Genomic DNA, 57,635 nt, shown 5'->3' on the forward strand with positions numbered 1-57,635 from the left:
CGCTCTCGGGGCCACTGTCCCCGAGCCTTTTCGCCCCTCGTCGGGTCGCTTTGGCCTTCCGTTGAGGGCCAAAGGGCCCTGACTTAGTTCGGTCAGCGAGGGCAGATCACTCGAGTGATTTGCAGGGACTCCGGACTTGCTCTACGACGTAGCGTGCACGGGAATGTTTGGTGGGTAACACGACATACATGATACACCTAGTGGGACACGCGTATAGCGGAGGAAGACGAAGCATTGTGATCCGCGCACTTGTAAGCGACATGTGACATTGGGAGTAGTATAAAAGGCGAGGTGTTTCGTTTTAATCGATCATCATCAACACTCTTCTTTTCTCTTGACTTCTCCCTAAGTCAACGACTCAGTACATTAATTATTTTCTACGGTCTGCTAGTTGGGCTTGGTAGTTGGGCCACTTGGACTAAATTTATCTCCTTTGTTTATTCAGTATACTTGTAGCCCATTTAAATTATTTTAAAGGTATTGAGTTGTATCAATCCAACTTACTTTTCGTACCCATTACTAAATAATAAATATAACCCGATTTTACAGGTGTCTCAGTTCATCATTAAAAACCATCAACCATCTACAATTAAATTTTAAGTTTCAAAAAATAAAAAGAAAGAAAAAGAAAATACAAGATATAAACCAGCAACCTTAAAATTTTGTTTAAAACAATTTTATCCCCAAAAATATAGGATGAATGATGTGAAAAGCCTTAATACCAAATAGTAGTAATTCATAAGCCAAAATATAGGCCTAATATAGTCAAAATCCTTTGTATTGCAACTCCCTTCGTTGTAATTGGTTCCTACCAACTTATTTCATCACTTTGATTAAACATGCATTAATCACAAGGCTAACAAATCTAATACTTTTTTATTTTTTTTGGGTGACAAGGGAAATGGGGAACCCATAGTTAGTATCTGATCTGAAAGTGTGTATTAGTTAAACTTCACTTCTGTGTAATAGTTCGTAAACCACACATGAGACAAATCGTACTAGGAAGACTCTTTGCGGACTTGATAGAGAGTGTTGACAAGAATTGAATTGCGTACAAGGAGCCCCTCATTTTAAGACTCGATCATTAATCTCTTATGATAAATTTGACATTTACGACCAGTTGAGCTGCGAGGACAACCTTAACTTTTACTGAAATCAATATTGAGCTACACATACTATACACGGAATATAATTGAAGACAACAGTTGTGGATAAATATGATACTCACTTTGCTACCCATTTATTACCTATGGAGCAAAAACGTGATGATGGCCGGCTGCGTGACTTTGCTGATCTTTCTTATCGACTATACATTTTTATGGTGTTAATTCCCTCAATGCACTTTCTATGTATAAAACATGTACATAACGTATAGAGAATCGAAAGTAGATAGGAAAATTTAGGGAGTGTTATGGTGCACACGGTTGCAAAACGACATCGTTTTGACGTCCGACTTAAAAAAAAAAATCAAAATTACATAACTACGCATCCATAACTTTATAACTATACATCCAAAATTGCATAACTACACATCCATAATTTCATAACGATAAATCCAAAATTGCATAACTAGACATCCATAACTTCATAACTATACATCCAGAATTGCATAACTACACATCCATAACTTCATAACTATAAATCCAGAATTGCATAACTACACATCCATAACTTCATAACTTTACATTCAGAATTGCATAACTACACATTCATAACTTCATAACTATAAATCCAGAATTGCATAACTGCACATCCATAACTTTATAACTATACATTCAGAATTGCATGCATAACTACACATCCATAACTTCATAACTATACATTCAGAATTGCATAACTACACATCCATAACTTCATAACTATACATTCAGAATTGCAAGCATAATTACACATCCATAACATCATAACTATAAATCCAGAATTGCATAACTACACATCCATAATTTCATAACTATAAATTCAGAATGTGAAATTATAAAATTATGAACATATGTTTACGTAACTAACAACAATGAAAAATAATTTTTTTTATTTATGTAAAATGACGTCGTTTTTGCATCCTGTGCACCATGCATGGTGCACACGGATACACAGCATAATTTGCCAGAATTTAGCTCAAAAGGCTTTGTTATTCATTGTTGTTATTATATGTTGTAGAGGGAAAGTATACAGGGAAATCTCTCAAGTGTTATAGAGAGAGAGTCCAAAAGAAAAAGTCCCCTGCAATAAAGGGTTAATGCCCTATATATAGGCCCAAGAGCTGACTCAATGACTTTGACCGTGACTCGAACCGTTTGACACTAACCTGACTACAAAACTAGAGCACGTACGGATGTATATAGAGTCAAAATCGGGATATATTCCCTATCACATTTCTTAGTGGATGGCCTGGTAGTTAATTCTTATGTATCACAGTAAATTTTGTAATATCAACCAATTTGTATTTTGAATAAAAAGATTTTAATTTTTTGAAAAAAGATCATTCTTGTTGGGTAATGGAAAACTCACAATCACTATCTGATAGTGTATATATGTTGAGTAAATTTTAATTATGTGTAATAATTACAGCAAATCACACAGGAGAAGTAAACTACTGCACTAGAAATACCTTGTGCAACAAGTTTAAGTGGGGTTGACAAGAATCAAACTCGTGACATTCTGATATGAGAATCATCTTAGCTTCGATCTATTCACTCAGCAACTCATCTTTTATTCATCCATAACATTCTGGTATGAGAGAAAGTTTTTATAATGATTGATAGATGGTGTAATCCCCTTAATCCACTATTCCCCATAACATCACAAATGAAATATTTCACTATGTATTTAATGCACAAATATAAGTAACACACCAATGGGACTGCTTTGGGAAAAGAATTGTGTTACTTATAAGGACTGCTTTGGGAAAAGAATTGTGTTACTTATATTTGTGCATTAAATACATAGTGATTGATTGATCCAGGGGGAGTAACGCACCAATGGGTCCAATAAGATTCATATATATAGTTTGCTTAGCATTACCACCCTACCAAAATCTATTAAACATAATTTCTAGCACAACTCATTTATTATCGTTATTGGATAGAAACTCAATCTTAGCCCCTTTAACAACTACTTTAAGCCAATAATCTGATATTATGATAGAATGTTAACTCTAGTGACAATTTTAAAAAGTGTACTATATCTTTTTTCTACACTTATCTGGGAATAATGTTTTTATTATATTAGAACGTATATGCATTGAAGATTGTTATCTTCACGGGAGTGACATTGTATTATCAATCAGATTTAATTTACATGAATTAATTTCGAAGATTGGACCCTAAAGACCAACAGATGTACTCTTTTTCTTTTGATTGAGTTTTGATGTTATTTTTTTAATTAAAAATTTTGTAACGAGACAACTAGTACAACACATAAATACACATATATTATGTACTATTTTCCTCAAATACGTTTTTCCCACTGAATTTTTATAGTCCAGATTGTTGTAAATATAATGCTTTGTGGCTATTATCCTGATTTCCCGCTTCCATGATTTCTACCGTTTTCCCATAATATACATGTATGTGTGTGTGTATGTGTAGATTAACGATTACATAATGAGAATACGGTTCTGAGTTTCTGTGTTCAACTTCTTCTTCTCTCCCTGATCTCTCTGTTTTCACATTATATTCTCTATGATTTTACAAAAAATTTCACTTAAAACTCTCTAAGGATTTGACAGTTGCATTTGAATCCTCAAAATTTTCAATTAATTACACCTTCGATGAAGTTTGATTGATCTAAATGCTCTTCTATTTCTTTCAATTTTTTTTTTTTTTTTAAATGCCCCTAAATCTTAATATTCAAAAGCAGTCTCAAGACTTTCTTGACTACCAAGCATGCACAGTACATAGTATTTGTTAGGTCATAGAGAGAATTTTAATAATTCAAAATAATATTATCAAATTCCAGCAATGGTAATAACACGAAAAATTTAAAGCGTGTATAACACATAATTTTCTTAAAATTGATTAACATCTTTTCGAGAGTGTTAGGAGCGTTGAAACATCCATTTTTTATGATACAATATAATGAATTGCTAATGAAAATATTTGAGCATTCAAATATAATTGTTCTGTCGAACTTGAACAAAAAGCGAATACTTTGAAATTTAGAGGAAGTATTGGAAGAATTTTTGAGAGAGTATGTAGGGAAGAAAAATCATAGTTTTTGGTGTACGTGCATAATATTCTACTCAACACAAAGTACATATTTATGGAATTAGGAATTCATTATAATTATGACATTAAAACATTTGAAATAAAATTTGAATTTAAAATTCAAAGTATAACTCTCACGGGCAATTAATTTGATTAAATATGATTTTCAATACGTCACAACATCTAGAGGTTAAAGTACCTATGAGGTTCCTGTACTATAGCGTTTTGTTCAATTTAGTCCTTATATTTTTATTTTGTTCAATTAATCTCTGTACTTTCAAAAGTGGTGCAATTAAGGACAATAGTTAACAATGTTAATATTATCTTTAATATAGGTTACGTGCCGCTGATGATATTTATATTCATACTCATATATTACTTTATAAATATTTAAAAAAAATTATTTCTACCACCAATATATTAAATTAGTATGTCCAAAATAAATAATTACGACCATGTTCGTAATGAGATTTGGACAATTGTCCTTAGTTTTATCACTTTTTAAAGTAGAGGGATTAAATTGAACAGAATAAAGATACAAGTACTAAATTGAACAAAACACCGTACTATAGTACAGAGACTTCATAGGTACTTTGACCACATCTAGATGTAATAAGGAGATCCAACAATGTGAGAACAACATCTAGATGCAATAAGGAGGTACAATACAACCTACACCTAGATGCAATGGTAGGATAACAAAAGTAGGCAAACAAATAAAACATGTAGATATGATGGGTATCGAATGTCATAGTCGAGTACAAATTAAAAATCTCCAACCAAAAATTGTTAACGAGGTTGAATCCACGGGGCACAAGCCCAAATCAAAATCAATTTACTTAGCAAAAGTAAGAACAATGACACAAAAACTTATACAACTAGTGTAACACCCCCGATCCTAAACACAACTTAAAGCATTAACTGGGCAAAGATAGGTAAACAAAGTCTAACTGCTATAAATAAAGTGCGGAAGCTAAATCAATTCAACGGGAATGCTATGCCACATCTAGGCTATCACAACCTAAATGCACATGCTAGTCAAATCCTCAACAAACAAAAGTCATACTAAATAGGAAACTAGTCTTAAACTGTTTACGCATCATAAACTATCATAGGACTCATAGGCCAAACAACAAACTAACTAAAGGAACTAGCTAAAGGTGGAGAGTAGACTCCAACTATCGCGCTCTCATAAGTTGACTACTCCATACCTGAAAACAGTTTAAAACCATTAGCGATTATGCTAAGTAACCCCACTCCAATGTGTAAAGATACGTAGATATACATTTAATACTTTGAAATAGTTTTGAGACTTGGGAATACATATATATTTCGCTAATCAACTCTAATTTAGTAAATCATAAGGAATGGAATCAAGACCAGACCAATACAAGAGATATACTCAACACACGACATTATACCACAAGGATATCAATAAAGAGACCGATTCAACGAGATAACGATAACGGATCATGAACGATAAGAGGGATAGAACAATCACAGTAATCAGGCATGGATCAATTCTCAATATAATCACACAATCAACAGTAGTATAAGGTTCCAAGTCCACCAAGGACACCATCATCAAACAAATACCGCGGAGTCAACCTCAGTGACTCGAATACCTGTGGATCAGTGTGGAGGGCTCCCAGACACCAATCAATGTCACCAAGTGACCAATCAATCAAAGTCCAGTGGAAACAGATCTAGCAACTTTAAGTGTATACGCCCCCTATTGGGATTCCAAGCCCAACGGGTTAGCTACTATCTCTGACTACCGGGATACGTTTCTACCAGGTTGCCCGCAAATCAATAATCTAAACAACAACCCAGAGCTTTCCACACTACTGGATCAGTTCGCAATGGTTGATCGGGGCTTTCCACACCACTGACCTGTCAAGGGATTCCCACACCAACATGACCTATTGCAAACAGAGCCAGAGGCTCGCCAATCACATAACAAATAAGTCCCCACACTGTCCACTGTGCTAGCATAACAATCTCAACAAAGGTTCAATTCAACGAAGGAATCTCAAGAGACAAAGCAAAGGAATAGATTCCACAAGAAATGAATTCAACAACGAATAAGCTCAATCAATAGCTCAAATCAAGGGATTCTCACGGACAAGATACAACAAAGTTACAAGCTCACAATGATAGTTCAATATCAACGGGCCGGGTTTCAAGAAAGAGATACAAGGAAGATATTCCAAAGGCAATAGTTCGATATCAAAGAATTTCGATGAAGTGTCATAACGAATAGATTGGCTCAAGTTATCAACCCAATCAAGAATCAAGCATAGGCTATCACAAGAAATCATACTAGCATCAAGGAACAAACGTTACTAGTACACAAGCCAAAGAATATTCGCAAGGGTTCATACGACAACATAGAATTCAACAATAATCCAACGAACATAAAGGTTGGATCTTAACCACGAATCAAAGACTCAAATCCTAATCAATAGGCTCATAATACACCGCTCTAGACCTACGTAACATCAACAAATACTCATGAATACGCGGGAGGCAACAAAAGAATTTAAGAAGCCAAACAACACCGTACCAGAGGGTGGTTTGGGCGGGTACAGAAGAACCTGCCAAACGTCCCCGTGGGTACCAGTGGGTGGTTTCGGCGGGTTCTCTAGTACCCGCCGGAACCCCCTTCTTGGCCTAGCGGGTGGTTTCGGTGGGTGTGCCAGTGCCCGCCTGAAGCCCCCGCTAGGTCAAAACCCGTAGCAAAGCAGTAGCTCGGGAAAAATGTCCAGAATATGAAATCCAACTCCAAACTCAACAAAAACTCAGACTAACAACAAATATGACTTTGGATAGAAGAAATGGCACAACAACACAAGTTTACACCTATCATACAAGCTCTAAAACAAGCATAAACACAAGATTATGCTCACATCCAACACGATTACCAAGAATACACATTATAGAGTTAAAATAGATTTTCATGGACACCGGGTTATCTTTTAGCTAAGCAAAAACCTCAAATCTCCTCCAAGATCACTCTAGCATGCCATCCACAACATGATCTTCATTAAAGACCCCAAACCCAACACAAAAAAAAAAAAAAAAAAAAAAAAAAAAAAAAAAAAAAAAGAGAAGAAGATCCATAAGAGTAAGGAAATAAAGAAGGAAATTGGTGTAGGAGTCAAGATCTTACCATTTCCTAGCTTTGAATGATAAAAAGATGAAGTCTTGGTCTTGGATTCTTGAATAGAAAGATGGAGGATAATGTTGGTGAGAGAGAGAGATAGGGGAAGGTGGCGTGAAGATGAAGAGAGATGTAAGGGAGATTTAGGTTTTCATTCAAGCTAGGAAGTGTAGATATATACTAGTTTATATACATTATGTTATAGGATGAATAGTTGGGCCATAGGTGTAGATGGGCTAGCTTTATAAGAATAAGGGAATTAAAACGGACTTTTGGAAATGTAAGGGAAATGTATCATATACTATATATTATAGAACTAGGCCCACTTTATTAAGACTTAGAAAGATTCATATAGATATATATATTTATAAGATAAGACTAGGAAATTGGGCTTAGAGTAATTTTATTCTAAGAATATTTAAGCAAAAAATTGGGCTTTAATGAAAGAATAATTTGCTCCTTAAAAAAAAATCATAGGAATTAATTCCGAAATTGAGATAATTTTTGAAATGTTACAACTAGATCATCAGTCTCTGGTATCCATTAAAACTGTTCAGAAGTACCGCTAAAAACTAATGAACAGGACTCCCTTGTGCCACATGACCACTCTTATCTTGATCACAGAGCAACATAACTCTCATTGCTTTAAACTCATGCCTGAACTGTTAGAACATACCTCTTCTTCAAGGTTAGACTGAGACCCTTGAGTACCCTTTTTGCACTAGGTTTCATGAGATATACGACTTTCTTTCTGCAATCCTCTAAACATTTTATAATGCACCTTATATAGTTCTAAAACCTTAATACGTAATATATGGTAACTTCTTTTCGTATACAAAATGAGGGTACCAACATTAGAAAGGAAAGAACTACACAAGAAAATAAGGAGATATATATAAAAATTATAATCTAAATATTTTGATAATAATTCAGCCAATAATAAACTAACATGTCCTAGGCTCTCAAAGTTTTTACCCAATAAAGATAGCAAATTATGATTTTATACAAATTTATGCCTAGCAATACTCAACATGCATGTCATAAAAGAGTCAGATTAAAGCCCCTTCAAGGGTGTCATAAATGAAAAAAACCAACTTGAATGAAAATGGTCATGCAATCAATTTAGCTATAGTCCTTTCTTGTGAAAAAATGTGGAATTGTCCATTCAGATACCTAAGCTATCTTTAATTTTCTACGACAAATTTCACCTTTGTTACTTGAACTATTTTTTATTTTTTTTTTGAAAGTGTCATCACTTGAACTACTTTATTAAACAAATTGAAAAGATAAAAATAGAAGCTATCTTTAATTTTCTACGACAAATTTCACCTTTGTTACTTGAACTATTTTTTATTTTTTTTTGAAAGTGTCATCACTTGAACTACTTTATTAAACAAATTGAAAAGATAAAAATAGAAGCATTTGTTGCAGGATAATTTCACTAAAACCATTGAAGGATTTGGCAATTGCATTTAATCCTCAAATTTTTCAATTAATTATATATACCTGGATTATATTATATTACTCTTGATGAAGTTTGATTATTCTAAATGTCCCTCTTCTATCTTAGATATTCAAAACCAGTCTCAAGAATTTCTTGACCCTTCTTTCTTGACCAGAACACCACCCCCACCCCGCTTTTCCGTGGACAAATTAACAAAAACATGCATCATACGCATTCACGAAAGTACAAATTAAAGTCAAGAAGGTTTTAGTTATCGTGAATTCGTGATAGGATTGCCAACTCCTTCAACAAAATTCATCCTTGTCACCGTCCATTCATTCCCTCCAACTTTTATGACGTTACGTTTATTATTAGCACGTTTTTAAGATAATTACATAAACTATATTACTGGTCATATAAGCAAAACCCCAGGTCTCATTATGATAGGACTTCCAACTCGATCGTATACACTTTCTGCATTGAATTCTACATATTGCGTTTGCAAATATTAAATAATTTATTTTTTTTTTATAAAAAAATACTACAAGTTTATCCATTATTGCATTTTTCGCCAACATTTATTTTTAATACTCCCTCTATCCTATTTTGTTTGTCTGGTTTGGTTAACGAGACTTGACTGAAGTTATTTTTAATTTTATTTTTCATAATATTAAGTTTAGTATTAGTATATAAAATTTACATATATTTAGAAACTATATTAAATGTACTATTAAAGATTTTTAAAAAAATTAAATTTAAAAATTATTAAAGAAAATAAAAAATAAGAAAGAATTGGTTTGACCAATGAATAATAAATGGGACATATGGAGTATTACGTTACTTGTGATGTACTCTCGTATATGTGTCATATATTAATCACAAAAACTTATGTGGGCTGGATCTCAAATATGTAATATTTTGTAAAGAAAATTTAGTACTTTCTCTTTGAGTTAACAAGGATTACATTTTCACTTAAATGAATAACTTGTACATTGATAAGAACTAGTAAAAATATAATACTTTTTAATAAAAATATAATATTTGTTGGCATATAAAAAAAAGTATTACATATTTAAAATTCATGCTATGTGGAACAATGTCACAGCATATACGAATAGTAAAATAGTATAGTTTAGTACATACAAATAAATATCTATTTTAATATAGAACATATACTACCTTATAATAGAGTTAATAGTACTCAAAAAAAATATGTACTTTAATAATTTCAACGGAACTTTAGTGAGATAAAAAAAAAAAAAAAAATTGGTTTACCAACCAAGCAAACAAAACTCAATATATAACCTCAGCTTGGTTATGATATACCAACCCAACAAAATTTTCATTCATTATAAGTTTATCTATTATACAAATTAAAATGGTTTTTACAATTTTAGTGAATAAAATGATTATAATATACATTAGAAAAAGATGATAATATTTTAAGATGATAGGATTGGCAACCCAAAACTTTGATCGGATAAAACATGCATACTTTTATCAGGTCAAGGATCGGAACAACGTTGTAGAAATCGAATTTTCTTCTTATAAGAATCCAACCGCACATAGAGTTTCGCTTACGGAACTGACGGCGGAGATCAACAATTATATTAAAATGAAAAAAAAAAAAAAACAACTCTAAACTTTTCAAAATAAAATCTTGAAATTGAAAAATAATAACGGTGCTCCTTTTCTTGTTGTGGTTTGTTTGCGTGTTCTTCTGTCTTTCTAGAAACCCCAAATAATATTATTATAACTATATGTTGAAACCTAATGTGATAACTACATACATTATTACCAGGACTATGTGGTCCAATGGTACCCGGGTTGAACTTCCATTTGAAAGGTTGTGAGTTCGAGCCTCAGTAGAGGTATTATTAGCTCTTTGTGTTTTAGTAAGGTTGAGAAAGTATATGAACAGATACTACAATATAATAGAGCTAGTAGCATTCAAAAAAAAAAAAAAAACTACATACATTATTAGAGAAAAATAAATCATAAAATTATTTTCTTAATGATACAACTTAATTTATTTTAATTAATCTAAATCTCAGTTTGTGTATTTTTTTTTTAACATGCATTAACATTTTTTTTGACAAGAATATATTGTATTTTTTTAATTTTTTTTTTTTACTTTGAGAATTTTACTTTAAGCATAATGCATAACCTATTAACGCGCATTTTAATGCTTTGCCTAGGCAAATTATATCGTGCACCATGACGTACAATGTGCCCTGGTCCAAAACGATGTCGTTTTGTATTTTTTTTTTTTTGGAAATTTTGTTTTCCGTGTCTGCTGTTAACTTCTTTAAAAAAAAAATCTCATGTTTCGAATGTACATAATTGTATAACAGGATACACAGTCTTTTTTGAAAGGATAATACACATAATATAACATAATACATAATACACATAAACTCTTAACATAATACACATAAACTCTTAACTCTACATAATTGTATAATAGAATGTACATAATTGTATAACAGAATACACATAAACTCCATCGCGTCAACTCCCCACACAACTTAACAAAAGAACGTTGTTTTGGATAGGGCGGGACGCACAATGTATTATGCACCTGGTGCACGATATAACGATTGCTTTGCCCAGTATTTTAGGATCTCACCAATTTCAAATTAAATACTTTATTATCTCATTTTACTTGCCATTTTTTTTTTTTTCGTTTGAAATACTCGTGATTCTTTACAAGGTATTATATGTTCTATATTTTTTCAATCTTTTTCAACGGAAAGAATCAATGCTTTCACCCCGGGTTCGATCTTGTGACCACCTATTTGAAATCGTAATAGAAGTGTCATCACACTATATAATAGTTGGTTATTTGTCGCTGATGGATATATTATGCTCGGAGCGAACCGACTCGGAGAGGTAGAGCAAGACCTAGAGAGGTGGAGCAAACTGACCTGTAGAGGTGGAGCAAGACCCGGGGCCCCGACCCATAGGGCCTCGGCCCTATGGGCCTCAACCCACGGGGCCTCGGCCTGGGAGACCACGGCTTGGAGGGCCTCGGCCCGCAAATTATGCTGTGCAACCGAATGCACCATGCGCATGGTGCATTCGATGCAAAACGACGTCGTTTTGGTTAAAAAATGCGCGTCCCACTTAAAAAAGAAATCAGGTTCGATTCCCGGCAATAGCATTTTTATATATCCATAAATTCATAACTATATATCCATAAATTCATAACTATATATCCACAAATTCATAACTATATATCCACAATGAATGAATGAAGTAAAAATCCACAATGAATGAACTAAATATCCACAGTGAATGAACTAAATATCCAGAAATTCATAACTATATATCCAGAAATTCATAACTACATATCCACAGTGAATGAATGAAGTAAATATCTACAATGAATGGACTAAATATCCACAATGAATGAACTAAATATCCATAAATTTATAACTATATATCCAGAAATTCATAACTATATATCCACAATAATGCTATTGCCGAGAATCGAACCTGAATTTTTTTTTTTTAAGTGGGACGCGCGTTTTTAGTCAAAACGACGTCGTTTTGCATCGTATGCACCATACGCATGGTGCATTCGGTTGCACAGCATAACTATTGACCTCGGCAGAGCAGCTGCCGACCTCAACCTGGAGAGGTCGGCCATAAAAAGGGCCGACCTGGAACCGGTCAAACGGACGCGGTCAACGCGGATCCAACCACCCCCCGACTTAGGGGGTAGCGGTTAGGGGTAGGGGTTGTATAAAAACCCCCCACCTTGTCTCTTTAGGACATCTAATCATTATCCTACACATTTTGTACTAAACGAATCATTGTAATAGTCTATTTACGGCACTTAATACAACATATGGTCCCTGCGACCTTTACGACACCGTTTCGTGTTATCTATTTATTTATTATTCATATTCTTATCCGAATTTAGTAATTCGGGTCCACCCCGGATAATTAAATCCATCTTTCACATTTAATTAAACCAACTTCTTGTTTCATATTTTCTTTGAAATTTTCATGTACTTTTCAAATTACTTTTGTATTTTAATATAATATCCATATATAAATTTTAAACACTACAAATTAGATTAATGAACTCTTTTTTTTTTCTTTTTCTTTTTTTGAAACAACATTAATGAACTCTAATTAACCAAACTGAACAACACACCAAAACTTTGGTATTTGGTTGTGAAGTAGTACTAACCAGCCACTGATGCCATTGTTCATTACTTTATTATTATTTTTTAATTGTTTGTTGCTGCTCCTTCCAACTATCTAGTTCCTACTCCAAATTTTTTATGCAATACACACCCTCCCTCCATATTATTACTATTACTATTACTATTACTATTACTATTAGTGACCTTTATTTGAAAGCAATTCTTTAACAGTTGTTTCATTAACTAGTTTTATACGCGCATTACATGACTGATTTAATGCTCAATGTTTGTATTTAAATAAGTAATTCAAAGTAAATTAATGTAAGATTATATATATAGGAGAAGTTTGATTTTTGTTGGCATTAAAGTTAATATTTAATTTACACCTTTCTAAAAACAATTATCTAAATCTGTAATTGGTATGATATTAGATAGTAGACACTACTTTTTATTGGAATTATTCTAAGTTTTGTTAATTCGCTTTTAGATAGGTTTGTTATTGCCTTCGTCTTCATTATATTGCTTGACCTTTTTTTTTTGTTTGTTTTTTTTTGGTAGTATCTCAAGTTCAATTGGATTACTGGTGCTAGTTTGCAAAAATGATAGATTTGGTTTGATCTAATTAGTTTTGTTACATTAAAAAAATAGATGCATAGAATCCCTAAGTTGATTCCCTTACACTAATATATATATATATATATATATATATATATATATATATATATATATATATATTACAAAAATCAGATCAACTTTCATTATCAGAAACCAACAGACTTACAATGAAAACAGGAGGAATGTAAAACCAAGAAACACGATCAGTCATAGAGCCAGAGTCTCCACTAATATTTATATTTATGCGTTGATTAATATATTTATATATTTATCTGTTGATTAATTACTAATTTCACCCATTATTTTTCTCCTTTTCTCTTTAACTTATACACAACTAGTTAATGTGAATCACAACATCACGTGATGAATATGATACTGTCTGAGACTACATGCATATGATGCATTTACCACTTTCCGATTTCTTATGCTGATAATTTTTTATTTTTTTTAAATAATGCTAATAATTTAATTTGCGTGTAGATAAGAGTAAGAGATTCCCTATCAAATCAAAATCTTATATTTGATATTTGGTGAGACATTGGAGTCAAAAGCAAGCAAAATAAGTTGCTAATTAATTGCCTATATCTGCAAGTTTTGCTTTCATAAAATAAATCATTAAAACACTTCACCTTTCCTTTTAAAAAAAGTTTTGTTTACATATGATGTTATATTGAATCTGACTGTGCAAACAAGGTAGTCACTAACACAATTTTTTTTTTTTATATGTGCTTTATATTTTAAGGGTTTTTTTTTTTTTTTTTTTTTTTTTTTTTTTTTTTTTTTTTGTGACGAGTTGATCTGAGGAAAATTTGCGGTCACTACCTGAGGGGTGTACACTGAGTAAACATCGCTTTATGACCTTTATCCGAGAGGTTGTCCTAGTTGATCGGCTCATACTAAGAAGATCAATAATTGCTCACAGTAGGAGTTGAAATTGTAACCAAAGTATTTAAAGTTTTTGAGAAAGTATTGGATGGCTTGAGTGTGCAATTTTTTGCCATATGAGAAAATCTTAATTGTTTTGATTTTTTTTTAAAAACGGTTTAATATTGAGTTTGTTATAAAATAATATATTAATAGACATTATTATTGTATTTATGTGAACATTATTATTATTACTAGTTTTTTACGCGCATTGCGCGATTGAGATAATGCCCAATTTTTTTTTAAATAAGTACTATAAAGTATATCAAGGTAACTACTTTAGGTCATTTTACATGTTAATCTAAACAGTTAATTTTTTGAAATATCTTTTTACCAACCGTTGATATAATTCGCTGGTCAAATTCGCTGATATAATCTGTTAACGCTAACCGCTAACTATTAATTGTCAAACAAGGACATTGCGAGGTAGTTCTCACTTCAATTTGTTGTGTGATTTTAATACTCTCTTTGTCAACAAATCCCTCAAGTAGTTAATATGATTGGCTTTATTAATTATTATTTTTTTATTTTTTTATATATTTAAGTGCTATAAAATATATCAATGCAAGATTATATTAGAATTGTTCATGCATAGATAATTAAATGTTGAATTTGCGTATTTAAATAGGTAATTCTAAGTTTACAAATGCAAGATAATATAGTCAAGATTAATTATAATTGGGAGAAGATTAATTATAATTGTCAATAAATAGTTGTATGCGTATAGTTGAAACCAAATACGGGAAATAAGGGAGAGCAAATAAAAATTAGGGCATAAAATATTAAATATATACTAATATTGAAGGGCTAACTGCTGATTGCTAAACAAGGACATTGCGAGATAGTTTCCCACCTCAATTTGTTGTGTGATTTGAATACTCTTTTTGTCAATAGGTCCCCCAAGTAGTTAATATGATTGGCTTAATTATACTTTTTTTTTAAAAATTTTGTTATAACAATTATTATTATTACTATTATTATTATTATTATTATTATTATTATTATTATTATTATTATTATTATTATTATGAAATATATGTATACCCTTAGGTCATTTTACATGTTAATATAAACGATTAATTTTTTCAAATATCTTTTTACCAACCGTTAATATAATTCGCTGGTCAAATCCGCTAACATTAACCGCTAACTGCTGATTATCAAACAAGGACATTGCGATGTAGTTCTCACTTCAATTTGTTGTGTGATTTGAATACTCTCTTTGTCAACAAATCTCTCAATTAGTTAATATGACTGACTTTATTAATTATGTTTTTTTTTTAATTTTTAATTTTTTCATGGTATTAATAAAATACTTGGTAAATAAATATATAACATTATTTGGTATTATAACTTTGATATTTAATTAAAAAATAGTGCACAAAAAAGATAATAGACAATGTAGTGAATATAATTAATTGATTAATTTGAATGTAAAGAATTTTTACATTGGAAAAAATAAAGACAATATAACTAATGAAATTATTTCTCTTATTTAATTTTTTTTGAATGCATTCTCTTATTTAATTTATTGATAATGAATAATTATTTTTTTGAATAAAGACATAGTACACACATAATTCTAAATTAAAGAAATGCATATGTATTATTTTTTGTTGTAGCTACTAAATTATTAATTATATAATAATTTAATAAGAGTAAAATAGAGTACTAATTATGCCAACTTTAATTTGATTGGGATGAGGTTCGAACCTGAGACCTTTCTTATTAAAATCAATGAGTAAGTTAACGGTGAACTAACGGAAACTAACAGAAAAGATAATATTTAACGGATATGATTATTCATTAAGGATAAATTAGGAAATCTCAAGGAAAAATTAAAATCTGATCAATCTGAACCATTCATTTGATTAAAAAACTTGACCGTCATTTTTTCTACCCATTATAGGTCTAACTCTCTTGGGCTCTTATTAGTATAGTAGATATTTATAAGAACTTATGGAGATGTTTAGTGTAGGAACCGTTGGTAGGAAAACAAATAATAATCAAAAATAAGATTATTATTTTCTGGAAAGAAGAGAAGAAAAGATGAAGAAATTTGGCTAGTGTTTGGTGTTGGGTTTTTGTAAGAGTCAAGTGTGCACTCTTTGCTTAAAACCTTATTTGCCACCTCCCAAAGATGCTAGGAGCGTTGTGGCCTAGGCTTCCCAGGATAAAATTTGCTATGATTCAGTGTTTGAGCATTCAAACAAAGAATCCGGCGAGCAAGACGTGGTTATGAACACAACAGGCAAAGAAAGTGAGTAGCAGCAGAATTTTGAGGCTGGAAAACAATGTTTCGTGTACAGTGGTAGTGCTTGTAGTGTCTAAAAATTTGCTTCTCACTACCTCTCTTATATAGGGGTGAAGGAGCCAAAAGCTTTTAATGAGGCACTTTAAGGCACCCCCCACTACACCTTGTAACAGCAACATTTACCATGGGTTTCAATTCAAAAATAAAGATTGGAATTAATTCCGTAACAGTAAGAATTGAACCCAACAGTCACAGAAAGCAGTACAGGTTCGTGTAGGCCGAAACTTCCAGTTTCGACCATCAGTCACCATGGCCGAATGTAAATTTTTCCGGAGTTTGGCATAACTTTGCCCGCAAGGCCAGCGGCGCACACGAGCTCAGGCTTGTATCAAGCCTTTTTCAATCTCTGCTAGTTGGAATTTGATTTGCCACTGATAATTGTACCACAAAATAGCCACTTAACATGCCTTTTTATGCCACTTTTAAGCTATTTTTTCCAACATTTAGTAACCACTATTCTATGTAATATATATATATATATATATATATATATATATATATATATATATATATAGACAATGGTAATGAAAAGATTACTCTATCTCTCCTTTTTGTCATTCTTGCATATTATTCTCTGCAATTCATTTTCCTTGTTAACTATATTTTGATACTATCAATTTTCAAAAAAAAAAAATATTTTGATACTATCCATCCTGCAAACTTATCGGTTAGGAGCTAACAAGCCAACGGACACAACATTACAACAGGGTTATAATATTTCATTTGCTAATGCTATTTGACATTAAATTGATTAATTGAACTCCAAAAAAAAAAAATGAAATCGATTAATTTGCAATTATGATTAATTTTTATTTAATTTGTATAAAAATTTGTGATATTTATAACGTGTGATAAACACAATATGACGCATACGGTTTTCAATGTGGTTAGGTTGTGCAATGCATGTATCACAACTAGTACTATGCGAGTCTTGCAACGCAAGACATTTGTGAATTTTGTTGAGAGTTATTTATTGTCCAAATTGCTACTTCTATAATTTTTATTGTCATTGTTATAATCATTTCGATTTAATTTCATCACTCACTCATACTCATTTGTAGTCATTCATAATGGTCTTTGAATTTGGTTGTGCATTGATTTTAACTAAATAAATTATACTTAATAAATAATTACATGCTTATACGTTTACACTTGCTATTGGGAAAAAAAATAGAGAGAATAATAATAATAATAATAATAATAATAATAATAATAATAATAATAATAATAATAATATTCACTACATTGTCTTTATTAAAAAATAAATTATTCATTATCAATAAATTAATTAAGAAAAATAATTTCATTAGTTATATTGTCTTTATTTTTCTCCAATGTAAAAATTCTTTACATTCAAATTCATCAATTGATTATATTCACTACATTGTCTATTATCTTTTTTGTGCACTATTTTTAATTAAATATCAAAGTTATAAAACAAAATAAAGTTATATATTTATTACCAAGCATTTTATTAATACCATGAAAAAATTTAAAAATTTTAAATTAATAATGTCAATTATATTAACTACTTGAGGGATTTGTTGACAAAGAGAGTATTCAAATCACACAACAAATAGAAGTAAGAAAGTACCTCGCAATGTCATTATTTGACAATCAGTAGTTAGCGGTTAGCGTTAGCGGATTTGACCAGCTAATTATATCAACGGTTGGTAAAAAGATATTTGAAAAAATTAGTTGTTTAAATTAACATTTAAAATGACTTAAGGGTATAATAATAATAATAATAATAATAATAATAATAATAATAATAATAATAATAATAATAATAATAATAATAATAATAATAATAATAATAATAATAATAATAATAATAATAATAATAATAATAATAATAATAATAATAATAATAATCATAATAATAATAATAATAATAATAATAATAATAATAATAATAATAATAATAATAATTGTTTTAATAATAATTTTTTTAAAAATATAGATGTGTTTTGAGAAATCATTCTCAAAAACGTTAAGTGAAAATATTGTAAATTACAATGTTTGTATTTTCAGTGGTTTGGAACAAATTGTTGCTTCAAACGGTTGAATAACCAAAACACTTTCTTTAGCATTTTGATCTTTGGATTACATCATATTTACCAATCGTCCAATATCTTTGGGTTACATTATAATTAAAAAATTTTAAATTTTTACTACATCTAAATTCCTTAAATTAGGAATTTCTTTATCCATAATAATTTATTCAACAATAATGGTTGAACTAAATGAACACTGAGCAAAACACCTAAAGGACTGGTAGCAGTAGCAGTAGCAGTAGCAGTAGCAGTAGCAGTAGCAGTAGCAGTAGCAGTAGCAGTAGCAGTAGTAGTAGTAGTAGTAGTAGTATTTCCACACATGCGTTGCACGGAATGAATTTGTTATAATATTTTAAAAATATTTAGATTGATATACAATTGTATAAATTATAACAAATCCCATTAGTATTTACTAAATTTGAAGAATCGAATGAAAATTTTTTTGTTTATAATTTGCAGATTCGAAAATATTATATGGAGGTGTCGAATTGTGTGGGCAGATTATAAGATTTTTAGTATGAGTTACTTTCATTTTTGGTCATAGATTTATTGGTGTCAATCCACTTTTAATCATTTTTTATCAGAACATCCCTTTTTGGTCCTAGTCTTATTGTGACATGACTAATTTTTATCCTTTATAAAAAAAATTGTTGAAATTTTGTTAAATACGGGGGCATTTCGCTCTTCAATTATGATTTTTTCAAAAAAAAATAAACATAAAAAATATAACGGGTCAACACACTTTGTATTAAAAATATCAAAATGTCAATTCAATTTAACGTGATTTCAACGATTTTATTGATAGATGACCAGAATTGGTCATGTCACAATAATACTATGACCAAAAGGGGATGTTTTGATAATAATAAAAAAAGAGGACTAAGGCCCTATTTGGTAAAATGGCTGTTAGCTGATAGCTGTTAGGTGTTAGCTGATTGTGTTAATTAGAGGGTATAAATTAGCTGTTAGCTGATAGTTGTTTGGTATAATTTCTTTTCTCAAAAAGCTAATTGAAAAAGTTGCTTGGAGTTGCAAAAAGCTAATTAACCAAACATTTATATTGATATTTTAACTAAATCAAACAATTAATAGTGGTCAAATAAGCCAAAATTGGCCTATAGGCCAATTTTTTACCAAACATGACCTAAAAGTGGACTGTCACCTATAAATCTAGGACAAAAAATGGAATTAATTAACTCTTTCTAGTATTTATAGTGCCAGATTTATTTGTATTGTTCTATTACGAATATGAATTGTGATGTAGAATTATAATACAAATAGGATGGTAGGAATCAATATATTCTATAATACGAATAGGATGGTAGGAATCAATATATTCTATTAGAATTATATTATACTATTTTTACAATATTAGAATACACAATTGAATGTAAAACTGTAGTACGAATAGAAAAGTTAAAACCAATATATTCTATTAGGAATGGTATTAACAATATATTTTGTTTTGTTTTTATATATAGTATAGAATAGAATATATAGTATATATAGATTAGAATACGAAATTGAATGTAGAATCGTAGTAGGAATAGAAAAGTAGAAAACAATATATTCTATTATGAATTGTATTAACAATATATTTTATAAGATTGTTTTGGACAACAAGCGTGGATAAATGTAGATAAATAGATATAGATAGATTATGAGGTAGTAGTATAAGAAACAAATAATAATTATTAACATGTACAATACCACTTGTCCACATCACATTGTAATGAGTAATGACTAATAAATAATTAACTAGTAATTTACTAGAACACACAAAAGTAGGTTTGGCAATTCTACTATTGGATAATACGTGTATATTTAAACAATAGATTTTTATTTATAGATAAAAAGTAAAAGTCAACAAAATTATCTTTATGACCAAACACGTCCTAGTGATCTGTTACCACTCAGATTCTGTGATTATTTATATGCGTCGACCATGCCTTCTTCTTCCCTCCACAACACTTTTGTCTAGACTAGATTAAAGCTAATAAGTTTTCTGATAAGATCGCAGCCATGAAAAATGTTCAAAGAGCTCTGCCGCTGCCATTGTTGGGGCTTCTGTTACTGCTACTGTGTTCATGTGCCCCGGCGGCCATGGCGCGTCGGCCGGTGGGATACGTGAAATACAAGGATCCGACGAAGCCGATTTCGTCGAGGATTCGAGACTTGATTGGGCGGATGAGTTTGGAGGAGAAGATCGGGCAAATGGCACAGCTGGATCGCAAGGGCCTGACGCCGGAGATCATGAGGGATTACTCCATTGGCAGTGTGTTGAGCGGGGGCGGAAGCGTGCCGAGGGAGGAAGCCACGGCGGCGGAATGGGTGGAGATGGTGAACTGGTTCCAAAACGGTTCGCTGTCGAGCCGGCTCGGGATTCCGATGATATATGGGATTGATGCTGTTCATGGGAACAATAATGTCTACAAGGCTACTATTTTTCCCCACAATATTGGATTGGGTGCAACAAGGCAAGCTCTTTTCCATCTTTACCTTCTCAATTTTTCTCTTACCTATAATTATTATTATTAATTAACCAAAATAAATTACACTAGGTCCAATAATACCATGCACTTTATAAAGTTGTATCGGCAAATCCCATCCAAGTCGGTTAGATTGTTTGACTTGGTAACCAGTTACAAGTTTTTGACTTCTAACGGGTAGGATCCTATTTGGATTATTGTGGCACGGGTAGGATCGGGGATTTTGGTGGTCCTGTTTTTGTAAATAAATGAACCCTACCAAAAGTACCGTTCTAAAATTGATATTAGATCCTCAAAATTGTTGAGGCTGACCGAGTGACTTATTAATTTTCTTGGTTTGAGTCTGTTCAACTATGAGCAACCTAATTAAGCTGGTTTACCTACTGCATGGTTTACCTAGCTAGTACACACCTTCAAATAGTGCATACGAATTTATCTTGTCAATACAATTTAATAAAACAAAATGTACAACTTTACAAAATACAAGACACATTACACAGAATAACATTTTTCTTATTATTAAAACAAGGTTATATGTTTTCGAAAAAAAAAAACAAGTTTATATATTAATGCGTACACTCAATGACTCAAGGTTGTTGACCTTGTATAGCTATATATGTGAGCTAAAAAATTGCTAGTAACAGTTAAAACTGTTACATATACATCTAAGTACCTTTATGGTTAAGCAATAAAGTCAGATATCCAATAATAAAGCAAAACTAAGACTTGTATTAAAATCATATACACGCAACCCATGGTCTCCTTTTATTTTATTTTATTTTTTTTTTTGAAGGGACCCATGGTCTCCTTTTTTTTTTTTTTTTTTGAAGGGACCCACGGTCTCCTTTATTTGGATAGGTTTTGGACAAATTTATCTTAAAGTTGCCATGCTTATATTATAAATATAAATAAATAAACAGAGTAAACTATTATTTTCATCTTAATTTTTGATTAAATATGAAAAGAATCAATTGTTGATATATCATCACTCTATTTAAATAATTTCATTAAATAATATCACAATTAAGTAAAACTACTTCATTAAATAGGTGTTAAACAATAGTACAACATTATAATAATTGATGTGATTTCACACCACTATCATTGTCTATAATTTTATATATTTCTTCTTCAAAACGTTACAATACTTCATGTGATTTGATACAGGTGACAAGGTGTCATTGTCTATATATCATCTTAATATATACCCCTTCCTCAAAACATTACAGTACTAAACTTGATATAATTTTATACTAATCTTACCAATTTCTCCATCAAAACATCAATTTATTTAATTTTGCAGGGATCCTCAACTAGTGAAGAGAATTGGTGCTGCAACAGCCCTTGAGACTAGGGCTACTGGCATAACTTATGCTTTTGCTCCATGTATTGCGGTATTTTCACAATCACTATTTTCAACATATATTTCTTCACAATATAAGTTAAATCATATTAATTGGTTCCTCTCTTAAAGGTTGTGGTTACTTTAATTGTTCTTTCTCTAATTTTTCATTTTCATTTTCTATTTTATAAATTATAGAAATGTACAAGTAAATGAGTTTTGTATTTTTTTTTCCTCCATATAATAAGTTCTATACATTTTTGGTTGGTCTGGTGTGAAATTATCTCATTTATTCCTTCAATAAAAAGTATACGGAGTAGTACTTTTCTAAAATCATATTTTAAAATAATAAATTATACATCATCACATAATTTTTTTTTTAAATTCTTTATTCAGTAAATGCAGATCATTTATGTTTCCATCCAATTTGAGTAATGTTTGAAAATAGTGCTACTTTTGTACATTTTCTCAAGTGGAGGAGAAGGGATAATATTTGATTTAACGTATATCCTATGAAATGCAAGCTTTTGGTGAAACTTCAATTTAATTTCAATGTCAACTTTAATGAAAATCTTTAAAATTAATTTTATTATTTTTTTTTTTTTAAAAAATAAAAGGTATGCAGAGATCCAAGGTGGGGACGGTGTTATGAAAGCTATAGTGAAGATCCTGAAGTAGTGAAAGAAATGACAGAAGTCATACTTGGCTTGCAAGGAGATGTTCCCCAGGATTATCCCAAGGGCTTTCCTTATGTTGGTGGCAAGTATGTTCTCTACTTTCTTTTTATTCCCTATTTCCCTTTTATAAATTAATTTCTACGAATAAATAAAAAATATAATGACAGTATATGGTAAATAGCTGCTAGCTGATTGGATTTTTGAGTTTGGCTAATTGATAACATTAGTTAATTGTAAAAAAATATTTGGTAAATTAGTTGTTAGCTGATAGCACAATGTACAATTTTACAAAGCAAATAGCACTAGTATTGTAAAATTCCAATCATTATATCATGGACTATGGTCCACCTTGTGAGATAAATTATCAATATAAAATTCATTTTTAATCATTGAATGTTTCTAATTGTGTACTGAAGGTTCGTATACATACCTACCAAACAATGAACTTTCATTACAAAAAAAAAAAACCTTTAATTTATTACACTCCGTATTAAAAACGAACATTTATGCCTATAGTCTGCATTGCAATGTGGACCATGATCCATAATATGATTTTCTGTAAAATTCTTCTTTAAATAAATAATAATAAGTTGTTTTCCATTCTTGTCAAGGTCTTTCTAGTACGATTTGCGAGGTTCTGTTATTTTGTTAATACACACTTACCCTCGAATAATGATCGTGGGTTTCTTTGATTGTAGGAAGAAGGTAGTTGCTTGTGCAAAGCATTTCGTGGGGGATGGAGGTACAACGTACGGAATAGACGAAAGCAACACAGTTATCGACTGGGATGGATTGCTGAGTATTCACATGCCGGCGTATTATCCCTCCATCCTCAAGGGCGTTTCCACCGTCATGGTCTCCTATTCCAGCTGGAACGGCAAGAAAATGCACGCCAACCGCGCTCTCGTCACCGACTTTCTCAAAGGAACTCTTGACTTTAAGGTACATTTATGTCGTACTAAAAGATTCTTGAATAATTAAGATTCTAACGATGTTTGATTTGATTCTTTTTTTTTTTTTTTTTCTCAGGGTTTTGTGATCTCGGATTGGGAAGGGATAGATAGGATCACTACTCCGGATCATTCAAACTACACGTACTCAGTTTTAGCTGGTGTTGGAGCTGGGATTGACATGATCATGGTTGCTTATAACTACACAGAGTTCATAGACACTTTAACTTACTTGGTCAAGAACAAGTTTATCCCCATGAGCCGGATCGACGACGCCGTTACGCGGATCTTGAGAGTTAAATTCATCTTGGGTCTCTTCGAGGACCCACTCGCTGATCTTAGCCTGGCTGATCATCTTGGAAGCCAGGTTTGAATCTATACCTGAAACTAATCCTAATTGGCACCGGACCGTTTTAGAACTTATAATCTGTCTTAAGAGATGAGAGTACACGGCCACCCAACCAATTAGTTGGTTATTTGTTTGCAATTGTATTTACTTGTTGATATGTGGTGATTAGGCTCACAGAGATTTGGCAAGAGAAGCAGTGAGGAAATCAATTGTTCTATTGAAGAATGGTGATGATGATGATGAGGCTTTGCTTCCTCTCCCTAAAAAGGCAACAAGAATCTTAGTTGCAGGAAGTCATGCTGACAATTTGGGCTATCAATGTGGTGGATGGACTATCACTTGGCAAGGCCAAAGTGGCAACATCACTACCGGTACAAATTCCTTTTCATAATCCATAAAAAAGAAAATACTAACCCAAAAACTTATATTGATAGTACCACATATAATCGTGTATGGTATCAAGTACTATCAACATGGATATCAATAGTATTCAGTATAACTAAATATATTATACATGATTGTATCTAATACTATGTTATCGGTGTTAATTGTAGGAACGACCATATTGAAAGCTATATCAGACACAGTTGATCCAACCACAGAAGTAGTGTACAACGAAAACCCTGACTCCGACTTCATTACAAACTCCAATGATTTCGCCTATGCCATCGTCGTCGTGGGAGAGCATCCCTACGCCGAGTACGACGGCGACAACATGAACTTAACCATCCCCGACCCCGGCCCAGCCACCATCGCCACCGTCTGTGAACACATCAAGTGCGTGGTGGTGCTCATCTCCGGCCGGCCGCTAGTGTTGGAACCCTATCTCCCCAAAATGGACGCTCTAGTGGCTGCATGGCTCCCCGGAAGTGAAGGACAAGGCGTGGCTGATGTTTTGTTTGGGGATTATGAATTCACCGGAAAGTTACCTCGGACTTGGTTCAAGACCGTCGACCAACTCCCTATGAACATCGGAGATTCCCACTATGATCCGTTGTTTCCCTTTGGGTTTGGACTAACAACTAAACCACTTGTTGCAGATGCATAAGGCCGGGCTATATATATATAGTATAGTATAGTATAGTATAAATAGTTAGGTAGAACATATATATTGTGGATCATATCGACATTTTTTCGAGACGATCCAAAATATTTGAATAAATATAGGGTTATTATTATTATTATTATTATTATTATAGGTAGATTGTGATCTGTTGTCATAATAAATAATGCATATATAGTCAATCAATGTGGTGTCCAATTAAGTTATGATCTAATAATTATTTATATTAAAATTCATCATGTGTTGTTTATAGGTCAATGTACCTATGTATTATCGTGTTTTGTTTAATTTAGTCATTGCACATTTATTCTGTTCAATCTAGTTCTCTACTTTAAAAACTGTGAAACTAAGAATAATTATCCAAATCTTATTAGGAACTAATTATTTATTTTGGACATACTAATTTAATATATTGGTGGTAAAAATAATTAATTTTAAATATTTATAAAGTAATATATGAGGAGGAATATAAATATCGCGTCACGTAACTTTAGTTAACGGTAATATTAACAACATTATCTATTGTCTTTAATTGCACCACTTTTGAAGATTAAATTGAACAAAATAAAGGTGTAAGGATTAAATTGAACAAAATTCTATAATACAGAGACCTCGTAGATACTACAAGATTGAAGTTTTTTATATTTAAAAATGGTAGTGATGTATAACTAAATTGGAGTTGGGACCCAAAAATGGCTGCTTGACTGCTTCATCCCCCAGGTCCAGATTCTACTTACTATATTGGGAGAAGAGGAGAAGAAGATTCTACTTACTATAAATACAAAGATTCTACTTAATTACTATAAATACAAAATGACAATTTTCGAAGGAAGAGATTTCGGCTATGCTTTATGTGATGTCATTTTCATATAATTGTAATGGAAAATATTTTGTTGATGCATGAATTCAATAGTTATTTATAAATTTGATTGTATTTATTCGATTTTGTTATGAAACTAATCCAATTAATGCGTCATTAAAGAAATAGTAAAATTGAACCCCAAAAAAAAAACAATAGAAATTAAGTACAAAAAAACTAAACACAATGTATAAATATTCCATCCATTAGTATACTTAATGTGTATTTTTGATATAGTAAAAATACATTATTTATAGATGAGACTCAGTCATTCGCTTGTAGTCCGGCCATCATAGTTCGCAGTAGACTGACTCCTCATATGAACTGGGCTTGTTTTGATGGGACATTAACCGGCTTTTAAATCTTAGCGCTTGTTCCCCTAGATAAAGTACCAAAAAAGAAAAACAAATCAATAAAGGATTACAAACATGCGATGAAACCTATTACCATTACTTAAAACGGAATTTCTCTAAACAAAGTACTAAAATGATCAAAAGTGTCCACAATTTAATAGTCTAAGATATTTAAAGACAAAAATGATAATTTGAAACTATTTTTTTTGAAAGCCAAAAGGCATTGGCATATATTAATGAATGAGAGAAGCTAAAAAGTTAGGAGGGACATAGTCCCAGTACATAGAGTGGTCCTGATCAAAAGCTATCGTAGCTAAAGTATGAGCATGTAAATTAACTAATCTAGAAATAACATTCAATGAGCAATATGAAAAAAGGGCTATAGCTGTCCGGCATCTCCACCACCCCTACATAAGATAGGATGGTCGTAGGACTGGAAAGTAAGTGGTTCGGAGTTCTGAGCAATCAGCCAAGAGATCCACGTGCAATTCATTACGCTCCTTGAGCCAAGATAAAGCCTCCTTGCATGCAAGTGCCTCTGCCATAAGGGGTGAGAAACAACCCGGAAGCTTGCCATTTGTTGCCGCTTTGAACGAGCCATCCTGATGCAAAAGCACTACACCGTATGTTGCATCGCCCGAGTGCAGGCGGTATCCCCCATCGAAATAGCAACGTGGTCGGCCTTGTGGCATTGGCGCCACCGTAGGCACGCTGCGGCTCTGGCCTCGGTAGTGCGCCTGGGCGTACGCTGCCATCGCGGCAGTGGACCGCCTCCACACACCGGTCGGTCGTGCCAAAGCCCATTTCCATATGGCGTCGTTTCGGGCGCTCCATAGGTGATAAAGGACTGCAACCGCCATGCCAAATTGCTCCTCTAATAGATTTGCCATAGCAGCCGTTAGCCATACTGGGAATGAAAGAGCAACAATATTTGTAACAGGCAATTCCGAAATATATCACACTAATTTAGAATAATCACAAGAAACTAGTGTGTGCATAACATCTTCATGAGATAAACCACACATAGAGCATGTTGGATCTACTTCAACTCTCTTTATAATCAGGTTATTCGTAGTAGGGAGAATATCACATAAAGCTCTCCTTTATCAAAGGCACCAGGATTATGCTCAAAATCTCCAACAATCTGCCTATATGCACTCTTAACAGAATACATTCCCCGTTGTTCCCTGTACCAATACCCAGGGCCGTTCCAAAAAAAATTGGGGCCCTGTACAATATCATAATTTGGGCCATGTTTTCATAAGTAATTTCTATATATAAATAATTGTTACGTTGTTCAAAAAGTTGTATCAACATATAAACATTGCATAAAAAATACATCTAAATTTTTATTTAAAAAGTGACACGCGTCGTGCACATTTAGACTCAAAATCATCTACCAAACTTTTGAATTTATCTTTAGGACCTTTATTTATTGATAAATCTCTTTTAGGACCATCTTTCGCAAGAATATCTATTAATTTAGAATCAAGGACATCTCAATTTCTTGGATCATATATGTCAAATAAAAGCGAATCACTTGGTTTATCTTTGCGACAAACATCATCTAAACAACTATCATCATTCATATTATTTTCATTGTCACTGTGATTCCTATCATCATTGTGCACACTATCATTCAAATTTTTCTCAATCTCACAATCATCTTGATCTTCTATATGAAGATTAGCATCTAATAATTTTTCCTTGGCATCATCTTTTTGCTCATCTATTTGAGTTTGGTTTGTAATGAATTTTTCAAGAGCTCCCTTTTGAGATTGAGTTAGTTGCTCAATTCTTCTTTTATTTTTACGCTTATCAAACCCAGATGAATATTTTCTAAAAGACATAATTATAAAATCCTATAGAAAAAAAAAGAATTTATTTAGAAACTCTATAAATAAATAAATAAATAATCAATAAACAAAATATTAAATATATTATTCTGAATTCAGAATTATTAAGTCATGTCAATAAAACAATAAACAAAAATTGTGAAAAATACGTAATTTTAATTACCTGTTAAGGGAGTTAGAACTTGAAAGTTTGCGTGATCAAGAAGAATTGAAGAATCAGTTGAGCTGTGCTCTGCGATCTGCTGAATTGCCAATTGTGAATTGTCCAATTTATTAGGGTACTAGTACATAGTTTATAGGGTTTCGAATTGCCAAATTGCAAAATTGGAAATGTCTTTAATTCCTTATACTCTGAACATGCTATTGCCTAATTGAGATTTGAGAATTTTTTAATTGAGATTTCGGATTAGGAAATTTAATTGCCGAATTGCAGTTTTGGTAATGTCCTTATTGTCTAACCTAATTGTCCTTATATATATAGATTCTTTTTTTTTTTTAGGTTTTTAAAGCAATTTGGGCTCAATTTTCGTTTTATAAAATAAATACTATTATTACTATATATACCTATAGTTTTATTTTTAAAATATGGAGCCCCCAAAAATTGGGGGCGCTGTGCGGTCGCTCATGTTAGACATGCTCAGAACCGGCCCATGACAATACCAAGAGTCCTCATAATCCAGGCTAATAGGGATCCTAGATATACGAGTCACATCCTCTGGTTCAAATAAATTACTTAACATATGGGGATCCCATGAATTTGTTTGTTGGTCAATCAAACCCACTACCTTAGCTTCACGCAGTTCCTCAGGCATTATTGTCTGCACTAAAGGGCTAGGATTATCATGTAGCCAGGGGTGACCTCACCCGATTAAAGTTGTTTCCCCATTTCCAATCATTCTTCGAACCCAGAGCAAACCATATCATGTGCAGCCATTATACTCCGCCAACAGTAACTTGGGCAATTTCCCATTTTAGCATCAATAAAAGAGGTTGCCGGGTAATAACGAGCTTTATATATCCTAGCTGCAAGAGAGGTAGGATTAGTAAGAAATCTCCATGCCTGTTTCCCCAACATAGCCAGGTTAAAGTAACAAAGATCTTTAAAACCCAATCCCCATATTTCTTAGGGACACACAACTTGTCCCAAGCCTTCCAATGGATTCCTCTATCCACCCCTTTCCCCACCAGTATTTGTTCATTGTCCTCTCAATAGACAAACAAACTGATTCAGGTAGCAAAAAAAATACTCATTGAAAAGGTAGGCATAGATTGGGCCACACTTTTCAAAAGTACCTCCTTCCCAGCCTGAGACAACAGTTTTTTGTTCCACCACCCAATTCTCTGTCTGATTTTATCTTCCACATAGGAAAAAACTGCCCTTTTATTCCTCCCAATGAACGATGGTAGATCAAGATATTTTCCAAAATTGGAGGCTTGGTCCACTTCTAATTAAACAATTCGCCACCACTTCTCTATCATCCCATGTGGTATTCCTGCTGAAACAAATATTAGATTTGTGATAATTAACCATTTGACCAAACAGGTTCTCATACCTCATTAAGCACTTAATCACACTGGCATCCTAGAAATTCGCTTTAAAAAATAACAGACTATCATCCGCAAAGAAAATGTGTGATACTGGGGGGCCCTCTAGCTACCCGACATCCGTGTATTGACCCTGTTAATTGAGCTTTGTGTAAAAGCAAAGATAACCCCTGTCTGAAACTATTTAAATGTAAAATTATATATGGACATCCGTTGAAATTAATTCGATTTTGAAACTTGAAAAAATATAATGTGTTAGCTTCAAAATTAATTTTTGGATATTTCTAATAAATGATTTTATCTGAGTATTAAAGTATTTTTTATTATTATTATTTTATCGCAAATAACATTTCCTAGGAATAAGGGTCAAAATTGCCAACGAAGTCTGAAAATGCAATCAGGCCACTAAACTAAAAAAGAAAATGTAATTATCCCTTCAACTAGTAAAACCATAGCAATTTCATTTTATAGCCCGTAAACTCTCTTCTCAAACGGTGGCCTAGCTTACGTGGACGCTTACCTAGCATTTTATTTCATTTGCTTTACTTTTTTCTTCCTAACACATTGTCTTCCCCTTTATTCCATCTATCTTTTCTCCTTCCTCTTCGACAACAACAAGAGCAAAAAGATTAAGCGGTGCTAGATAGCTACCATTAGCGTTCTTTGTATCAGTTTCCGACGGGGTGTCCATGGCTCATCTTGTCGTCTCATTGGCCATGTCGGTTTATGTTGTGGTGGTACTCTGCTCGTTGGTGACCTTTTGGTGGCCGGCATCCTCACTCGTGGGCCTTCTTCCCGGTATTACGTTGTTGGTTGTCCAGGGTTTGTAACTTTGGGGCTTGATGCCGGAGTTTTAACCGTACTCCGGCAAGGGTTGGTCTAGTTTTATTTTTGGTGTTTCAAATGATTTTACATTTTCTGGTGGGTTTGTTCTGCGTGAGCTGGGAGAGAGAGGGAATTGGGAAGGAGTTTTGCTGGTTATGTTTTCTTTTTGCAATATATTTTTGTTTTCTTTTTGATATTGTCGAGGTTGGAGGGAGAGAGAGAGTGGGGACTGGGAAGGGGTTTTAGAGGTGGGAGGGATTAATGTTGGGGTTGTTCGATAGAAGCAATTTGGGAGTTGTAGAGGTTGTTCTATCATGTTCATGTTCTGATTGTGTGTTAGTTTTTATTATTGTCTAAAGAAAAAGGAGAAAAACATATGGAAGAAAGAAGAGGGCTAGGAAGGAAGAAAGAGTAAACGAAATGATAAGGACGGTTTTCACACATCCATCAAGTATCAAATCACAGTATAGAGTTTAGATATCGTTCTACTGAAGATGGCTCTTGTAATGTTAGGAATTAAGGCAAAATGGAGGAAGTTAAGCACAAGCTAAAACTATCCTTATATAACCTAGGCCAATCGTTAAAGAGTTGGTTTGATATGATTTAACAAATAACAAAATAGACAAGCAAAACAAAGGACCGGGACTTGGTTGATCAAGCTAAGATGCCAAAAATTATACTAAGGATTAGGGAATTAAAAGGCATAGGGTAAGTGAGATGCACAAAAGTGTCCAAATACCACTCTCGTAGCTATTTGGACTTGCAACCTCACATTGAACTCCACTCTCGTGACAATTCAACCCAAGGATGCCCAAACAAGAACACAAGACAAAGATTCCCCTTAACACTCAAAATACTCTCGTATTAGGTATTAAGTGTGTGAATGTGTGGCTAGTGTACAAGCTCTACTCTCGTAGCAACAAACACACTCCAAATCAAGCATATAATTGGGATCCAACAATCATACACAAATTTCTCAACAAATCCATTTCACACAACAACCCTAGATCACCCAAATAGTCCCCTTTTGCAATACAAGTCAAATAGGCATCAATAGCAAGAAATCAAACCAAATCCTAGTCCCAAAACATTTAGCTACTCACAATATAACAATAGATACACAATATTAAAAGAGTAATTGAAAACATAGATGAAAAGTAGAGATAAGAGATGAATAAGAAAACTTCTTGGTAGGGAATATCCCGACCGACATAAGCTTTACCACGACCGACTTGCCTTTGTTTTTCTCTCTTTGTTTTTGCAGGTAACAGGTCGGGCTTCATGCGAAGAACCTGGTCGGGATCTGACCGGGAGTTGCCCGAGCCGTAGTGTCGACCACCGAGCGGTAGCCCTTTGGCAAGAGAGCTGACGAAGGACACGTGGCAGCTCTTTACGACGACAGACAGGGCACCCGGGAGGATGACACGTGGTGGCTACGTGGAGAACATGCCGAACGACCGGATTCTTGTCCCCGGCACAGCGGCTATAAATACCCACAGTAGCTACAGTGTAGAGGACTTTTGGACGATCGATAGGTTGTTACTAGAGAATCCCGACCGTAGTCAGTCGGCACTCAGAGCAACCAAGTAGATTGTACTTAGGGCCTTTACCGTGATCAATAAAGATTTTACTTGCTTTGATTGGTCTCGGGTTTATTTTATATTGCTTACGTAGGATTAGCAGTATCACTTCACTGTTGAAGCTTTGAAATCCAAGATTTGCAATGTTCTTGACCTTGGAAATGGAAAGGAACAAGTAATCTACACTAATCTAAGCTATTCTAGAGCTAAACCTAACTAGAGAATGAAAGGGAAATGAAAGATGTGTTTTTAGGTAGAAAAATCCCCTTTTAAATTGGCAAAAACGGGGCTGTCAAGTGTTGCAGAGGCTGGCCAAGGGCGTGGCCACTCCCGTGGCCAGAAATACAGGGCACACTGCCCAGTGGCCACACCCGTGGCCACCAGGCAGTGATCCGCATGTGCACTGTGACCGTCTTCTTAGTACTTTTTCGCCCTCGAAAAGTTTGAATTAGCCTTTGGTGTTTGAATAAAAGTTGTAGCCCTTCAAGTTGGATTTACAATGGCACAAGAATCACTTGATTTGGACATTCGTACGTAGAGATATGACCAAAATACCGAGTAGTGGACGATTTGTGCGGGAATTTCAATTTCTTGCTCTTTTGCTCCACTTTTGCCTTTGTTTGTCCATATGACCAAGACCATAAACACACCATAATTTGGTTTTCTAAAAGGTGTTGCCCCCATCTTCATAGCTTCTCATTGGCTCCCATTGACTCTACATGCATTCGAAATGCCCCAAAAATCATTCAATTCATCTAAATCATCAAGAATTACACATAAACACACAAATGAATCAAATGAGGACATTTTGGGCAAAATTATAACAAATAACAAGAAAAATAAGCTTAAACGCAAGGTGAAAATATGAACATTTTGGCACTTATTAGGAAACAAAATAAAATGCCAGGTAAGAGTCCACGTCAGCTAGGCAACCAGTTGAGAAGAGAGTTTACCGTTATAAGGTGAAATTGCTATGATTTTACTAGTTGACGGAAATAATTGCACTTTTCTTAGTTCAATGGTCTGATTACATTTTCAGGTTTTATTCAGTGGCTAATTTGACTCTTATTCGTTTCTTATTAAATAATGCGTTTGAACCTAAAAATAATATATAGGAATAAGGGTCAAATAGGCCATTGAACTGCACAATAATGCAATTAGGCCACTGAACCTTAAAAAAAACAATTGGGTCCCTAAACTAACAAATTTCATGCAATTAGTCTAATTTACTAGTTTTGCAGGTTAGTAGCAAGTCACCCCAAATTAAACGAAATTGGTTAGTTTAGGGACGACCCAATTATTGTTTTTTTTAGATTGAGTGGCCGAATTGTATTATTGTGTGTAGTTCGATCGCCTATTTGAGCATTATTCTCAATATATATCTCATACTTAGTTTAGGGTTTAATTTTCAATTTTTAAGGGTCAACCGTATTAAATGCGCTTGACCCTATCATGGTTGAAAAAGTCAGTAGGCATTCTTTGGACGTCCGGGGGCACCTAGTGCCTAAGTGGCGATTAATCGGCGCATGTTTATTTTTAATTTTTTAAGATTAATAATTATAAACTATTTAATACTTTAATAGTTAATACTAAATGTTAAATATTAATTCTAACAACATATAAAGTTTGAACAATTTAGGATTATTTCATTCAAAACAATGTGAAATAACTCCTTTTTAAAAAGAAAAAATAATAGCTAATCGACCGACTAGGCAGTCTAGTCGCCTAGGCGGTCAGCGCCTAAGCGACCTAGTCGGCCGGGCACCTAGACTGTAATACCGATTATGGTGATACGCTAGGTGGTCAACCAACGCCTAAGCAGAATTTTTGCAACACTATACCCTAAAATCACTCCCGAACTCTAAAATCTTAGAGAAATTCAACCAAATACATTCAAATAGTATAAAATATCACATAAAAAAATCTGAATGATGAGATGCAAAACATGTAAAACAATTTGATACGTAGAAACTTAAGAAGGTTTTTATAAAACAAACTTATTAGAAGCATAAACTATGTTGGACTTAGAACAAAAATCAAGAAATTCATTTTTGCAATATGGAAAGGTTTATAATATATATTAATATGAATAGTAAAATTTGTCCCATAATCAATTCAATTTTTGTTACTATTCTCTTCTTGATTTCTTCTTCCTCTTAAAAATCAGAGTTGGGAGAAGTATTGATAGTGTCAGATTTATCTGTATTGTCCTGTTACGAATAAGAATTTTAATGTAGAATTATAATATGAATAGAATTGAAGGAATCAATATATTCTATAATACGAATAAGATCATAGAAATTAATATATTCTATTAGAATTATATTATACTACTCCGTATTTTACAATATTTGAATACAAAACTGAATGTAGAATTGTAGTACGAATAGAAAAGTATAAAACATATTAAGAATTGTATTAATAGTAGATTATGAGTTAATAGTATAATAAACAAATACGGAGTAACAATTGTTAACATGCACTACACCACTTGTCCACATCACATTGTAATAAGTAATGACTAATAAATAATTAACTAGTAATTAACTAGAACACAAAAGTAGAAGTCAATAAAATTATAGATAAAATATTTTTATTTATAGATAAAAGTAGAAGTCAATAAAATTATCTGTATGACCAAACACGTCCTAGTCACCACTCAGATCTTGTGATTATTTATATGCCTGGACCGATGCCTTCTCCTTCCCTCCACAACACTCTTGTTGAAATTAAAGCTAAGTTTTCTGATAAGATTGTAGCCATGAAAAAAGTTCAAAGAGCTCTGCCGCTGCCATTGTTAGGGCTTCTGTTACTGCTCCTATGTTCATGCCTCCCGGCTGCCATGGCGCGTCGGCCGGCGGGTTACATGAAATACAAGGATCCGACGAAGCCGATTTCGTCGAGGATTCGAGACTTGATTGGGCGGATGAGTTTGGAGGAGAAGATCGGGCAAATGGCACAGCTGGATCGCAAGGGACTCACGCCGGAGATCATGAGGGATTACTCCATCGGCAGTGTGTTGAGCGGCGGCGGAAGCGTGCCGAGGGAGGAAGCCACGGCGGCGGAATGGGTGGAGATGGTGAACTGGTTCCAAAACGGTTCGCTGTCGAGCCGGCTCGGGATTCCGATGATATATGGGATTGATGCTGTTCATGGGAACAATAATGTCTACAAGGCTACTATTTTTCCCCACAATATTGGATTGGGTGCAACAAGGCAAGCTCTTTTATTCCCATCTTTACCTTCTCAATTTTTGTCTTACCTATAATTATTATTATTAATTAATTAACCAAAAAAAAAACTACACTAGGTCCAATAATACCATGCACTTTATAAAGTTGTATCTTACATTTTAGGACAAACCCCATCGACGTTGGTTAGATTGTTTGACTTGGTAATCAATTATAAGTTTGACTTCTAAGGGTTTGTTTGACTTGGTAACCAGTTAGAAGTCATTTTGACTTCTGACGGGTAGGATTTGTGGCCTTGTTTTTGTAAATAATTGAGACCCTACCAAAAGTTGTAAGATTAATTATAGAAGGAAGAATCGTGTCATCTTCAATGGTGGTGCATGATTTGGAAAAACACATGAGTTTTAGGCAAGATAGAAAAATGGATTTAATTACAATTTTTTTTTTCTTAAGCACCCTCAAAATTGAGGCCATCCAGCCGAGTGACTTATTGATTTTCTTGGTTTGAGTCTATCATCTATCAGCAACCTAAGCTAGTGTACTTCCTTGTGGTATTTACTGATTAAGGTCATAATACATGATTTACCTAGTTAGTATACACACCTTTAATTAGTGCATACGAATTTATCTTGTCAATACAATTTAATAAAACAAAATGTACAACTTTACAAAATACAAGAAACATTATACAAAATAACATTTTTCTTATTATTAAGACAAGTTTATATATTAATGCGTACACTCAAGGCTGTTGACTAGTAACAGTTAAAACTGTTACATATATATACATCTAAGTACCTTTATGGACTAGGACTATGTGGTCCAATGGTACCCGGGTTGGACTTCCATTTGGAAGATTGTAAGTTCGAGCCTCAGTGGAGGCGTTATTAGCTCTTTGTGTTTCAGTAGGTTGAGAAAGTATATGAACAGATACTACAATGTAATAGAGCTAGTAGCATTCAAAAAAAAAAAAGTACGTTTATGGCTTTATGGTTAAGCAATAAAGTCAGATATCCAATAATAAAGCAAAACTAAGACGTATTAAAATCATATACACGCAACCCATGGTCTCCTTTATTTGGATAGGTTTTGGTCCTTTTGGACAAATTTATCTTAAAGTTGCCATTCTTATATTATAAATAATAATTAAAAAAACAGAGTAATACTATTATTTTCATCTCAATTTTTGATTAAATATTAAAAGAATCAATTGTTGATATAGCATCACTCTATTTAAATAATTTCATTAAATAATATCACAATTAAGTAAAATTACTTCATTAAATAGGTGTTAAACAATGGTACAACATTACAATAATTGATGTGATTTCACACCACTATCATTGTCTATAATTTTATATATTTCTTCCTCAAAACGTTACAATACTTGATGTGATTTGGTACCATTGACAAGGTGTCATTGTCTATTATCTTAATATATACCCCTTCCTCTAAACATTACAATACAAAACTTGATTTTTTTTTGAATGCTACTAACTCTATTACATTGTAGTATCCGTACAAAACTTGATATAATTTTATACTAATCTTACAAATTTCTCAATCAAAACATTATTAAAATTTATTTAATTTTGCAGGGATCCTCAACTAGTGAAGAGAATTGGTGCGGCAACTGCCCTTGAGACTAGGGCTACTGGCATAACTTATGCTTTTGCTCCATGTATCGCGGTATTTTCACAATCACTATCTCGAATATATATTTCTTCACAATATAAGTTAAATCATATTAATTGGTTCCTCTCTTAATATCGTGGTTACTTTAGTTTTTCTTTCTCTAATTTTTCATTTTCATTTTCTGTTTTTCAAATTATAGAAATGTACAAGTAAATGGTTTTTGTATTTTTTTTTTCTCTGTATAATAAGTTTTATACATTTTTAGTTGGTCTGGTATGAAATTATCTCATTTAATCCTTCAATAAAAAATATACGGAGTAGTACTTTTCTAAAATTATATTTAAAAAAAAATTATACATCATCACATAATTTAAAAAAAAAAAATCTTTATTTAGTAAATGCAGATCATTTATGTTTCCATCAAATTAGAGTATGAATCCTATAAAGGGAGAGACCAATTCTATCTTTGACTAATGTTTTAAAACGGTGCTACTTTTGTCCATTTTCTCAAGTGGAGGAGAAGGGATAATATTTGATTTAACGTATTTCCTATAAAATGCAAGCTTTTGGTGAAACTTCAATTTCAATAATGTCAACTTTAATGAAAAAATCTTAAAGATTAATATTTTTTTTTTTTTTTAAATAAAAGGTATGCAGAGATCCAAGGTGGGGACGGTGTTATGAAAGCTATAGTGAAGATCCTGAAGTAGTGAAAGAAATGACAGAAGTTATACTTGGATTACAAGGAGATCTTCCCCAGGATTATCCCAAGGGCTTTCCTTATGTTGGTGGCAAGTATGTTCTCTACTTTCTTTTTATTCCCTATTTACCTTTTATAAATTAATAACTACAATTAAATAATAAATAGCGGTTAGCTTATTGGATTTGTGAGTTTGACTAATTGATAGTATCAGCTGATTGTAGAAAAATGTTCCGTAAATTAGCGGTTAGCTTATAACTGATTACATGCAAAATTATTTTTGTAAAAAGTTACTTTAAACAATTTTTCTGTCTCTAGTAATGACAGTGAGTTTCTGATTGTAGGAAGAAAGTAGTTGCTTGTGCAAAGCATTTCGTGGGTGATGGAGGTACAACGTACGGAATAGACGAAAGCAACACAGTTATAGACTGGGATGGATTGCTGAGTATTCACATGCCGGCGTATTATCCCTCCATCCTCAAGGGCGTTTCCACCGTCATGGTCTCCTATTCCAGCTGGAACGGCAAGAAAATGCACGCCAACCGCGCTCTCGTCACCGACTTTCTCAAAGGAACTCTTGACTTTAAGGTACATTCTATTATATATGTCGTACTAAAAGATCCTTGAATTAAGATTCTAATAACGATGTTTGATTCTTTTTTCTCAGGGTTTTGTGATCTCGGATTGGGAAGGGATAGATAGGATCACTACTCCGGATCATTCAAACTACACGTACTCGGTTTTAGCTGGTGTTGGAGCTGGGATTGACATGATCATGGTTGCTTATAACTACACAGAGTTCATAGACACTTTTAACTTACTTGGTCAAGAACAAGTTTATCCCCATGAGCCGAATCGACGACGCTGTTACGCGGATCTTGAGAGTTAAATTCATTTTGGGTCTCTTCGAGAACCCGCTCGCTGATCTTAGCCTGGTCGATCATCTTGGAAGCCAGGTTTGAATCTATACGTCAAACTAATCCTCATTGACACCGGACTGTTTTTAAACTTATAATCTGTCTTAAGAGATGAGAGTGCACGGTGGTTATTTGTTTGCAATTGTATTTACTTGTTGATATGTGGTGATTAGGCTCACAGAGATTTGGCAAGAGAAGCAGTGAGGAAATCACTTGTTCTATTGAAGAATGGTGATGATGATGATGAGGCTTTGCTTCCTCTCCCTAAAAAGGCAACAAGAATCTTAGTTGCTGGAAGTCATGCTCACAATTTGGGCTATCAATGTGGTGGATGGACTATCACTTGGCAAGGCCAAAGTGGCAACATCACTACCGGTACAAAATTCCTTTCATAATCCTTAAATATATATATATAATATTAATAGTACCAGATATAATCAAGTACTAGTATTCCGTATAACTAAATATATTATACATGATTGTACCTAATACTATGTCATTGGTGCTGATTGTAGGAACTACTATATTGAAAGCTATATCAGATACAGTTGATCCAACCACAGAAGTAGTGTACAACGAAAACCCCGACTCCGAATTCATTACAAACTCCAATGATTTCGCCTATGCCATCGTCATCGTGGGAGAGCATCCCTACGCCGAGTACGACGGCGACAACATGAACTTAACCATCCCTGACCCCGGCCCAGCCACCATCGCCACTGTCTGTGAACACATCAAGTGCGTGGTGGTGCTCATCTCCGGCCGGCCGCTAGTGTTGGAACCCTATCTCCCCAAAATGGACGCTCTAGTGGCTGCATGGCTCCCCGGGAGTGAAGGACAAGGCGTGGCCGATGTTTTGTTTGGGGATTATGAATTCACCGGAAGGTTACCTCGGACTTGGTTCAAGACCGTCGACCAATTCCCTATGAACATCGGAGATTCCCACTATGATCCGTTGTTTCCCTTTGGGTTTGGACTAACAACTAAACCACTTATTGCAGATGCATAAGGCCAGGCTATATATATATATATATATATATATATATATATATATATATATATATATATAGTATAGTATAGATAGTTAGTTAGAACGTACACATATATATTGTGGATCAAATCGACATTTTTTCGAGACGATCCAAAATATTTGAATAAATATAGGTTAGAATTATTATTCGTATACGTAGATTGTGATCAATTGTCACAATAAATAATGCATATATAGTCAATCAATAATGTAGTGTCCAATTAATTAGTTATGATCTAATAATTATTTATATTTAAATTTGGCATGTGTTGTTTATAGGCGAAAGTACCTATAAAGTTCATGTACTATCGTGTTTTGTTCAATTCAGTTTTTTACTTTAAAAAGTAAACTAAAGACAATTATCCAAATCTTATTAGGAACATATTTGTAATTATTTATTTTGGATATACTAATTTAATATATTGGTGGTAAAAATAATTAATTTTAAATATTTATAATGTAATATATGAGTAGGAATATAAATATCGTCAGTATCACGTAACCAAAGTTAACGGTAATATTAACACTATTAACTATTGTCCTTAATTGCACTACTTTTGAAAGTACTGAGATTAAATTGAATAAAATACGATATAAGGATTAAATTGAACAAAAACTTATAATACAGGGACCTCGTAGATATTTTGATCATTGTTTATAATTAAGATTGAAGTTTTTACATTTAAAAATAGTAATGATGTATAACCAAATTGGAGTTGGGACCCAAAAATGGCTGCTTGACTGTTTTATCCCCCAGGTCCAGATTCTACTTACTATATATTGGGAGAAGAGGAGAAGAAGATTCTACTTACTATAAATACAAAGATTCTACAGTACTTAATTACTATAAATACAAAATGTCAATTTTCAAAGGAGCAATGGAAGAGATTTCGGCTAATGCGATGTCGTTTCCATATAATAGTAATGGAAAATATTTTGTTGATTCATGAATTCAATTGTTCTTTATAAATTTGATTGTATTTATTCGATTTTGTTATGAAACTAATCCAATTAATGCGTCATTAAAGAAATAGTAAAATTGAACCCCAAAAAAACAATAGAAATAATTAAAACAAAAATGAAATGTAAATTTAAAAAAAAAAAAATTAAGTACAAATAACTAAACACAATGTACAAGTATTCCATATATCCATTAGTATACTTAATGTATATTTTTAATATAATAAATATACATTATTTATGGATGAGGCTCAGCCATTCGCTTGCAGTCTGGCCATCATAGTTTGCAACAGGCTAACTCCTCATATCAACTGGCCTTGTTTTGATGGGACATTAACCGGCTTTTAAATCTTAGCGTTTGTTCCATTAGATAAAGTATCCAAAAAAATTAATAAAAGATTAAAAACATGTGATGAAACCTATTTTGGCTATTTACCATTACTTAACGGAGTTTCTCTTAATAAAATATTAAAATGATTAAAAGTGTCCACAATTTAATAGTCTAAGGTGTTTAAAGACAAAAATGATCATTGAAACTAAATGTAAAATTATGGACATCCATTGGAATTAATTCGATTTTGAAACTTTAAAAAATATAATTTGGTGGTTATGTTTTCTTTTTGCAATATATTTTTGTTTTCTTTTTGATATCGTCGAGGTTGGAGGGAGAGAGAGAGTGGGAACTGGGAAGGGATTTTGGAGGTGGGAGGGATTAATGTTGGGGTTGTTGGATAGAAGCAATTTGGGAGTTGCAGAGGTTGTTCCATCATATTCATGTTGATTGTGTGTTAGTTTCGATTGTTGTGTAAAGAAGAAGGAGAATAACATATGGAAGAAAGAAGACGACTAGGAAAGAAGAAAAAGTAAAGGAAACAAAATAAAATGTCATGTAAGAGTCCACGTCAGCTAAGCAACCGATTGAGAAGAGAGTTTACCGGCTATAAGGTGAAATTGCTATGATTTTATTATTTGAAGAGGGTAATTGTATTTTTTGTTTTTTTAGTTCAGTGGCATGATTGCATTTTCAGGTTTTGTTTACTAATTTGACCCTTATTCATTTCCTAAATAATGCGTTTGAACCTAAAAATAATATATATCGCATACTTAGTTTAGGGTTTAATTGTCAATTTTTAAGGGTGGAACAGTATTAAATGTGCTTGACCCTAACATGGTTGAAAAAATAACTAGGCGTTCTTTGGGCGCCCGAGGGCACCTAGTGCCTAGGTGGCAATTAATTTTTTAAAGATATGTTTAAATATTTTTAATTTTTTAAGACTAATAATTATAAATTATTTAATATTTTAATAATTAATACTAAAATATTAAATATTAATCCTAAAACCATATAGAGTTTGAATAATTTAGGATTATTTCATTCAAAATGATGTCATTTTGAGTAAAATAACTCATTTAAAAAAATAGCTAATTGACCAATTAGGCGGTCTAGTCGGTGCGTAGGAAGCCTAGGCGGTTAGCGCCTAAAAGGCCTAGATGACCGGGCGCCTAGACCGTACCACAGATTATGGTGATACGCTAGGCGGTCAACCGGCACCTAAGCAGAATTTTTGCAACACTAGAACCTAAAATTACTAGCCGAACTCTAAAATCTTAGAGAAATTCAACCAAATACATTCAAATAGTCTAAAATATCATCAAATATTTCTTTTTACGTAAATGCAACACAACAATCACATAAAAAATTTGAAGGGATGTGATGCAAACCATGTAAAACAATCTGATACGTAGAAACTTGTGAAGGTTTTTATAAAACAAGCAAGTTATTACAAGCATAAACTATGTTAAACTCGAACAAAATCGAGAAATTCATTTTTGACAAATGTGTTTCTAACATCGTTACATACAAATGTATTCTCAAATTCGTTCAGCTTCACTATCGTTACATACAAAAATTTATTAATAATAACTTTAAACAAATATATTTAAAAGAAAACGATTATTTTAGTTCCTCAATTATATTATAGTGATAATTTAATCTTTCAATTATGCATATAACCCCCTTAAAAGCCCATCTCTCATTTAGTCTGCCCGGAGGATACATTCCCTAGAGGAATAAAGTTGGAATTGAATAGGTGGTGTTTGAGGAGACCTTCTCTATAGGTGTTTGAGGGAGAGATTGAATTATTTCAAGTGTTATTTGTTATATACTTTTTCAAATATTTTCAACTCAAAGAATCTAAGCTCCCACCGAAGTTTGAACCTTTGACCATTCACTTGGATGAATAATCGGGATTCCATCACTACATGGTAGTTGGTGCTTGCGAGCTGTTCTTTAGTTTCACTGCATTGCATTACATTGTTGTTTTAATACTGTCTAGCTAAAGGGAATATTATATTATATATTTAGTGTGTTCAAAACACAAAATGAGACTATAGTGTATCTAAAATTTGTCTCGCAAATTGTGTTTATATTATCAAACGAAACTATAATTGAATTAAAATGATACTTTAGTTGTGTTGAAATGAAACTGCAGTATGTATAAAATGAAACTGAATAACATGTCTCACATATCGAGTGTATATTGTCAAATTAAATTATAATAATGCTTTAAATTTTCATAAATTAAACCTCAGTATGTATAGAATGCAACCGAATAACATGTCTCATATAGTCACATATTAAGTGTATATTGTCAAATGTAACTGTAGTTATATCAAAATGATACTTTTTTAAAAATACCAAAATGATAATTTAGTTGTATTGTAATTAATCTACAATGTATATAAAATAAAACTGAATAACAATTTCATTTATTTGAGTATATATTGTCCAATGAAATCAAACCATAGTTGAATTAGAATTATAATTTAGTAGTATTGTAATAAAAATAAAATGAAATTCAATCACATGCAGGTCTCAATGTAATAAAACTACTGTATGTATAATGTCAAATGAAATTGTAGTTGAAACAAAATGAAACTTTAATTGTACTAAAATTAAACTACAATGTATATAAAATGAAATTAAATATGTTATACAAATATAACTAATTACACATAACAAGTGACCTTTCTTTTCACTTAAAAGAAACAACACCGTTTTGGACCATGGTCCACAGTAAAATTTGTCTCCAATGCCATAGGCAAGCTGCCTTGAACATGGCAAATTTCTAGGGTTCACACAATATGCGAAACATGAATAAAAGATACATTATTAATATATTAAAAGTACATTATTTATATACTGAATATACATTATTTGATAGTATATAAAATAATATACCTTCAATATTCAAATAATATACTTTCAGTATACAAATAATGTATTTTTAATATATTAAAAATATACTTTTTATTCATGATTCACACAACTATATGGAGGGTTGGTTCATTGGTTCATGGAGAATAATGATTGCTTGAACATCTAGGCTGGTATCATAACAGACTTAACACTTGAAAAGAATGAAAATTAACAAGCCAGTAATCAGCAGGCAAAAGCAGATGCCATAGCATATTTTTCTGAGATGTGCAACAATTGTGCAACAACTGTGCAATAATTGTGCAAACTCACAATTCCTGCTGTTTTTCTATGAATTACAAATTCCTTTCCACAACAAAATATACAAACCAATGACGAAAAAAGAAAATAAAACCGGACTGGCAGATTGTACAATTTTCGCAACCCACCCATGCAATCCAGAACATGAGAACTGAATTATAACTTTAACACCTTTCGGATAAGAATAATGATGCAGGGATATAAGCTTTACAACTACTATACAAAATTCCCTGTGATTCTGTAGTTAATCTCCTTCACCTAAAAGTCATGGAGATAGATATACCTTTCCTGCCATCCTGAGCCTCAGCCAAAGGGGAGATGATTTTTATCTAATTACTTCTTTGGGAAAGTTAGGTATGGATCTTGAGCTATAGCCAAGACATCTGGCCTCTCTGCTTGATTATATGTTAAACAACGGCGAATAAACTCCTGCATAAACCCAACGATACAATGAATATATGGATTAAAACCAGCAAGTTATATGAAGGTTTTGTTCCGAATAAATAACAGACAATTACAAGGCAGATGATTTGAATTTTAATTCACTTCTGTATAATTTTAAATTCTTTTCTAATTTCTGAAATATTAGAAAACAAAAATTGCAAGGCAGATGATTTGGTACATGTGCCTTGCCCTGTCCATTACATCCACCTAACACCTCAGTTGCCTTTTAAAGTACCAATAAAAATAATAACAAACTGTAATTAAATATGTAAAAAAGGAAAAAATAACCTTTGCCTCACTGGAGATGGCTGGCCTTGAAGGAAATTCCACCTTCCGCGCTTTAATTATAGTATCTTCTCGTAAAATTCGTTCTTGTGTCTGGTCATGCCCAAAAGGACGCTTGCCAAATAGCATTTGATAGAGCAAAATGCCAGCAGACCAAACATCAACCTATCACCAAAGAAATAATGTCAACACTACCTGTAAATCATACTTCATACTTTATCAAATCACACAGGATCATGCAGATCTAACATGGTTAGACTAAACTAAGCAAGCTAATCGTTAGACAAAATCTAGTATTCCTTATCCAATATAACAAGGCACCAAAAGTTCCCGAAAATTACATAACATTCAAATATGCAAGAAAGCGATATTTAAGAGCATCATTATCAGAGGTTTTTTTGGGGGGGTTTTGGAATAGTGTGTGGTGATGTGGAGGGAAAAGAAGTGGAGAGAGAGAAGATTGGGTAGCCTCTGCAAGACATGGTTTTTGGAACAGTAATCACGTCAGAAAAAAAAAAAAAAAAAAAAAATCACGCTGTGCGCGTTTCGTGCACAAACTATGGCCACACAGGCACGTGCAGTGCACGCGCCCTGTGGTGAGCCAGGCGCACCTGACAGTGCATTTTAATATTATTTTTTTTAAAAAAATCAATTTTGCTTCTTTTTTTTCTTTTTTCTCTCCCCTTCCATATTCTCTTTCCTAATCACACTTACAAAAACTCCTCAAAAACCACAAAATATCTCCACTATTGTGGATGCTCTAACAAACAACAAAAACATTTAACTATGGAAATTTTAATGGATTTCAGGTCAACAGGTATAGTGTTTTCTATCCTGACATGGAATATATATGCAGAATTTGATGTGAAACAATCTCAGACCTTTGATGATATCAGAGGTGTCTTGCCTAGTTCAAAGCACTCTGGAGGTAGATACCTGAAGTGACAACAGAAACAATAAGCAGAGATCAATAAAAAGTTTTTAAAGTTAAAAGTGGGATTGAAACCATCCTTCCCAAAGAGCAAAAATCTACTTTCTTCTTTCATTTTGGTTGTGGAAATGGGCATGAGGAAAATAACCAAGCAGGAAGTGTTAATGAATCTGCAACTCATGTGCAACTCACCAATATGTTCCAGCTCCCTGGGACGTGAGCTCCATGCCTTTTGACCCAACGTCATCTTCTACTATCTTGCTAAGGCCAAAATCAGTCATTTTCGCAATACGTGACTCATCAAATAGAACATTCCCAGGTTTCAAATCATAATGGATAATCTTCTGTGATCTTTTATTCAAGTAGACAAGGCCACGGAATATCTGAACAATGATAAACCTGGCTTCAAATTCTGATAAAACTGGCGTTGCTTTCAAAATTGCATCAAGGTCTTTTCCTGCAGAAAAGGTTTACAAGCAATAAATTAAAGACAAATATGCTTCACTATCCTCATATTAATAAATAACAAGATGATGAAGCTCAGCAACTTATTTCTTCCTAGCTCCTACCAGCATTTCAAAAGAGAGTACATACCACTACAGTACTCCAAGACAGTGCAAAATGTGTTTTGGTCTATCTCGAATATATCCCAAAGACGAACAATGTTAATATGCACCAAAGTTTTGTGGATGTTGTACTCCCTGATTGCGTGTCGTATATAGCTTTGCTTCTTGTCTTCACTCCATTGAGCATTTAGCCCATGTAGCTTACACGCAACATATCTATGTTCCACCAAGTCAAAAGCCTGCCAAATATTTGGGTTTCAAATTTAAAAAATAAATAAATTAATAAAGGAAACATCATTTACCACTATGTTTTAATCTAAATTTTCATTCCAACAAACTAGGATGTTTTGGGATTTTACGCAAAATGGAAACAGTTTAAACAAGGAAACTGGCAATTAAGTTCAGAAAATACCTTATAAACCTCACTAAACCCTCCTTTACCAAGAAGGTTTAACAATGCATATCGACGGTTCAGAATCTGAAAGCTGTTGAAACGAGAACCATCCTCATCACGTATGCGTTTCATTTCGCGTATTAGCCTTACTTTCTCCAATTCAAGGCGATCTCTTTCACGCAGCATCATTTCTTCCTCCTACACAAATTGCAAGCTCAACAATACAATGCATGTAAAAATAATTTCACAAATAATTGTTAAGACTGTAATATATAAGCATACCCGCTTAATGCTGGCTAAACGTGATCTATAATATTCATCCTGAGAGAAATAATCTTCTTCATGACTACCAGCTTCTTCGTCTACTACATCACTTTTATCTGCAATTAGAACATGTATAAAATTTGGTCAAACTGACAAGTAATCAAGAAAATAGTAAGGGAGGTTAAATATCAAACGAAACAAACAAGCAAACAAAAAAACCTATGATCAAGCATCCTAGCTTTAGGCATATAACAAAGCCCATTCAACTTGGAAACATTGTAGACAACAGACTAATTGAACATCAATGAGACAATTATATGGCTCAATCATAGGTCAAGTAGCCAAAGACAGTTGTACATCTTGAGATGGTTGAACATTATTATGAAGCCAGCAGGCAAACACACAAGAGTAAGTAATACATCACATACACATTTACTACCCCTTATAACAATGTCACCAACTAACCACCAATATCAACAAACAGGTTTCTCATGCAGACTAAAGTTACTGAGAAGAAGCCCTACAGCATTTGTATCAACCATTTTCTACTTGGTATACAAGCATTAGAAGCAAAACACCCTTACTGCTGAAAAAGAATATAAAGTATAAAAATTCATATTGCAGATGGGAAACTTTACCTAACTGTCGTTTCTTCTTGGACTTTCTCTGCCGCTCAAGAGATTCTTTGCTCTCTGCTAAGTTTCTCTGTAATGTAATAGGAATAGTAATAAGAACAAAAACCATAGTAATAAGTCCTTGTCTGTGAAGCAATGCCAACAAGAGACAAATGTAAAGCAAGTTAACAGAAATTAAAATTGCTGAATATTAAAACAAAGCAATGGAAAGCAAAATATGCCAAAAAGATTAACTCAAATTTTTATGTATTTCTTTTCATAATTTATATGTTTTATTTCACATCCACAACCATAATCTATCATTATTTCATAGTAGTGTGAAGCTTTTTAAGGTTTTTGACTAGAGTCCAAAAGAACAGATTAAGAAAAAAAGATATTGTGCCATCAATAACTTTGTGTGTGTGTGTGGATATTAAAAAGGAGAAGAATAGGAAGCACACAAGTTGCACATTGAGGTCCTTGATCAGCTCAGAATCTTCCCATGCCTCAGATATCACTGTCCCAGCTCTACAAATCATTAAAACATAAACAAATGAAACAGTTGCAACTAGAATTTCCAAAGATTTGATACTTAAAAAGCAAAATGACGTTACAGAATTAAATATTTCATCCGGCCTACTTAATTTGTCATACTTTCCTCTTCAATCTGTTCCAAAATGATCTCTATTTTCCTAATTTAAACACTACAAACATTTTACTGTTTTCAATTTATGCTTTCTTCATTTTAACTTTTTTAAGTGAGCTCCAATTCAGCTCTTTTAGAAGGGAAAATTTAACTATATTAGTATAATATAAGCTCCAAAAGCATTAATTAAAGAGATTAATGGTATAACTAGAAATAGGAAGTAGAAGACGATGAGGAAGACAAGAAGAAATAGAAAATTTAATACTCTTCTTTTTCATTCCAAATCAAATTACAATAAATATATCAATCTTTCACCAAAAGCATTAGGATTTTAAAAAGGACCTATCTTTTGGATTTTTCAGTTTGTTACATGTCATGCACCTTGCTCAAAACAAATACTAAAGCAATGACAAGCCAACAAGAAATCAAGAATGGACAAATTTACAGCCAACATTTTGAGATAACTTCACCCACCCAACCCCTGGCCATGCTCAAATGGGAGAGAAGATAGAGATTAGGGGAACTCATGAAAATATTTACATATTTCTGATGCAGCTTTGCAATATTACTGAAGATAAGCTCAAAACCAATTAAGTACAAGAAATCTGGATGACTGCATCTAATATGACAAAACAGGAGAAAATGCATCATTATCCCAATAGATAAATTGGCATATATTGTCTTACTAATTCTGCCTTACTCTATAAATGCATGCATGGAATAGAAACCTGTAGCTTCAGAAGTAAGACAAAGGTAAGGTACCTGATTACTCCTACATTACCCAATCTCAGAGAATCTTGACGCACTTTCATCCGTGCCTCATGTCTCTCCGCTTTTGAAACAGATATCAACAATTCTGATATTATTTTTGTTATCTACACCACAGAGTTACAAGTGAATCATCTGATTTAATGATTAATAAAAATATAATATAAGATTTAACAGGTATTTAGACCCCAGTCATAAAATCCTTAAAAACTTTTAAAAGGGCTCCACTTTAGCTTATTGTCTTGTTACAGACGTTCTGACATACTCATACACTTTAGTTCATCTAGTTTTCCACAGAAACACAGGAAATGAAATATAATGGACAAAGCTGAAGGTCAGAGAACTTTGTCAACATGAATACTTACTGCAATCACAGAAAAAGATTTGTTTTGAACTTAAACAAAAGAAACAATGGTAAACAAACCTTTGGCTTCATCTGCTTCTCATTATCTTTAAGTGTCTTCAGCTCCTGCACATACAAACAAGTACAAAATACTTCATTTTCTATAATGATTGAAAACATAAACCATTAAAGAAAAGCTCAACATTGAAAGAATATTGCTATGCCTTCTCTAGTTCTTGATACATATGTTGATAATCAGAGGCCTCTTTATGGGATTTCTTTAGTTCTTCCTCCAAAGCTGTTACTTTAGCTCGTAAAGAATTGATCTCATCCTGATTTCATTCACATCAAGGGTAATTGTATTTATGATATAGAAGAGATGTAAACCTTGTAACAAGGAAAGACTGAATATATTTCTCAAAGCAAAATTAGCGGTAAGCTCAATTGTTCATCAAGAAGTACAAAGCCAAGATTTCTGTGTGCCCTTTTTTATTTGGTGGGCAAGTGGAGGACACAAAATATGCACCACTCGTGGTGGCAACAATAAAATATATATCCAATAAATTAAACAAAAAAAATCAAATATTATGACTGTTAAGCCTCTTATCTTGCAAAAATAATCAAACACATGCATAGCGCTTAGCCCACAATTAGTGGATACTGGATAGAGGTAATCCATCCAATAAGTATGACTTCAGGGAGAACTAACCATATGGTTTGAGTTTTCAAGTTGACCATTTGATGGAGAAGGCATTGGGACTTTTGTCTGATCTCCATTTCGGGAACCACGCCCTCTACCTGTAGCAGAGTTTCCCCTACCACGGCTTTGTCTCCTTCTATTTTCTTCTGAACCTACTTTGCTGGTGTCTGTAATTTCTATGCTCTTCTTTCCTGTATTCGCCACTGCCTAAAAAATATTTCTTTAAATATTAGTGCATTCAGTATTTTAAAATGGTAAGCTATAAAGGATTATTAGGAAACATCTCTAGTTATGGAAGATAAGTATCTAAGTTGCAGATACTACAAGAATAGCTAATTATGACCCAAACTAAAACAGAATGCACCTCAACATTTCCATAGGCAATTAAGCTGGTATCTTCTTCAAGTCTAGGGCGCTTTGAAGTATTTGCTTGTATAAGAAACTCGCCTCCATTCTGGAATTGGAAAACAAAAATGTATAAGTTATATGGAAGCGGAAAATTTTTAAAAAATCACTGTTTAATGTAAAACCACTGAATAATTATCTCTACTTCTTTATTTGGACATGGTTCTTTCATTTATCAAAGGCAAACCTGAATTTCCAATATGAACATGGACCCTCTCAAAGATCTCTCACACAAAATATGACAGCAGAGTTTATTTATAATGGATTGAAGTGCAAGCCAGTTAACTTATTTGGAATCAAATTCAGAAGTCAGAACTACATTAATAGATGGAAAAAGGTTGTCATGAATCCAGTAAGTAAGATTATCATTTAGCTAATACAATCTTTCCTTGCTACTGTATCATTACTGCTCCATATGAAAACTATTATCTACTGAAAGATCAAAATGGGAGAGAATGAAGTTCATAGAGCAACGACATGAAGAAGATGAGCACCTTGTGCACTGCATATATATATATATACACCAAGTGACTACGATAGAAACAAGAAATTCAGGAACTCACGTCGTCATCGTCGGAATCACTAGACACCACCGGCTCCGGCAGGGTCTCAGCATCCCCGAATTTAGCAGCAGAAGGCCAGGAAACGGGTTGTTGAGGAGCGGAAGCGGGCTTGCGTACCATCCGTGCCTCGAGCTTCGCCATTTTAGAATTGTCCGATTGGTTCGAGGAGGTTGAGGTGAAATGAAGCATCAAGTCGTCCGACATTCTAAAACCTCAACCGAAGATGTCCTGTTCACAGAAAACCCCCAATGCAGGTAAACTAACAGAACAGAAACTCCAGTGAAAACAACCTTCAGAACCCGAAAGCCATTGAAAACATACAAGTTGCAATGAAAATTAAAGAAGAAGAAGAAAAAAAAATGAGCAGTAAAAAACGAAGAAATCGGTTTTCCTTGGAATGACTGACTTACAGGATACACAACTCTTCAAGTCAAAAGAATTTCCGAGAAGGCCCACACCTGAAGTTCAACGTTTGGAAGGCACACAAACAAATTGATGAAAAGATGAGGAGTTAGGGTTTCCAGAAACTGATCTAGGGAGTAGATTGGGGAAGAAAGTGGATCGTTTTAGGACAGATGATACTTTGAAATCTGGAAATTGAGTTGCCTTTTGAAAGGAGAATTGAATCCAGTATGCGTTCTATGGGATGATGTTTGAAATGGGCATGGTGAGGTGCGTTTGAGTCAGTCAGGTCACAACTCAATTTTTTTCCTTGGCAGAATAGGAAAGAAAGGAAAATGGCCAAATGGGCAATGCTATTACTAAAGCAATGAGGTAATAGTGGGTCCCCTCTCCTCCGTTTTGCGTCCGAATTAGTCTTACAATGCGGTAATACGTTGATATCAGGTCCCACTATATTCTGTGTCTAAAATAATCTTAGTCAAAAGCAATGAGGTAATAGTGGGTCCCACTCCCTTCTATTCCGCGTCCGAATTAGTCTTACAATGCGGTAATACGATGATATCAGGTCCCACTCTGTTCTGTGTCTGAATTAATCTTAGTCTAAAGCAATGAGGTAATAGTGGGAAACACTCTGCTCCGCGTCCGTATTAGTCTTACAATGCTGTAATACGGTGATATTAGGTCTCTCTCTATTATGCGCCTGAATTAATCTTAGTCAAAAGCAGTGAGGTAATAGTGGGTCCCACTCCCTTCTGTTATGCGTCCGAATTGGGTCTTACAATGCGGTAATACGATAATATTAGGTCACACTCCGTTATGCGTTTGAATTAATCTTAGTCTAAAGCAATGAGGTATAGTGGGACCCACTCTGCTCCGCGTCTAAATTAGTCTTAGTCTAAATTCAATGTATCTATAAATTTATTTTAAACGAATATAATTAATGGATCATATCATATAGTATTTTTTAAAAAAAAAAAAGTTAATAATTAATTTTGTTAAGCATTTTTTTTCTTTTACTCTTACTCTCTAAAGTGTGACCTATTATTGATTCAATGCAAATCATGCCACTAAAATATTTACTCTTGGAAGATTAAGGTACATTTTCCTTGGGTAGCCATTATTTCCCATGTTTTTGTATGAATTGCATATATGATATACATCATTTTTAGAGTATTACATGTTCATTTTGATCTACGATACATTAAAAATTAATTTGCAACACTCTAAAAATAGACATATATTAAAATATAGTGAACCTATTAAAAAATAAATATGTATTACACTAAAAAATGAAATTTTTAGTAAACTAAAAATGAACATGTAGTAGGGCCTATCTTACAAGAGAGCCCTCGAAAATCATGATATAATTTGTTGGTTGTAGTAAATTTTTGTTTTTTTGTTTATTTTACTCGGCTGGTAGGAATTTGCTTTTATTTAGTAGTTTTATTATTTAATTATCTTATAAAGTCATTTGTTGATTTTAAATTAAAATAATTTGATCAATTTACAATAAAAGCAATACAACAGTACTGCATTTGCTACCATATCTTAAGAGGTCAAATTAGGTGGGCATCTTCAATGTGTTTAAAGAGACATGCATTTTCCATTACCAAAACAAATAATTAAAGATAATGTACACTATTGCATGATCTCTAGAATAAATTATATAAAGAAAAAAAAAAGTGGGTGAGAGGTTGGGAAGTTTTTTTGTTGTTAATGCATGAAAAGCAAAAACAATTTTATAAACCGGGATAGCAAGTAAAAGTGATTACATAAATCGAGGAATTCAACGCCCACAATATTAGCAAACATCACACCAATCTCGTCATATAATATTCACTTTAACAAAACTCACCAAATTAATTAGTATAGCTCATTAGGCAACATTTGTAACATAAAAGTTTTCTCGGACCATTCATGATTCAACTAGAAAAATGCATTTTTCAGTTAACTTTTCATATTAATAATAAATTGACGAACGAGGGCAACCCTAACCAAATTAGTCAAATTGTTGACTTGATAACTACAAAGTTATTCCGTATAAGTTATGGACAACAAATACTAGTTTAGCTTCTTTTTGTGGTCCTTTATTGTTTCCCTTATCACTCCAAATAATAATAATAATAATAATAATAATAATAATAATAATAATGATGGATGAACATTTTCATTAACTTTTTGACCATTGTCCTTTCCAAAAAAAAAAAAAAAAAAAAAAAAAAGAGAGTAAAAACAAAAACAAACAAACAAAGTGGGTAAGAAGTTGGGAATCTTTTTTTTTTTTTTGTTATTAATGCATGAAAAGCAAAAACAATTACATAAACCGGGATACCAAGTAAAAATGAATACAATAAATCGAGGTATTTAACACCCACAATATTAGTGAACATCACATGAATCTCGGTCATATAATATTCACTTTAACAAAACTCACCAAACTAGCATAGCCGATTAGGCCATATTTGTAACATAAAAGTTCTCTTGGACCATTCAACCAAAAATTTGTGTTTTTTCAACCAACTTTTCAATTTAACAAAACACGGAGGAATGAAATATCACAACCAAGTTGGTCAAGTTTTTGACTTGATAATTACAAGCTTAAAAGTTCACCTCAGGGATCGATTTCTATAGTTGTCTATCTCGTTAACTAATGTTGTCTATAACTGATCGACTCAAATTAAGAAAGTCACTATCTGACCAAATTAGTTGAGGTTGTCCCAAAGTATGCATTTATGTTTCGTGCATAACTAGTACAAATGTTAGCATATTTCGTGCATAACGACTACTTTTTCATTAACGTTCCATAATAATTACTCTCTCTTTCTCTAATTCTTTGTCACATTTGTTTTTTGCATGAGTTTTAATGTAACCAAAAGAAATGTTACTAACTTTTCAAGTTAATCCCTCAAAAGTAGGTGTCATTAGTAAAAAGTAAAATTGTACTTACATCATTAATTGTCTAGAAATTTAAAAAGTCAAAAGGGTATAATGAAAATTTTAGAATGATAGTTATGTTTCATTTTGGATAGACAACACTATTTTGGGACAAACTAAAAAGAAAAGTAAGACATGTAAAATGAAACGAATTGAGTATTATAATATAATGTGATTATTATGTTTGTTTATTGCCATAATATTTTTTTTATTATTATTATGGATAACGATCTTATATTAAATTTTGGAGGAAAAAAAAATGTTACTGTGGCAATTGGATATTGTCTCTCTTTTTGTATTTTTAATGATTTTGAGAATAACTCTCAAAGTGAGGGGAGCTTCTTGTGCGCAGTGAGCACCGGTCTAGCCTTTATGGTTCATGTTCAGTTGAGTCACCATAATTTACATCTTCCCAAATGCTCTGTCGGGTCGGGATGTGGGGGCCCTTAGGGTTGGGGTTCAGCCTTTTGGAAGAATGATTTTGAGAATAATATTTTGAATTTGTTTATCCAAAATTTATATGTTAATAATGATAATATTATGTGACATTTAATAATAATTATTATTAAATGCTATTAAGTTACGATTTTAAAAAATTATTATTCTGTTATTATTGTAATGTAATAATTATTGACATTGCTAAAAAGTAATAACGATTATCGATTATTGAATTGAGAGATCAATAAACCGAATCGTTACTATCATTATTAGTTTTGGATCGGATTTTGATAAATTGATTATATTTAGTATCATATTTGAATCATGATATACTAATGTTAAGTAACATTTAATTTAATTTAATAATAATAATAATAATAATAATAATAATAATAATAATAATAATGTTAGGTAGTTACGATTAAAATATTGGTTATTTCATTATTACTATTATTACTAGTCCTTTTTTATGCGTGATGCAAAGCTAGATGTCCAATATTAATACTCAATATTAAAATCTTAGTTATATTAAAATATTTTTTTAATAATACGGAGTAGTATATATTTTTTTTTAAAAAAAATAATTCATAGTTGATCATTTGGGTAATAATTATGGTATGATTAATAATTGTTAAAGTAAGAATTTTAAATATGGTAAATGATTAAATATAATTATGGTAACGTTTAAGACATACTATCGAAAGTTTAACGATGTAAGATAATTATGGTAACATTAAAGACATACTAACGAAAGTTTAAAGGTTATAAAATCAGAACCAAAATGCTTTTCAGTTATAAGCCTTTTGCTTCTTCTTGGTTGTTCAATATCATTTTTAAGGCAAGGTGTGGGAAATAACACATGTTCATTTTTCGAGAAGATTATCAGCAAATAATATTGTGAACATTTTTCAGATGAAATATGTGTTCAAGGAACTCGGCATCTCTAGATTCACACATTGAGCGATTTTCTAAACACATCAATCTATAGACAACATTGTTTTCAGCATACCCAACAAATATAGCATCTAAGATTTTAGATCCTAGATTGGGTATTTTAAAAGACAGAATACCTACCTTCATCAAATACCCTCACACTTTAAAATATTTTAATGGAGAATGTCCTTTCCATAACTCATAGGGGATTTTCTCAAAGCCCTTATGGGTATCCTGTTAAGGATATTATTCGTCGTTAGACAACTTCTCCCCGCAAGGAGTTTGGATCACCAAAACTGATTAGCATTGCGTTAATCATTTTTTTTTTTAAGTTTTCTAATTTTTTTCCTATTAGCTATGCCATTTTTTGGGGAGTGTAAGGTGTAGTGACGTCATGTATAATGTCAATTTTACGCTGATTTTTGAGAAAGTTTGTTTCATATTCATCTCCTCTATCAAAATGAAGTCTCTTAACCTTTTTGTCAAATTGATTTTCTACTTCTGCTTTAAAAATAATAATTAAAAAAATTTGTTCAGCGTCGTATAATGTATATTAAAAATGTACCTTACGTACATATATAAATAATGTACCATTAGTATATTAAAAATGTCCTTTTTATTTATGGTCCACACAATTGTGTGGACCATGGTCCATGCAATAATGATTGTATAATGACTAAAGAGCTCGCTATTAACCGTGCTTGTTGACTTGTTTGTAGAGTTCTTAGACCATCTTTAACCTCTGCACCAAATTTTACACCAAAAGAAATATTCACACCTTATTCTTATACCAAATCTTTTTCATCTCCTACCTATTACACCAAATTTTATTCCTGTACTAAAATAATTCATATTCTCATAAATTAAAAATTTATATTTATACTTTTATTATTTTAATATAATATATAGTTGTAATTTAATAAATTAAACTTGTATTATGTTTTATGTAATTTTATTTTTAATTAAATTATATGTAATATTAATTTTGTTTTAATCGTCTGTCTTGATGAGATCTTTCAAATGATATAATTTTTTAATAATATAAAATTTATATTTAACAATTTAACAAAATATACAAAAACATTAAAACTAATCTAAGGACATAAAAAGAATTACAAATAAAAGTTGGGGTAAAGTGGAAAAATAAAATGCACACCAAATTTTGGTGCAAATGAACATTGCAACGCCAAATATGGCGTTGCAGTGTTCATGGTGCGGCAAAAGTATGGTGCTTTTGGCATGCTGATTGGAGAGGGTTCACGTCATTTTTATTTTTATTTTTGTCGTT

The 57,635-nt window shown here is 32.6% G+C and overlaps 2 protein-coding genes, 1 long non-coding RNA gene and 1 pseudogene across 7 annotated transcripts; 2 read left to right on the forward strand and 2 right to left on the reverse strand.

The window, feature by feature from the left end:
• Positions 1-5,006: 5,006 nt before the first annotated feature.
• On the reverse strand, positions 5,007-7,495 carry LOC109192934. Its single transcript, XR_002056171.1, has 2 exons — positions 7,378-7,495; positions 5,007-5,416 (listed from the first exon to the last, which is right to left on the reverse strand). It is a non-coding gene; the product is annotated as an uncharacterized LOC109192934 (long non-coding RNA).
• A 13,372-nt stretch (positions 7,496-20,867) lies between these two features.
• Positions 20,868-40,434, forward strand: LOC109193047 (beta-glucosidase BoGH3B-like). 2 transcript variants are annotated; one of them, XR_002056190.1, is made up of 8 exons: positions 20,868-21,356; positions 22,672-22,762; positions 23,328-23,473; positions 24,086-24,329; positions 24,417-24,704; positions 24,856-25,057; positions 25,241-25,854; positions 40,375-40,434. XR_002056190.1 is itself a non-coding variant. In XM_019343837.1 (7 exons), exons 1-7 carry the CDS (start codon positions 20,902-20,904, stop codon positions 25,732-25,734), a joined length of 1,920 nt encoding a protein of 639 aa, XP_019199382.1. In that variant the 5' UTR covers positions 20,868-20,901; the 3' UTR covers positions 25,735-25,873. The 2 variants fall into 2 exon arrangements, 1 of the variants encoding a protein (XP_019199382.1); XM_019343837.1 differs by lacking the exon at positions 40,375-40,434 and having other exon boundaries at positions 25,241-25,873.
• Positions 35,445-40,247, forward strand: LOC109193048 (annotated as a pseudogene).
• A 4,208-nt stretch (positions 40,435-44,642) lies between the features above and the next one.
• Positions 44,643-52,375, reverse strand: LOC109193046 (serine/threonine-protein kinase TOUSLED). Of its 4 annotated transcripts, none has more exons than XM_019343835.1 (16): positions 52,051-52,375; positions 51,641-51,868; positions 51,037-51,126; positions 50,682-50,879; positions 50,197-50,304; positions 50,054-50,098; positions 49,624-49,736; positions 48,677-48,743; positions 48,240-48,306; positions 47,620-47,717; positions 47,356-47,535; positions 46,972-47,182; positions 46,570-46,834; positions 46,328-46,382; positions 45,450-45,611; positions 44,643-45,146 (listed from the first exon to the last, which is right to left on the reverse strand). In XM_019343835.1, exons 2-16 carry the CDS (start codon positions 51,842-51,844, stop codon positions 45,051-45,053), a joined length of 1,959 nt encoding a protein of 652 aa, XP_019199380.1. In that variant the 5' UTR covers positions 51,845-51,868; positions 52,051-52,375; the 3' UTR covers positions 44,643-45,050. The 4 variants fall into 4 exon arrangements, with proteins under 4 accessions (XP_019199380.1, XP_019199377.1, XP_019199379.1 ...); XM_019343832.1 differs by having other exon boundaries at positions 51,641-51,899; XM_019343834.1 differs by having other exon boundaries at positions 51,641-51,930.
• Between the last annotated feature and the right edge of the window lie 5,260 nt (positions 52,376-57,635).

Source organism: Ipomoea nil, unplaced genomic scaffold, assembly GCF_001879475.1.
Source record: "Ipomoea nil cultivar Tokyo-kokei standard unplaced genomic scaffold, Asagao_1.1 scaffold1834, whole genome shotgun sequence".
Lineage (NCBI taxonomy): Eukaryota > Viridiplantae > Streptophyta > Magnoliopsida > Solanales > Convolvulaceae > Ipomoea > Ipomoea nil.

Coding starts and splice junctions, on each gene's coding strand:
- LOC109193046 (XM_019343835.1), bottom strand. CDS start 51,844: ATGTCGGACGACTTGATGCTTCATTTCACCTCAACCTCCTCGAACCAA. Junction 48,744..49,623: donor GGTAATGTAGGAGTAATCAG/GTACCTTACCTT, acceptor AATGATTTGTAG/AGCTGGGACAGTGATATCTG. Junction 48,307..48,676: donor AGGACCTCAATGTGCAACTT/GTGTGCTTCCTA, acceptor ATTACATTACAG/AGAAACTTAGCAGAGAGCAA.
- LOC109193047 (XM_019343837.1), top strand. CDS start 20,902: ATGAAAAATGTTCAAAGAGCTCTGCCGCTGCCATTGTTGGGGCTTCTG. Junction 21,357..22,671: donor ATTGGATTGGGTGCAACAAG/GCAAGCTCTTTT, acceptor TTAATTTTGCAG/GGATCCTCAACTAGTGAAGA. Junction 25,058..25,240: donor AAGTGGCAACATCACTACCG/GTACAAATTCCT, acceptor TGTTAATTGTAG/GAACGACCATATTGAAAGCT.